At 40.3% G+C, this 60,948-nt stretch overlaps 2 protein-coding genes and 2 pseudogenes across 3 annotated transcripts; 1 reads left to right on the forward strand and 3 right to left on the reverse strand.

Annotated features, from left to right (window-relative positions):
• Positions 1–2,319: 2,319 nt before the first annotated feature.
• On the forward strand, positions 2,320–4,020 carry LOC115757203 (annotated as a pseudogene).
• A 1,061-nt stretch (positions 4,021–5,081) lies between these two features.
• Positions 5,082–17,772, reverse strand: LOC115757192 (30S ribosomal protein S1). 2 transcript variants are annotated; one of them, XM_048271278.1, is made up of 10 exons: positions 17,183–17,772; positions 12,519–12,678; positions 11,429–11,484; positions 9,539–9,698; positions 9,338–9,458; positions 6,099–6,180; positions 5,912–6,015; positions 5,406–5,484; positions 5,269–5,319; positions 5,082–5,198 (listed from the first exon to the last, which is right to left on the reverse strand). In XM_048271278.1, the coding sequence occupies exons 1-10, from the start codon at positions 17,483–17,485 to the stop codon at positions 5,115–5,117; spliced, it is 1,200 nt and encodes a 399-aa protein (XP_048127235.1). In that variant the 5' UTR covers positions 17,486–17,772; the 3' UTR covers positions 5,082–5,114. The 2 variants fall into 2 exon arrangements, with proteins under 2 accessions (XP_048127235.1, XP_030553181.1); XM_030697321.2 differs by having other exon boundaries at positions 11,429–11,490; positions 17,183–17,771.
• Positions 17,773–19,146: 1,374 nt separating this feature from the next.
• Positions 19,147–59,341, reverse strand: LOC115757191 (15-cis-phytoene desaturase, chloroplastic/chromoplastic). The gene is made up of 15 exons (XM_030697320.2): positions 59,324–59,341; positions 27,431–27,680; positions 27,181–27,313; positions 26,670–26,758; positions 26,310–26,367; positions 25,928–26,083; positions 24,885–25,033; positions 24,474–24,593; positions 21,914–22,127; positions 21,723–21,825; positions 21,226–21,273; positions 21,031–21,076; positions 20,218–20,405; positions 19,906–20,068; positions 19,147–19,439 (listed from the first exon to the last, which is right to left on the reverse strand). Exons 2-15 carry the CDS (start codon positions 27,653–27,655, stop codon positions 19,380–19,382), a joined length of 1,752 nt encoding a protein of 583 aa, XP_030553180.1. The 5' UTR covers positions 27,656–27,680; positions 59,324–59,341; the 3' UTR covers positions 19,147–19,379.
• Positions 34,818–38,578, reverse strand: LOC115757204 (annotated as a pseudogene).
• Positions 59,342–60,948: the final 1,607 nt, after the last annotated feature.

Below are 60,948 nucleotides of genomic sequence, written 5' to 3' on the forward strand. Positions count from 1 at the left end.
CACTGAGATTTGGCCCATCTGTAAAATCCTACGTAAATGAGTTTACCATCCATCGAACCTCAAGTCATAAAAAGAGAAAAGAAAAGAGACACGATATCTTCACCGGAAGCCCTAAAACTTGTAAAAAGTGCAATTTAAGTCCTAAACTTGTCGAAATGATTTAGTCTCCTTCTTGTAACTCTGCCCAATATGGCTAACTATCTCGCGACTTTTTTTTTTCCTTACTATTTTCTCTATCCTACGTGGTATTGACATGACTAAAATAACGTTGTTTTTGTCCAAATATGAATATTTAATAGATAAGAAATTTTTTATCAAAAAAAAAGAGGAGGGCAGTAGCCCTCGCCGCCACTATCCCATCCTCACCGATCGCAAGATAGGGTTGCCAAACCCACCAAGGCCGGCTCTCGGCCAGGTCTGCGCTAGGGATGGTGACCCTCGCCCGATCCGGGGTGGGGCAAGTGGCGACCCTCATTAATTATGGGCTACCCCCACCGGCTAATCCCCACCATCGCTGGCATTCTTGGGGAGGTTGGGGTGGTGATGGCGAGGGCTGCAACCCTCAACGCCATTTCCCTTTTTTCATTTAATTTTTATTTTTTCTTATTATTTAATTTAATTTAACTAAAATTTTGGTTAAAAAACTGATATGAACCAAGACGATGTCGTTTTAGCCTTGTATTTCTTGATTTAGCCATGCCATCGTCACGTAGAATAGAAAATATTAAAAAAATCACGTCAACATTTTTCATTAGTCAAGTTGGGTGAAGTTAGAAAGACTCGACTACACTAATTTGACAAGTTCTAAAATTAATTGCACTTAATTTTTAGGACTCAATTATACTTTTGTGACAAGTAGAGATGGCCACGAGCAGATTTGGGTAGGAATCGGCCCGAAACGGGCCTGGGTCAAACTTGTAACGGACCCGGGTCAAACCCATAACCAGCCTATTGACCGGCCCCGATCAAACATGTAATCGGCCTCGTTGATTGAGACCGCTAGTACCAAACCGGAATCGGCCTGTCCCATGTGGGCCGATTACGAGTCTATATATATATATATATATATATATATATATATATATATATATGAACCAGCTTGGAATCGACGATTCCGGGCGGGTTCCTAACCCGTTTTATAGCCGTTTGTGAAAAAATTAAAAATTAAAAAACTCGGGCAAAGTGCCAACGGCCCCTTCCTTGTAGAGGTGAGAGGTTCCGGGTTCCTTATAGGTTCTACCCGGAACCTTGACCCTACCCGTCGAAACAGATTCTTCATTTTTGGGACTTGAAACCTACTAGTCATACCCTAAAACTTGAAACCTACCTTGTCACAGGTTTTAGGGTCGTTTCCAGAATACCCGACAACTTATTAATTTCTTTTATTTTTTTATTTTTCATTTTTAGTTAAGCAAAATGAGAGTGGACGCTACAACATCTAAGAGAAAGGAGATGTGAGTAGTTTTAGGTTCCGTACATGTTACATTTAGAACTTTAAACTAATCCATTGGAACATATTTATTATTTTTTGGAACCCGAAATCTAAAAATTTGTTTAGCTCCAAATTATACACTCATCATCTAACGCTATAGAACATTGTAGGATCGTACAAAAACACATATAAAAAAAATATAAAAATTTATTTCAAAATCTAGGGTCCGGGTTCTAGGTTTCGGGTTCCAAGTAGTGGAATTTATAACCTACCCATTGAAATGAGTTTCTTAATTTTTGGAACCCGTAACCTACTCTACATACCTTGGAATTTGAAATCGAACCGGATCCTACGGGTTTCGAATGCGGGTTCTCGGTTCTACCCTAGAACTATAATCACCCCTACTTCTCCCTCCCTTTTTTTCCCCCCCTAAATTTAATTACAATTTACAATTTGATTATAATTTGTATTTGATAATTTATTATTTCATAATTTTTATTTTTATTTCATAATTCATTATTTATAAATTAAATTTAAAAACCGTAACCGGAATCGGAATCGGCGGTTTCATTTTTGGTTTTGAACAGGAACCGAGCCTTGAACCCGCCCGAAACTACCGATTCAAAATCGAAACCACCCCTCAAGTTTCGGTTCCGATTCACCTATGGCCATGAATCGGAATCCCCGATTCATGAATCGGAACTGGCCTGTTCGTGGCCGTCACTAGTGACAAGCTTCACGATTTCAGGTGAAAACATATGAAAAGCGAAAAAGCAAAAGAAAGGAACCCATCAAATAATTGAGGACATTTTGATCAAAAAATAAAAATGATAATTGAGCACGTAAATTATCAAATGGGCCCACAGGATGACTGGCCAGGAAGTCACCATCAGAAAGAACGACCGAAAGGATTTGGTCGTCAACCTTAACCCCAACCGTGCACTTTCTCACTATCAATCGACCAAAGCCAAAAACAGAAGCATCAGATGGCTCCTCCGGACGACTGCGGTCACATCGTGATGCGACCTTTCATGGCTCATGGGCACCTCGTCCCCTTCCTCGCCCTCGTCGGTCGAATCCGGCGACGAAGCCGCTTCGCCGTCACCATCGCCAGCACTCCTGTCAACGTGCGCCGCCTCCGTTCCGCTGCCGTGGCGGACCCCACGCTCGCGGCCGTCGACTTCGCGGAGCTCGCCTTCCGCGCCTCCGACCACGGCCTGCCGTCCGACGCGGAGAGCACCGAGAACATGCCGCTGACCCAGATGGCGGCCCTCTGCCACGCGACTTTGAGCTTGAGAGCTCCCCTGGAAAGCCTGGTCGCGGCATCACCTGCTGGGAGGGTGGGCGGCCGCCCGTCTGCATAATCTCCGACATCTTCTTCGGCTGGGCAGTGGATGTGGCCAAGGCCTTCGGGACGAGGAACTACACCTTCATCACCTGCGGGGCATATAGGACCGCGGCGTACTTGTCCGTGTGGCTCCACCTCCCACACCGTGCGACGGAGTCCGGCAAGTTCGTGGTCCCGGGGTTCCCGGAACGATACCTCTTCGACAAGTCCCACCTCGTGGTGATGATCAGGGAGGCGGATGGGGACGACGTGTGCTCCAGATTCCTCCGCCCTCAGTTTGAGCTCACTCTCAATTCGAGCGGGTGGTTGTGTAACACGTCCGAGGAATTCGAGCCGGGCGGAGCGGCGGCCCTGAGAAACCTGGTGAAGCTTCCGGTCTGGACCATCGGTCCCCTTCTTCCCGACACGGTTGTCAGGAACGACGACACTTCAGGTTCCTTGAACTCCACCTCCGAACATCGCCCTGGAAAGCAGCTTGGGATCACCCCGGAGAGATGCGTCGAGTTTCTCAACGCGCACCCTCCGGGCTCTGTCGTGTACGTCTGCTTCGGTTCTCAAAGCACCATAACCGAGTCCAACATGAAGGAGCTCGCCGCTGGGCTCGAGGCCAGCGAAAGGCCGTTCATATGGGTCATGAGGCCGCCCCTCGGGTTCGACATGGGGAGCGAGATGAGGGACGAGTGGCTGCCACCAGGGTTCCAGGATCGAGTGACAAAGGTAGAGAAGAAGAGGGGGTTGCTGGCGAGGGACTGGGCACCACAGCTGGAGATCCTGCGGCACGGGTCGACCGGGGCGTTCCTCAGCCACTGTGGCTGGAACTCGACGATGGAGAGCCTGAGCCAGGGGGTGCCGATCATTGGGTGGCCGATGGCGGCGGAGCAGGCGTACAATGTGAAGATGATGGTGGAGGAGATGGGAGTCTGCATCGAGCTGGCGAGGGGAGCGGTGGGGGAGGTAAGCCGGGAGGAGGTGACAGGGCGATCGCGGCGGTGATGGATGCAAAGGGTGGTGGGAAAGGGGAGGAGTTGAGGGAGAGAGCCATGGAGGTGAGGGAGAAGATCAGGAGGGCAGTGAGAGAGGGAGACGGTTCTTCAGTTGAAGCAATGGATGAGTTTTTAAGGAATCTTGTGATGTCTTGATCGATACAGTGTAGAGGTTCGTTTTGAGTCATGGTCGTCGTCATGCAGTGGACACTCCCGACATGTTGTCCTCTTCGATCCGCCCTAACCAAGGTATTATTACCTACTTTGACTTGTCCTAAGTCTAGACTCGCGATTCTACACTTTTTCAAGAGATCACCCAACCGTTAAATTTAGATTTCACATGTATAGTGTTTCTAATGTTTGTTGGATGACCCAGCCGTTCCTTGTCCGAATCTTCTCGCTTCGAGGATCGCTCCCTACCCTTACTGGATGTGTGACTACGGTTGTCATGGACTTCTTTTTCTTGGGGGTGAGCTATAGCGGTCAAATGAGAACCACCGCTAATTTCCTCTAGATTTTCCTTTCCTTTCTTTTCTAATTTTAGATGTTTTCGTGACCCGAAAATGAGAAAGAACCAACCAGACCCAACCAACTCGACCAATAAGATGTGGGTCGGTCGAGTTTTCCTCGCACCCTTTCGGTAGCGCTACATCGGTTTTGATTCATGTCAACTCGTGTTAGCATAAAACTTAAAACAACTCTGATAATTGACCTACTATGAAGGCGTGCAGATTAACGTTTTCACATCAGCGTTGCTCTTGAATTTTCCCTTTGTGATTCACAAGTTACACCAATCTTTGGTTACTCCAAATATCATTAATCTAACTTCCCTCTATTCCGATTCTTGAAGCATGAATAATAGGCCATTATCCCGACTTACATGAAATTCACTCCAACAGGGAAAGTCGCGATTTCTTCTCTATGAACGAGATCACGAATGATGGTTCAGAGTCGTATCTTAAAATTGGACCCTTGTATACTTGCGTATAGTTTGAAAGATCATGAGGAACATTACTCTAGAATGCCACTATGAAGATTTTACGAGCATGCTTTCGTCGATTGAAACCCTGGTCCAAGTGTGAAAATAATCCTATCAAGAACATGACATTATAGTTTCATTTGTGGATACTTTGGTACCGAATTTGTGATACCCGGGTTCGTAATGCGGTAAAGAGTGCAGCAAATCCGGTTCCAGGGCACCACAAAAACACGAGCAAATTGCTTTCGAACAAGAGATGGGCAGGTCAGAACAATGAGCTTTCCTCTACAGAGCCACTGGCCACCTACCACAGTCCAAATTTCGAGTATGCCACTATGGTGAAACCGATGATTATATTACCCGATCTCCAAGTCACGGGACACGCTCTAAAACTCGCTGTAGCGCCCTTTTAATTCCGTCCTGATCAAGCAATGTTGTCAATTGTATTTCTTGCACCTAGTATAAAGCAGGATCAGTTATCAGAGAGAGAGAGAGAGAGAGCGAGAGGGCAGTATGGAAAACTTACCTGCCTCCCAGCGCGAGCAAGAAGGATAAATTTCTTGTTTATTGGTGGTGCCTACGACGAAGAAAAAGGATGCAAGGTCAATCAAAGCTTATAGTCTCGGGATGAACCCATACTACCACCAAAGAGGAAGAACTCACATTGGAGAGCCAGAGTTGGAGGTCTTGCGAAACGACCCGTTTCTCAAAGCCTTGTCGATTAATACTCACATCCTCTATGCTGAAAAGAGGGGAAAAAATGAGTTAGGAACCTGAGATAACAATAAATGCGACGGAATGCTCCAACTAATGTATATACTAAAACGACAATTATTGACGTAGAAAAGTTTCCTAGATTTTTCACCCAAAGCAAAGCAACACCAGTCGTTTCGAGCATCCTACTCATGTATGAAATGCAACTATGTGCACGTGCCCATCACAATTCTGCTAATCAAATAAGCATTATGTGGTGGAAATTAATCTTCAAATATCAGTGCATCTTATTGAAATCTTAACTGAGCCCAGAGAGCCTTGATGTAAAGGACTAAGGAGACTACAATATTACCAAGTTTGACACGAAGTTCATTGGGTTTTTGTTTAATGACAAATTTAACTCAACTGTTTCCATTTTATACTTGCAAAAAAGTTTGAGAGATATTGGACCGTACCCTTCCTCCTGTAGTAGTTCTTGAATAATTGTTTCAAGCCCAGGAAGAGGATCGATCTTGCTGCTGCTGTTAGTGCCTGAAGCATCAGAATTAACTGAGCCATCCTGTAAAAGAATGGTACTCTTAGAAAAACAAGAAGAGTATCAGGAACCTAATGAAAAAAAGCAGAAACTTATAAACATAAAACCTGAGGAATCACTTTGTCCAAAGTTTCAAGTAGTGGATCCTCCTCTAACTGCTTCATTGACAGAGTAATCCTTGACTTTTCTCTGCACCAACACAATCCAAACCACTTAGCTGAAGCTTAGGGTCAGCCAATAATAGAGAGAGAGAGAGAGAGCATATCAATAGTTAACTGAAATTTAAACTATTCCAGTTGACACCAAAAAAGGGAATCCAATAACAACAGCTCGTGAAGGTGATATTTCTGTTCAGACATAGTAACAAGCTTTTAGGTTGCGTTTGGTCATCCGGATTTCTAACTAGGATAGCATTGGATAGACTAAGCTATGAAATTCAGGGATTTTGCTATATCCTATTCATTATTTGGTGAATTGCAATAATAAAATCGGATATGTTTATATCCTATTCTGTTCATGTTTAGCACTTACGACATATCAATATAAATGAATTTGAAAATGCACAAACGAAGATAAGAATCTCTCATAATTCACTGTCAAATTTAGTAAGAGAGATAAAATAAAATCATTCACATGTGACTATGAAAAGTTTTGCCTCTCGCTACTTTCGTTAAACTTTAACGTGAACCACAAAGCTACGGAGGAGGAGTTTTTGACTCTCTTTCTACTTTCATAGGTTTTTTATGTGAACCATAAAGCTAAGAAGGAGAAGAAGTTTTGACTCTCTCGCTATTTTCGTAGAATTTTTTCGTGAACTTAAAAACTATATAAGAATTATGAAACTTCAACATGAACCAGAGATACATAAAAGGAGATGGAGATGCTAGTTTTTTTAGAAATTTCATTACCCCTCATTCTTCGAGAATTAGAAGATCATTTTCAATTTTGAATATATTCACTTAAAATCTAGGTTCTTCTGCTTCATTTTTTAACTTATTTTTTAATTCTAAATCTCTTTTTATCATAATTTTTATCCCTTCCATCGTTTCTCCATAAAATTTTTATTAGATGACAAACTATAGTATTATACTTAAAATATATAATGATATAGATACTAGGTATATATATTGATATAAAATGGATATTATAAATTATAAATAAGAATTATAATAAATACAAACGACAATATTATTTTTTTTTTGTTATTTTGAGTTTCTTTCTAACATTTGCATTCAAATATAACTTAAATTTAATTATTATTTTAATTTTATTATTTAAGAAGTTTGTTATTCAGAAAAATAATTTTTATACCATGAATAGAAGAAATCCTATCCACCTTTATCCCACACCTCCCCACATGAGATAATTTACCAGGCTATATCCCCTTATATCTCACTTTATCCTATCCTAGGTAGGAACCAAACATAAGATAAAATTATCCTATCCCTATTGTGATATGGTTTTGACCCAAAAAAAAAAAAGACAAGGCCGTTAGAAAGGATTCACTTGACACTGTTGAAGTGGAATATCAGTCGATTGTCAATGTGGTACCATACCCACTCACAATAGAGCTCACACAACTTACTGAACCAGCCTTGACAATGCACGTGGACTTAGATTAGCACTCATCTGAACTGGTGCTTGACAGGTTCTGTCCCCAAAACAAAGATCTCATCCAACACCTATCACTAAAATCTAGAAAAACGAAAGGGGAATAAAAATCTTGCCAATATAGGATCACATCGCTTTTCAGATGGTAGATGGAGGCAAGGAACACTGCCCAACCAGATACCAAATAGTACACTAACGCGACATTAGCATTATCTCACTTTTGAAGTCTGCCAATCCTTTCTATTGAACAGTAATCTATAGATGGCTGGTGTACCATGACTAAAGCGTATCACTTGCATGTACGGGGACTAAAAAGTCTGATCCAGGCCCCACAATTTTTTGGATTGGGAATTCCTTGCTGAAACTAAAGGATGTTCTATCGTAAATCTATCCTATATAACACCATAGTGTGCTAATATAAAATAATATATCTGCTTGGATACCTCTGTGAAAGAATAGAATTAATAAGAAACATAATGACCACTAACAAATGAAAATAGAAATAACAGAATGACTGTTAGGTTAAGGAGCCAAATGGTCCTTTCTTGTATATATATGTAGGCAGCTTTAAAAAATAAACCTACAATTGGCAGTTTGAGAGTGACTTTCAAGACCGACTATATTGGAAGGGCTTGGTCCAAGAAAAGGGTCCAGTGAACCCAAGAATATTCCCAGGAGAGGCGACTACTGGCAAACCCTAACTGAAACTTCTAACAACCTAGACTTCGCTCGGAGTGGTCTATCCTCATTCCTCGGTATTTTACTCGCTTGTCATACTATTCCTATGAACATTAGTGAGGTCACCCTGGCTGGAGGCAAGCAATAGAAGAAGAAATTATGCTCTTTAAACAATCAGACATGGGACCTCGTTCCTTTACAGCCAGGGAGAGAGCCATTGGGCACAAGTGGATGTTTTCTTATTAAGCTCACTTTGGATGGATCCTCTAGTAGGAAGCTCGAGTAGAAGGTATAATCAAGCTAATGGTATTGATTATTGTGATAGTGTTTTACCAATAGCCAAAGTTGCATCTATCAGGTTACTCACCAATGGCCAAGTTGCATCTATCACGTTACTCACCAATGGTCACTGCATCAACTGGATGTGAGAAATGGTTTTCCTCATGCTGCTCTGACAGAACAGGTGTATATAGAGCAACATCTTGGGTTTATTGCTCAGGGGAAGTCTAGAAAAGTCATATTAACTGAAACAGTCTCAAAGAGCGTGGTTTGGCAAGTTCAGTGTAGCACTTTAAAAACTATGGTCTCACTTGTAACGAACTTGGGCCTTTATCTCAGATTTGCTAAGTGCCCCGAAAGAATACAATTTATAAATGAAATCACCTAGTAGTCTGTCTTAGACATAAGACAAAAGGCAGAAGGAATCTTATACAGTTTCTTGCAGCCAACAGAATAAGTTGGTCCTTTTTCTTGCACCTCCCCATCCCGGAGCCCAGGTATCATACACCCCTCCAAAATAAAGAGCCTTGAACACTAGAAGAAGAGCACCTATACCTAACAAGATTAAGTGAATACCTGTCTGGCCCCAAAAAAGACACCAGATATGCAATAGAACATATCAGGCGAAGAATGAACTTTCATAGAAGCTATAGTTCATCAGCTGGCAGTTCACAATTCAACTTCAAATGCTAGTAACATGGCAGAAATAATCTAGTCTGGAATAGTAATGGGAAGAAACCTGCAAAAGGTACATTAAATAGAAACACAGCGAACTCACCTATCAATATTGATGACTTTGACCCTCACTTCATCACCTTCGCTTAGAATGTCTCTCACATCTTGAACTAAATCCCATGAAACCTCAGATACATGTACTAGTCCAGTAAGATGATACAATCCTGCACCACATAATAATGAAGCAGCATTGAGCATCTGAATGCAAATGCAAGGAAAACAAAAGAAGGTAAAAATTACCTACCATCAGGAAAACGTAAGTGAACAAATGCACCATAATCCTCAACGGAACCCACCCTGGCTTGAAAGATATCTCCTACATTGATCTGTTCAGAAAACTTAGACCAGACCGCTTCTTTTTCAGAAAATATTAATCTTCTGCCGTCTTCATCTGCTTGGATTACCTAGGAATTGAAACAAATTAAACCTAACCTCTTTCTGTTGAGAAGATCGTAGAAGGATATAAGGGCACTGCTGAAAGATTTCGTTGAACTATCATATAGTTACAGCAAGAATGGGGAAGGGAGAAGGTTGCAAAGGTAAGAAAATGAATAAACTGACCATTCTGACCAATTGACATAAATCACAAAGTTGATAAGACACAAATCTATCACATTAAATGCAGCAACCTACACAAGTATTGGCTTCACAACAAATCCAGATTTTACAAACTTCGAAGCAGTCTAGAGTTTATCCTTGACCCAAAACAATTACCAAACGATGTTCTTTTTCTTCCAGGTTGTGCAATTTTTAAGGAAAGAAAAGGGAGAAAATTGGAAGACCAGGAAAGCAAGCTTTATGTTCAAGTAATAGGACTTCTTTGTGGTTTATGTTAAGAATATGCTAATGGCTCCTTTACTGGATGCTTGGGGCGATCGGAAAAGAATATTGTTGAAGTGTCCCTCAGAGCTTGTTTATGGAGTTTCAATGGGCTTTTTATGTTCTCGCTTTATCTAATAACTTAAGCTTTTGGATTGGCTTTTTTAATATAGTATCAGAGCTAGGTGCAGCCTGGAGTTTTTTCGTATGTGTGGCTCCCCATTTGTCAAGTTCACATGCAGCTTACTCTGGATTTCAAGTGAGAGGGGGGCATTACAATGTCCCACATAGCTTGCCTATGGAATTTCAATAAGCTTTAGATATATGTAGTTTCTATCTGACTAATAACTTAAGTTTCTTTGTTGTACTTTCTAACAATACTAATACATTTGTAGCATATTCTCTACATTTAGATCTTAGTCTGCCCACAAGAACTCGTATCCTGTTAGAACCTAATCTCTGGAGCTATTTCACTTAAATGACAAACACATGAGTTCTTTGCAACCATCACCTATGCAGCACAATTTTACTAGCGAAACCTAACAGGGCCATATTTGGAGTAACATCAATGAATTGTTTCAGAGACTATTTGAGGTCTACATGCTTTCCTTGATGAACGTACCCAGCAAGTGGACCACCTTGGACCACCCCCAAATTTTGGATACTGCGGCTACAAATCATTGCCCTCTTGCGAAAGAAAGATGAACCATGCTTACCTACTAAGAGATAAATCTTCCAGACATGCTTTCTAAGGCTTCAAATCATTTAATCTTTTCAGTGTCAATCCCTGTTCAAAGATCATTTCCTCAAAACAATTCTCCTCGGGGAAAGAAAAAGATCAAATGCTTTTCCATCTATTGCACCGGAAGGTATAAGCACTATAAATTTCACAGAAGAGTTGGGATAAGCCATGGTCTGAACTTAATATTTATTCCACCGTCTACGTTACTGTCAATTAGTGGAGAAATCCTCTAAGGACAAACTTGTTAAGGCTAATAGCAACAAACAAATGTTTATTGGATTCATCGTATCTTGCTCAAGTATAAAGTGTTCGTATTCTGATGAAGCATTCTTAGTCCATTCATGACATGAAAATCTCATTGATACAGAAAGTTCAAAGGAAATTACTCTTGGTGACTGATGGGTTAAAATGGGTGGAAGGACTCATCCCGAAAGGCTAGCTTGCTAGGAAAGGGAGCCCAACCCATTATAACAAAGGAAGTTATTCGCAGTAAGCCACGAAAAGTAAAGAAATGAATCCACCAGCAATATGATTAAGAGTCTACAAGCAAACCATTAAAATCATGAATCCTACCTTCACAGGAACAACTGAGCCAATCAGAGCTTTCGCAACCTCTTGGATGTTTTTGTCTGGTTCTACAATGGATATAAATTATGGGTAAATGGCCATCATGACCGCAAGTATAAGATTGGGTGGAACTGGAATAAAATAAACTGGAACAAAAAAAGCAAGATAACAGAAGAGTGGAATCAGTGCAAAATATTAATCTCGGGGGGTCAGTGGTTTATTACAGCACCCAGATTTATTGATAAGAGAACTCCATTGATTTTCTTTGAAATATTATCTTCTGACAAACCGGGGTTCAACTTAAAGATATGCTTATATAGGGCATACAACAATATTCCACTCATATATATGAAAAGAGGGATATATCATTCAAGTTTATTTCAAAGGCCCCTTCCGGAAGTCCGGCTCTAAGCTTCCCTCTCCTAATTTCACAATGAATTGGTGGAACTTTTTCATCAATTGTTTTTCAATCTCTTAGAACTATATTGGTAGATTGGCATCCTAAATCCAGGAAAGCTAGATCAAGCTTGATTGATCATATCTTGTAAGAAGGAAGTAACGACAATTCTTTGGACTGAGAGGATCTTCATTCTATGAATCACAAAGATCTTACTGCTGCAGAGATACAGAATTTTAAAAATGTATCTTCATCTTACATAAAAGATGGAGCAAAATAAGGTTTTGCTCGTGACAAGCGTTTTTTTTTTTTTTTTTTTTTTTTTCGGGTTCTAGATTCTGCTACTAGATTACAACAGGTATTTTCCACCTTTCCCCCCACACTCTCTTCATTATTCATGACTTGAAAAACAAATAGAAGCAAATCCACACAAAATTTATCATTAAACATGTGCAAACTACAAATATTCCAAGTAACCTTTATCTGAGGTTACAAACAATTCATAACTATGATAGAAAGGTTGATGATGAACCAAAAACTCATTTAATAACAAATGCACAAAGCTTAAGTAAACTGAGGACCTTTGCTGGTGGATCCATTTCTCAGGATACAAACAATTCATAACTATGATAGAAAAGCTGATGATGAACAAAAAACTCAATTAATAACAACTGCACAAAGCTGAAGTAAACTGAGGACCTTTGCAAGAATGCGATGGGCTCAACTGTGGGAAGGGTAGAAAGCCAACGAGAGAATAAAACTGGACCAACAATCCCCCTCCATTGAATCCTTCAACTCTTCCTGTATAAATCAGTCCACTCTTGGTATACGCCCTTGCTGCCTTCCAATCAGCGGACCTCTACCTCTTTGCAGAAGCTAGGTATTAGATGATAATGATTAAAATGATTTTAAAAAGATGATATATAATAAAACTACGACGCCTCATGAAGTTAATATAAAGTAGCTTTTTAAAAACAAGGCACATATTAAGTTGACCTGGTAGGTTAGATTCACTCAGACAAAGTTATATGACATATTCCCATGCAGCATGGCAGCAAATGGTCACTAAACCACCAGATAGGCATTATGAAAGCTTCCGCAGCAAGTCAAATATTGTAACAAACATATTGTAGTCAATGCACTGCTTCTTTACATTACATTAGACCTCCAAAGAGCGATAGTTCATCAATAATGGATAAAAGGTCAATGTTAGGAATGTGCAAAACTTTTATCACATATGCAACAACTGACACTTATAGTCTCTGGTGGCTTTGACCTTACCAAAGATAAATAATAGGTCACACAAGGTCTAATAATTTTTTTGTGTCGAAATAAATGTCCAAACATTTATTTCATGGACAATGTAATTTGACTTATATCATTTATTAACAAAAGTATTTGGAGTCAACACCTAATATGAGAAGTCCTAATTGCACTTAGGTTCTCTAATTGACTCCAACATTAACGACATAGAATTATCCAACTTGCACTGAAGATGAAGTTGTATTCAATTTGAAAATTTATTCTTCAATCTACGAAGTTTTTTTGTCAAACTATGGATTATCTCTTATCCATGTGAAAGAGATAAGAAATGTTATCTCTTATCTTATTTTGACTAAGTCTTGAATAAGATACCAGAAGGGAAACCAACTTGAATTTCTCCTTGTCAAGTTGGCAATGATCAAAGTGGCAGTGGATTCCCTATATGTATGTATGCACACTTGTGGAAAGCCTTAGTGTGGGGGAGCCTTAGATATAGAGGGAGATAGCGAGAGTTGAGAGTTGTGAGAACAAGCCTATAGAACAAAGCATGTATTTTCTCCATGTAAGCCTATGCAAAAGGTATTTTGAATATTATTCTCTCTACTCTGTGTATTTGTGTTTTCCCCTCACCAAACTTCCAAAGCTTTATCCTTTTTGTTCCAAAGCTTCCACATACCCTACGAGTGGTACACCTAGCAAGGTTACATTCTACAATATGCTTCCACTAATAAGCCCTACCACAACACACACACACACACACACATATATATATATAATATATGGAGAGAGAGAGAGAGCCACCACCTAAGGAATGTGGAAATGCAAGAGGCAAAGTTGAAGCCTTTTTCTCTGCCAACTTCAACTTGTTAACATTTGTGGGTTATCTTCATGCTTGCCGACTCTTTAAGAAAGAAACAAAAAAAATTGCTTCAATAAACCCACTTAATCACTCTCTTTTGGTGGTTTCAAGAGACCGTACAATGTAGAAGTAAAGTCCAATTTGGACACTTCCTTCTTCAATTTTGAAGTAAAAAAATGTAGGCTTATCTTATCTATTAGTATGGTTAAGAGAAAACATTTCTTATCTCTTTCATATGGATGAGAGAAAATCTTATCCAGAACAAAAATCAATTTTACTATTTCTAATAGCCTCCCTTAAAATTGATTTCGGAAATCGAAGACACTAAGCATCATTTCCATTTCTTGAACGAATCCACCTTCAATGGTTTTGTTAGGATATCTACAATCCGATCTTCGGACCTATAGAAATCAAGCTCGATCTCGGCATCTTTCACTAGCTCACGTCCGCGTTTCGGTATCACCTACCCAATCATTGTTTGCACACCCCACTAAATTGAATTGTTCGTGTAAGAACATAAAATTCCGTGATCACGAGTTCTACCGACGTATCGTAGAATTCTTTTTGCTGCCTGTAAATGTAATTGATATGGTTTCTCCATGAACCGACTAATAATTCCCACACCATGAGTAATATCCGGCTTAGCGAAGGTCAAATATCTTAAAGCGCCAATAATCCTTTTAAAATAAGTGGGATTTACTAACTCATCGGTTCCTTCTTCCTTCGAGTCCAACCATTTTGCTACGTGAGTGTGAATTGAATTGAGCGATGCCACATTGAATCGCTTCTAAATATCATTAGCATATTTTTGTTGTGAGATAAATATGCCATCATTTGTCTGCTTTACTTAAATGCCTAGAAAATATGACATTAATCCCAAATTTGTCCTATCAAATTAGATAGTCATGGCCTCCTGAATTCAGCAAGCATCTTTTCTAAATTTCCTGTAAATATCAAGTCATCAACATAAAGGCATATAATTATAATATCACCGTTAGTATTTGACTTAATATACAATGTATGCTCATATGGGCACTTTTGAAACCTTTCTTCAATAGGTATGTGTCGATCCTTGTGTACCAAGGTTGAGATGCTTGTTTTAGCACATCCAATGCTTTCTTCAGCTTGTGAACATTGATTTTCATGCCCATTCTTCTCATAACCCCGTGGTTGCCCTACATATATTTCCTCATCAAGGAAACCATTGAAAAACACTGATTTCACATCCATTTGATGGATCTTCCAATGGTTCCGAGCCGCCGGTGCTATAATCATCAAAATGGTATCCATTCGAGCCATTGGTGCAAATATTTCAGAATAATCAATAGCTGGCTGTTGCTTATAGCCTTTTACGCCCAGTTTGTTTGGCTCTGTAACGGTCCACTTGACCGTCAGGTTTGTGCTTCATATAGTTAGAAATAGTAAAATTGATTTTTGTCTTGGATAAGATTATCTCTTATACATATGAAAGAGATAAGATATGCTATCTTTTATCCATACTAAAAAATAAGATAAGCCTACATTTTTTGACTCTAGAATTGAAGAAGGAAGAGTCCAAATTGGAATTTACTTCTCCATTTAATGGTCTTTTGAAACTACCAAAAAAGAATGATCAAGCGGGTTCATTGAAGCATTTTTTTTTTGTTTCCGCAAGCATGGTCAAAGGGAAAATTCAAGTTGAAAATTTGGACCAACACTTGCGCGAAGATAGTCCACAAATGTTGAAAAGTTGAAGTCGGCAAAAAAGAAGACTTCAACTTTGCTTCTTGTATTTCCACATTCCTTTGGCGGTGGCTTTCTCTGTGTATGTGTGTGTGTGGTAGAACCATATAGATAGAGAGAGAGTGTGTTGAAAGTTGAGGGGCTTAAGCTTGCAGAGAAAAGCTTCATTGTGCTTTGGAAAGCACACTTCCATATACTAAACACTTTTCTATCTTGTGTGTTGGTCTCCTTTCATTCATCTCCTTCTTGTTGTGTTCCATGCACAAGCTTCCGCATTCCCACATTTGGTATCAGAGCTAGCAATGGCATCCACCGGTTCCGTTCAATTACAGCATCCAAAGTTGAACGGAAGGAATTCCAACAACTAGTCCATCCAAATTAAGATTCTTTTCAAATTGTAAGATTTGCATAACTTAGTGGAGAATGGCTACACCGAAGTGGCTGATGCTAAAGAGTTCGATGCTTTGAGAAAGGAGGAGAAGGATTCGTTGGTCGAGTCCCACAAGAAAGATCAGAATGCACTATCACTAAATAGGAACATTACATGATTGGTATAAAGACAAAATAGTGGAGAGTTGCAATCTTCCATGTCCTTACACTATTGGACGTTACACTCCTACAACCTATACTTGCGATGCTGGTATTGGACAGAATAGTAAGATTATTGTCATGGTGGAAATCTTATGCTAATCTGTTAGCATAACATAACAAGTACTTGTGCTAGACAAGATTTGGCTAAAGAACACTCCATGCAGTGATTACAACAATTTGAATGGGTGTTCCGTTACAACTCATCATGCTCCTATGATTTAAGACATTAACATTTACTTTTATCTTTGTGTGTGAACTTTGATGTTATCGATGGCAATGTCAATTGTTTAGGGCTACATCCGAACACATTTAATTACATTACTATTGGATGGGTTAAATCAATGCTCCATATAAAATCTCATCTTTTCTTTTTTGAAGAGAAGAAATTCGAGCATCTTAGCATTTGATTGCATTCAAGAAAACCTGCACAATTAAATTATGAGTATATCTTGATGATGAAAAGGACAATTAGCACACAAGGCCATATTTCGTTTTCACAGGGGTTAATGGCAAGGCGTTCATGGACACTATTGAAGACAGCAAAAGCTCATTACTCAATACCCATATGTCCATCAAAAAGTTTAAATAAGTTTCTTAGAAAACTGGGAGATGATCTAACTGGCGAGTTACCGTTTTAAACCATAGCCAATGGCCCTAAAACAAGACTCAGATGTTCTTCGCAAGCACTCATGCATCTGGACATCATCAAATTTCATTTCGGGGTCTTGGCAACTTATCATCACCCCTCAAAGCTCATCTCTTGAAACTGATGTAGCTAGTACTTTCAAACGAGCGCGAAGAACATCTATATCGTAATAAAGCAAATGAAATCCCAATCAAAACCGAAAAAGCAGGAAGCGCCCACACAGCATTCTTCATTCAAACAAGACGACAGAAAGAGCAGAATCAGCAAACAGCTAACACGCACCCGAGCTTGTCTAGCGGCATCCGGATGAGGAGCTCCGTTAGCGGCATTAGCACTAGCAGTTGCGGCTTCTTCCTCGCCGTCCTTCGTATAAGCATCACCGGAGACGGACACAGAGGCCCTGACGACGCCGTGGAACGAAAAGGGTCTCTTGGAAATCGCGTACTTGAGGCATATCTTGGGGGAACCGCCATTGTGGCGGGCCATGGAAGCAGAGGTCGCGTCACCGGTAAAGAGCTGCGAGAGGGCGAAAAGGGTAATCGACGATGACCCTGCCAGTCCTAGATTCGCAGTTAGGATCGGCATTTTCGCGGTTCAGGAGGGAAAGGAGAGAGTGTTGCGAAGTTCTTGACGCTGCTTTGCTTTTTGTTGGGAAACCCAGTGGAGCATCCGGATATTCATCGATATTCCAAGTGTCGCATCTGTGCCCACAAATCTGGTTTTGGCCCATTCCGTTGTTGCCACCCATCAGATTCAGTTGACTGCGTCGTTTCGTCCAATGGATCCTGGATGTGCGTACGTTCGTCCCTTCGCATCCGCTCCTTTCTCTTCTTTCCGAGTGAAGAGCGTAGAATGGATAAAGCTCCTCTCTCTCTCTCTCTCTTGTGAAACCGTAAATAGTGTGAACAGCGATGGCAAGAATTGTGCACGGGAAAAAGAAAAGAAAGAGGGGGCAAAAATTATAAATATTATGCAAACAATGCAATGAACTCATAAAACCTTCAATTATTTCAATTAAATTTTAAATTTATTCCTAAAAGTGCCGTCAAGTCTTACCCTTTTTAATTGGCTCAATAAAGTCATCGATCTTTATGATAAAATACAGCCAACTCATAAAATTGGGTTGAAAAGCGCAACTTAAGGATGCCACAAAGCGCTTTTTAAGTGACGCAGGTAATTTTAGGTACTGTTTATTAATGACTCGATTGCACTTTTGAAAGAAAATTTAGAACTTAATTAAATCTTTTGAAAGGTTAAGAATTGGATTTGATTATAAGATTTATGGATTTCGGCACGATTTCCCTAATTTCTCGGGGCCCTCAGTGGATTTCTCCGATTCCTAGCTCCCGCGCCAGGCCGGTGGATCGATTGGCAGGTTCCCACTTTTGAGACCTGCCTTCGGATGAATTTTTTTTTAAATGAAGAAAAGAGTAGTTTACGGGTTGTGTGAGCATGCGAGGAACCTATGATTTGATCTGCTAGCTTGGACGCCTGGATCGTGCTGCCTGGCCTCTCTTGCTACCGCGGTAGCACCATCTAAATTGACTGCAGCTTTAGCAGCGCCTCATGACTTCGCGGATGGAGAAGGATTCGAAGAAGGCCGGATGCTATGGTAGAGAATGTGGTGCCGTTTCATTTTGACTCCGTGTGAGCTATAAGCAGTAGACAGACCGAGTCTCAGCTCGGGGAAGTCGTCCGAGGATTATTGTCACTTAAGGAAGAGTTTATTTTGATTCAAACTTAATAGTCATCGCCATGTGATTTTGGTTTAATCTGACAATCATCAACAAATAGGATTTTTCTTTCGGTCTTGGTGATTAACAAATGCTAACACTGATTAAGGAATTCCATGTGGTAGTTGTATCAGAGCCACCCATAATTTCATCGAAACCTTATTTCATTCGATTAAGCGTACGATAGCAACTAGATTTTCTGGTATTTTGCATCGACCGTATAAATACTACCTGTGGAAGAATGTCGTGGATGGGAATAATTTACCGATCGATCCTTTTTCTGATGATTTGGTATGCTCTCGCTTCACTGTGAATGGCGAACGGACAATAAATATCCAAAAATAATTCATCTTTGTTTTCTCCAGAGTCTAACTGAACTTGTTTCTCTCTCAATTCTCGGACTCAGATCCCATGCATTTTCCTTTATTGCATTTGTTCTCTCCATAAAGCAAGAACACTTCGTACTCTCATCTCTTAGCGTTCCTGTTAACAAGGACATTGCCCAGGTTTTTATGTTGCAATACTTGCTTTTATGCTACATAGCCATTAAACTGTACATTTACATAAGAAGCTAAAGAATGGAAACAAACCCATGCGCAAGCACAGCTCCATTTAACCGTAAAGTTCGATAATTCGAGTCAGTGGTACCGAACCATCGAAATATCACGCCCTGTACCCTTGATGATTTCTTTGGATGAACTTCGGCATTTCTCTCCACCAAATTGCTGGACTGGAGAGATCTCTGACTACGAAATGCTTGCTTCCGCATATTGTTTCGGTACCTGAGCAATAAGCGATTCATAATCCTGCAGAAAATGAACACTAAACCTTCAACAACTTCACATTGGCACGAATAGAGACAAATATAATGTCCATGTGTACTTCCCATCTTGACCAGAAGAATCCTTCTGGTGGACAAGTACCTTGTAGCTTTGACTAACTACCAGATGGAACTTTGATTATGCCAACAAAAATAGTCATAGGCACTTTCTCTACCAAGTCCAAGTTTATGCTTAGAGGAACAATGTTCTATAGGCAGAGGAAGCGGTCAAATTGGCTCGCTTATCTTCGGACGAATTTACAACAAAAAAATCATTCATTACCTAGATAAATTTAACCTCATATAACTATTTGATGCCATGCACACAATTTATATGAGAACGCTTTTTCGTCATCCAGTTTGACATTCTAGCGTGGATAAGCGTTCTACTATGCTAAGAACCGTGGAGAAAATTTTTGGCTGAGTAACTCATACCAGATGATATTTTTTACCTTCAAAATGGCCTGGGCACAAAACTTCCCAGAAAGGACAGCTCCTTCCATCGAAGCCAAATATTTTTGCTTGGTGTAGTCACCAGCTAAATAGAACCCCTCAATGGGGGACTTTTGTAAGGGACGACATGGCTCACAATCTGGAACCGTTTTGTAAACAGACCTGAGAAAGGAAGCAGTTATCTACAGGACATCTACGACGTTACCATCACTATAAAGATGCAAAGCAAGCCATATGCAGTCAATGAACACGTGTAGGTGAAAGTATAACTAGGGTAAATAATTGAAAACCTCAAGAATTCATCTCAATACCTTGGTGTTTTAACAACATGGTACTTCAAGATCTTCGCTTTGCTTTGATCTGCAGCTATTTCGTCTGGGAAAAGTTTAGACAGCTCCTTCATTGTGGCTTCTATAATTTCTTCATCACTGCGTGAAATCCATTCTTCTGCCGGCGCGAAAACTAACTCAAGCATGGATTGATTCGGGTTATAGTATTCCTGCAGATGAACAAATCGCAAATCAACATGATACATTTTTCAGCATATGATGCTATGAAGAAAGCTAATGCAGTCGTTGACTGCTTATAAACCTGGGAATGCAAGCCATGCTTCGATGAGTTTTAGATACAGAGTACATAACCTAACAGGTGTAACAACAATGATTAAACTGTACAAATACTGTCATAATTCACTAATGGAGATTTAGTAATCTCACCCGAGAATTCAAACTACAAAACTTAGTTAAAGTGAGATTATTGTTCGTTAAGGAGATTTAGAAATTTTGCCCAATAATATAACTTCAATGGTAAACATTGGCAATCTCACAATCATGCCGGTTGTGATATTTTTTTTGGGGGGGGAGGGGTTGCGCTTTATTACTGAAAGAGTCTACCTATATCAAACTTTGAAAGCTTAGTAATCTGGTATATACATAAAACTGCAAAACTTAGTTTAATTGGTAATATAGTTCTTGCCAGATGTTAGCCATCGCTATTAATACGTGCGAAGGAGTCAAAAGAATTGAACTGTTGAGAGGTGGAGGAAACACTCCATTTGCACTAATCAGTCAACGTTGAGTAAAACAACTTCAAACATCATCTTTAAAAGCGTCAACAGAACTTACCTTGCATGTTACGGACATGTCAGCATATACACTGAGAAGGGGACTTCTGCATTACATGAAGAAACTAAGTAAAAAGGGTGGAATAAAGAACTGAGAACAACAAAGCGTATCAGATAAAGAACCGAGACTCCTAAACAACATTAGCATGTACTTATCTACTAAACATGAGACATCATCGAGCTAGAAGGGCAGGACCTGCTAAAGAGTAGATGATCATATGTGTTCTTCAGCTTCCTGTCAAACCTGCAGTGGAAAAAACCTCATCATCAGACTAGCAGAAACAAACTCATTAGTGCTTTGCATGATAAATGAAAGCAAAAAATGCCCAATCGTAGCACATTATAAGCCGCAAGAAATCAAATAACCGACCAATTTATCTATTGTTCCTCTTGATCAGAGTTAAGACAAAGAAAAAGCAGGCACACAAAGTTCAACATAAAAATTGCCCGAGAGCTGCACAAACCACAACTCTATATCTTATAAGTTACAGTCCACAGCATATGGAGGTAGACATTCATACCTGCCATAATGCTGGTGTAAGGACAACCATAGAACAATAATTCTAGAGTGTGGTAATAAATGTGAGCACACATGAATGGCACATATTTTTAGGTCTACGGAATGCGACAGAGAATGAGAAGAGAGTTGTCCTGATATGTTCCAACATAAGGATAACAAAGTCCAGCACTAACCATATATGAACATTGATGACTGGAACACCGACCAACTTCTCCAATCTTTTGAAGTATGGAATTTCCTTCCAGCTCTCAGGCAGTAGAAGTTTCAATATATCAACTGTCAAGAGAAAAAATTTGTTGTATGGTCATAGAGAACAGAAATGATGACGAACTTATAAGGAAAGAAGAAGAACTTATGAGTATACCTGGAGTAGCAAACACAAAGGCATCCCCTTCAATGACGTCACCGTCATTTAGTATAAAGCTCTTTACTGTGCCATCAGCATTTAATTCAATCCTTCTTATTCGTGAATTGAGCCTGACATCACCCCCCAAAGACCGAATATGATCAACGATTGGCATGCAAAGTCTTTCTGGAGGATTACCATCTAAGAAGGCCATCTTTGAACCGTGCTTCTCCTGTTAACATACGATTTCATGAGTTCATGGGTCTGGTGACATACTATATTTTTATTTCTTGCCTACGTGCATTGTGCTTAAATTGGTGAATAGTGAACTAGATGTCTAATTAAACACTTATAATTTTGGGTGGAAAGTCAAATTCTGCAGAGGAGATCAGACTCGACAAGAAAGGACAGACGGGAAAGCTGATTAGAAAGGTTCTCATCTTCTGGTTTAGACACATGTCTGCTTGAGCACTCACATTCACTTGAAAGATAGGACTTCAGGTCTCGCTGAATGGGTCCAGGTAATGGGTTAGCATAAAGTGGCTAAGAATGCATAGGTTGTATGATGTTAATGAATAACAGAGTAGTTCATATTGTTTAGTCTTCAACCCACTAAATCCTGACACAGTGAAAAAGATTTACATGCATCCACATGGTACGTTAATAAAATAGCCTTCCCATTGCCTTTTATTCTTCACTTTCTTCATACAAGGTTTTAGCTTTGACCACTATGGTACTGTAGTTATGGGGGCAATACTTTCAAATGCCTAATCAGGATTATGAACAGTGTGCTATATAGTCCTATTCTCTGACTGGACCAGCAGAAGGGCAACTGCATATCACCCAGCACTAGTCTCAAGATTCTAACCACCAATAAGCTTCTCCTAGTCCAGCTATATATTCATATGTTAACAGCTGATATTAACAGAATTGTCATCCCCCTCAATTATTACCTTCAATCTTCTACATTAGCCAATAATTTGAATCAAATTAATATTATAACATTAATCATTGTATTTTTCTAACTTCAGAAGGTCATTTCAAGATTGAAAGTACAGAACTCAACGTTCAACATTACTAGGACATAAACATAGAGGGCTTAATTATGGCCATGAGGCTAGCTTCTTCATACTATGTTTTAGGGTTTATTTGTTCCATCACGAAGTAACACAAGATTGCAACAATCTCATACAATGGTTCACTTCTTTTTCTTCACTGCTGGATCTGTTGTCTGTATAAATAGGACCAGGGTCAGTATTGGGACTTGCAGGATGTTATTTGGATGTAATTTCAGATTGTATAACAATCTCATACAATCTCAGTATTGGTCAGCTAGACTGATGCTTTATATATAAAGGGAACTAGGATTATTACTATGTGAGTATTAATATGTTCCTATAACTTTCAAGCTTAATTAACTATTCTAGTCCCACTGATCAACAATTTTTGCTATAGGATGGGAGATTTTTACCGGATTAGCAAATCATTAAATTGAGTCTTTCTGGAAATACCATGTTGAGGATATTAGCAGCACAAAGTAAAACCTACACTTCATGTGCCAGAACAAGAAATTTTGACAATCTTCTGAAAACAGGATGAGTTTATACAGCTAACAATGTCCTATTGTCAGATTAAAACCAATTAAATAGACACAGTAGACCGGATAGGGTAGCTGTAATTCTTCATGAAAGATATATCTATAACTTCACCACAAAATAGCCACTCTAATTGCTGCACAAGTACTACAGAGTAGGTATGGAAAGAGTATGTGTTATGTAATAGTCACACTCATGCCTTCAAAAACACGTGTTCCGTCATAGAAGTGGTCTCTAATCTCAACTGTTGTCAAATAAGCAGCAATTTCCCGATGTGGAATGCCCCTTCATTGTACACTAGCAATTTGGATCTCAAAACGCAACTTTCCAGATAATTGTTGCAATTGTCTCAAATGATTTTTTTGTCATATCTAAGAATGCATCTCCAAATGACTGCTCGTAATTTCAGCTATGCATGAGACACACCAGAACATACATTACCCTGAGTATAATGAAAGAACCAAATATTAAACCAACTAGACAATCAGAAAAAGTTTGCACCACCATATTTTAGTCAACAGACACCATGATATTTGATGATTATGCCAACAGGAATGGGCAAAGAGAGGTTAGCAGTCAGATTACTTATCCATTTAGTTTAGCTGGCCATCAGTTACAACAGAGAAAGCATGTGTATTGAACACAGACACGTGGAGCAAATTAGGCCAGGAAATCCAAGTACCCTTTATTTGTATGCAGTTTAGGCTTGTAAAGGACGAATATTTGCAAGCAATAATACAATCAACCAACCCCATATGCAACTTTAGTCATCTACGTACAGCATGTATCTTTTTTTGGCTTTCCGTGCTTTCTTGTATGTATTCAGTCCAGCAAACTAGAGAGTATATGGCAGCAACCCAGCGCATAACAGAAACTCTAGAAGATGCACCAAAAGCATTATGATGATGCTAAAACTGACATCCACTTAAAAAAAAAAAAAAGTAAGCTGACATGAATGACAAGGTACCACGAGCTCAAAGTACCTGGAGAAACCGATTTAAAGCAATCAGTATACACTGCATAGAAAGTTCATCTGGGTTGATAAAGTTCAGTGCCTTCGACATTGCAATAAAAACCTCCTTGGTCACCCTATCAGGAATGCCCTAAAGAACAGAGCAGTCAGTCAGCTCTAAAGAAAGTGCAATCTTCATGCCGAAAAATTATGTGCCATGGTGATTTATAAAAATTATCCTGTGAGAGCTTTTCAATCCCAGGTCAGCCAAGATAACTTGGAAGAACTAATCTTGGCATCTACCGAGTTTCAACAATGATAAGGTCGCTAAAGTGAGCCCATGCATCAAAAGTTCCCCAAGCCATCAAATCATGAAGTCTACAAGCGCTCATCAACCTCAAATTAAGGGGAACAAAAATCATATTGATGGCAAAATCGTTACCTGCTTTCTCATCCATTCTTGGACCGTAAAACTATCCTGGGCCTCAACATAAGCCTGTCCACCCATCATTGCAGGCAAGAGCCCAATTGCAAACTTGATTTTGTCTGGCCAAGTCAGCATCTCATTATTCTTCAAAATCGCCAATATGCCTGCATTATACTGACATTAAGCCCATAATTCGAAAGAGTTCAATCAGGATACTGGAAAATAATGAGCAAGTAACTGCAATCATTCACCTGCCTGCAGGTCACAGATGATATATTGCACAAAGAGAAAAAAGGAAAAGGAAAGAGCTGCATGCTGTAGATGAATGAGAAGAAACAGTTACAGCATTCAGAATTATCTGAGGTGTGTGAATGAGGAGATAGGCTTAACAATCAATTTTAGTTAGCCCAGGTTTATTTATCTGAGGTGGTCTTCCTTGTCATAAAGAAAAGTTCACTCTACTGGAATGCAAGAAAAACCTCACTCCTTGTAGAGAAAAAATGGGTGCACGATCTACTGTTTCCCAATCTACGCACCTTAACGCTGTTAAGGGTTTTCTTTTTTTTTTTCAGGATATGTGGCTTGTAAAATTTTGACTTAGCTAAGTTAAAAAATCTCAACTGAAACTTCACGAAACCAAAAAATTTGTAGCATTCTCTATTCACTTCCCAATCCTTGGCAGCATGCTTACCACACATCATTACCTGACCAGCCAAGTGAACTACCCACACACGAAAGCAAAAGAAAACAACTCCACACCACCAATGCAGATTGCTTCCATGGAAAAAATGATCCACCTAACTGAATGATTCTGATGACAACAAATAATAGATGCAAAATCCAATAAAAACCCTGAAACTAGATTTGATTATTAATGCATCTAATATTTGTGCAATGAAGCTAACAAATGAAGTATGCCCAGAGAATCAACTGTTGACATGACATATCAATGTATGGAATGGTCCTATGCTGCTGCGTCCCAACTCCAATCACAAATGGTTATTATGGATGAGATCTTACAGTTAACACAGTCACGTGAACACCATGTCCATACTAACCATTAAAAGGCGCAGGTAAAGCTTCAGGGAAATCAAATCTGCTGAATTCACCAGGTTTGTTTGGCATTGCAAATATCATGGAGTGCTCCTTCCACTGCAGCCGATCATCAATTCCAAGTTCGCCGAACAAATTCTGCACATTTGGGTATGCCCCAACTTTCCAGTGGAAAATCCAACAATGAGAAAATAAGAATAAATAAAACTAATTGGCACCAGACCATTCAGATTGAAGTTCTGGTTTGTTTTGTATTATTAAGTTATACTCCAAACAGTCCCCCAGCATAAACAAGCAAAACTTCTGATCTGGACAAGGTCATCTTACTATACCCAACAGAGCATTCTTGAGAAAGCAACTATCCAGATTTTCAAAGTGCAAACTTACAGAAAATATGTAGGCCTGTCTCATACCAGTCTCCATCAGCATCTTTCCATGCAGCCACCTAAAGATAACAAATTTCCAATTGACCACCAAATACAATCACTTTAGGGATAAGCATAAAAAAGCATTGCTACAGCAAAAGCTGAAGGTTCCTTCTCCTAATTTTATTTTCCTCATATCTTGTAAGAAAAAATTGCTCTAATCAGAAAGCACTTGTCCTCTCTGCTACAGATGTTTGCCCCAAACATTTTTTGGCTCTCTTACATGGGCAGTACCGAAAACGAAACTGTGACCAGATATATGTAGATCAGACTGGAGCCAAACTTATTAAGCACTAAGACAAATGTGGCATGGCACAGAAACCTTTCCACCAAGGACATCTCTCGCTTCTAGTAATAAAGGTTGGTGACCAGCATCTGCTAAGTACTTCGCTGTGGACAAGCCAGCCAAACCTGTAATTCACCTCCAAGTAAGAGTCTCCTCTAGCATCAGAAAAGAGTAGCAGTCATCAAATACTTGGTAATTCTACGCATACATCATGTTGAAACAATAGTGTACTCGCTTGGACCATCTTCTCTAAAAAGAAAATGAAGAATCTGACTGCCTGTTGTTCCTTTGACATTAGTTAGGATAGAGAGTGAAAGCAATAAACATGCGAATCCAACTTAACATAACACGCTCTCTACTTTGAACGTCTAAAGACAAAAGAAAACAAAAGGAACTCAAGTTTATCTTGATCAACACAAGACACCCCCAAAACCTCTCCGCTTACAGTTACTAAAACCAAGATAAATACTTAGTGCTAGAATTTTATGCAAAGGAATTCCATCAATGATTTAACATTTCAGAGATTCCTCAGAGTTGGGAGTTTCACCTGCTCCGGCAATCACGACTTTCAACGGTTTTGCTGGTCGAGTAGCGGAACGGAACGAGGCGGACAATTTGGCCGCCTCTAAAAAATTAACAGTGTTCTCGAGCTCCGGCCTCGGGTGGTCAATGCACACCACCTGTTCACCAACCCAAACAAGCCATAACGTGCCCCATCTCTACAATCAAAATTAAAAGCAGAGCACGAAGCGAGAAAGGAACGGACACGGAAGGGAACAAAAGAAAGCAAAACCCACCTGGAAAGCACGCTCGTCCCTCTCCGGCCTCGGACGGACCGAGCCCTCGAGCGAAATCCTCAAGCTAGACCCCATCGATTCGCCACCGCGAAACGCGAAACCGCTGGCCCTGTCCGTCCCGACGAGGGCCCCGCGTCTGGAGGCGGACTCGCGGTGCCGAGTCCTCGATTGGCCGATGCTTCTCAAGCTCGAACTCGCAGCAGAGATACACGCACATCCCGTCATTTTCAACAAAGGAAGTTCAACCAGACAGAGAGAGGGGAAGCGTGTTGGGAGGGTGGAGCGAGGCGAGGATAAAAGGAGGTCACAAAGAGACGCACTGAGCCATCTTTGGGCAATTATACCGGCTGAGCTCTGTGTCTCTGTTGGTTTACATGTCCAGCGTCGTCCCCACGTGGAAGTTTTTAATGTCGTCGTTAAGAATATTCCGTGGCGGATAGTAACAGATTTTAGGACAGTCCAAGACAAAGCGCTTCTCTCTCTCACTAGATTTTAGGAGAGTTCAAACAGGGAGCTTCTCTCTCTCTCTCTCTCTCTAGACTTTAGGACAGTGAAGTTTGCCCCTTCCAGACCTTCCTCTCTCATCTTCACCTTATTTTACCAAAGGGATATGTTAATTAGAAATTCTAAAACTTATCAACAAAATGCAATTAAGTTGATCAAGCTTTAAAACTTGTTAAATTAATGCAATTGAGACCTTTCGTTAATTCCGTCCAATTTAACTAACAAAAAATGCTAACGTGACATTTTTTATTGCTTTTTCTCTACTATGCGGTGCCAACATGACTGAAACAACAAAGATATGTCCCAAACGACATTGTTTTGATTAAAATTTTAATTTTTTTTAAATATTAGTTAAATTAAATTAAGAAATATAATAAATTAGAATAAAAAGGGCAAAAGCAGTAAGGGTTCACGTCGCCATGGCCCCCCCACCATTGCCAGAAGGGCCGCGATGATGGGGTGAGGGTTGGCTGGGGTTGCCATGCCCCGGCTAGTGGTCGTAGGCCATGGCCGATGGTAGGCGAGGATCATTGCTGGTTGGGGTGGGGCCGGGTGGCGATCCCACTAACGGCAACCCTTAGCCTAGTCTCGGCGAGGGTCGGCCAAGGACTGCGACCCTTGTCTGCAATCGGCCAACAATGGTGAGGGCCAGCAAGGGCCCTCGCCGGTTTTGCTTCTCTCTCCTTTTTTCAAAAAAATTAATTTAATTTATTCAATATTTATTTTAAAATCAAATTTGGATCAAAACGACGTCGTTTTAGACTTATTTTTATGGTTTTAGCCACATAGGAAAGAAAAAGTAATAAAAAAAAATCACATCAGCATTTTTCGTTAGCTGAATTAGACGAAGTTAACATAAGGATTCGATTGCACCAATTTGACAAATTCTAGGACTTGATTGCACTTTCTAAAAGTTTCAGGACTCAACTGTACTTTGATGATTAGTTTTAGGATTTCTAGTCAACATATCCCTTTACAAAAAGCTAATTCCACAAAAAAAAAAAAAACATGTGAGGAAAAAAATGTTAAAAAAACCAATAAGGATATCAAATTTCTAGAAATTACAATCAAATTGAGGAGAAAAATGAAAAAAAGACTACTATCAAGTTCCAGGAGAAAAGGTATAAAAAAAGAAGAAGACTACTTCCACAAAGTTATAGCTCTTGAATTGCAATTGCTAAGTGCACAAAACATCAAATTCGATATCGTTGTCTTGGAGAATCGTAGCTGAATCTGCATTAATTTCCGCAGCACTAGAAGTATATAAAAGATAAAGTGGAATTACAATGAAGTTAGAAACTTGGAATAAGTATTGAAGTTGTATTGAGAAAATATTAAATATTATAGAAGAGAAATTAAGTCTACCGCACCAAGTACATATCCTAGGACTAATTGGGCTTTGTCTAGAGTGATTTTTGTTTTCAAATCTTTGCTGCCCACGCACATTGACCTTTTCCAGTAATCTTAACTAACTGAAACTTTCACACTATACAAATGTCAACACGTACATTATAACGCTTTCATAATTATTTGAAAATTAAAATGTAGAAAACAAGATATTAATTATCAGAAGTGATTGATTGGAACTTTAAAAGTCAATTAGTTTGGGAGTGGTAGTATTTTCGAATGATGCTGAGGTCACGAGCGCAATAGGCGCGATAGTAACCAAATCATCTAGGGTGAGTCCGCAAGTTACTCTCTAGGAAGCGGGCCAAATCGACTCTAGAAATCGGTCTGGCTTCCGATTCAAGTTTTTGGAACACATATTGTGCATTCTGTTTCCTGATTCCCGATTAGAAATCGAACCGGACTGGACCTGGACAAAGAAATGAGGAACCAAGAATCAAAGAATATGACCGAACCGAGGTAATCTCTTTTTACTCTTGCATCTTATTTGTTGTGTGTTGAGATTTGACGTTCAGGAATTCGAACATCTTTCAACACCTAAGACCAATATTCATGAAGTTGGGATATCCAATTGCTTTCAATTTCCACAACAAGAAAGAACTTACCCTTATTTTGAAATGCTCACGAGGAGATAATTTATGATGATAGAATTTCGAGATGAGAAGTTAGGGCGCGAATGATAATCATTATTTTCTCGGGAGTTATTTTTGGTCAGAAATAATTTTTTCTATTTCTGTTCTCCGGACTAATTTCTAACATGAGAAACGTGTTTGATAATAGCACAAAATTTTTATTTTCAAAACAAAGATTCATTTGATGACAACATAAAACTTCTATGGATGTTGGGCCTCAACCGATGATCAACGATAGGCGGACCGGCGATCGGTGGACCAAAGAGCAGTAGCCAGAGACCGAGAGAGCGAGGGCCAACGACTTGTCTTGAAAATTTTTAAAAAAATGAATTTGATTCACCAAACAGATTAATGTTTCAAACCTTTTCTCGAGAACAGATAGATAGAAAAACAGAGAAATAGAGTTATCATTCGCTCTAGCTCGTGAAAAGTTGGATGCTTTCGTAAAGCTTTTAAGTTCGAGTTTTGTATTTGCACCTGTATCTTCTCTCATCTTTATTTTATTTATTAAAAAGAAAATTTAAGAAATAGCATGTAAGGAAAAAATTGGTAAAAAGACCAAAAAGGAAGAAAAGAAGAGGAAAAAAGAGAGCTATTGAGTTTTACAAAATTATAGCTATTGAATTGCAATTCTCCGACCAGAAAAAGAAAAGAGAATTGCAATTGCTACAAAAAATTGAAATAAGTGTCAAAGTTACATTGACGACAATGTGGACTGTTGTCGCGACCTAAAAATAAATTTTTAGGTTAATTAGATGAATTAACTAACCTAATACGGACTCTCCCAAGCCCTACCAATTCGCAACTTAGGTTTGATTTTTAATTTAGGAGCCGCCACTAATCTTTTTTGGTAGGTAGATTAGATACCTAAATAAAGTACGGGAGAATACTTTATTTTCTGCTAACCTGAGGTTTAAGGTTCGGGGACTTGATTATGTTAATTTTTAATTAATACCCTTTCGGTACCAAATTTCATGAAAATATCTTTTCCTAATTGATGATTTGTGATTTTGATTTCTTTTTTTTTTTTTTGGATTTTCCTCTCTCTTTTTCGAATTTTTGAATTGAAACAGATGAATTTGAACAAAATTAAACAAAAATGCCCATAATATACCTTTAAATCCGATTTTCCGATAAATCTTCTCATTCCCGAAGATCCGGGCCAGAGCGAGATTTTATCCGCTACATCCTCAAAGATTCGAGCCAGTATGCGGATAATATATAGAAATACAACGTCCCTTCTCGCCAAAGGGCAGAATACGAATTTCTATATTTAAATCACCATTCCATCCCATAAGATCATGGGCGTGGCGTGTGATTTAATTTTCCGACGGGACTAGGCACATGGAGCATACATTATAGGCAATTTTGTTTAAAGATGTGCAAATATTTATTGAATTTTTGAAAATCCTTAGGGGATTCCGGAATTTTCAAGGGCATATGGCTCTATCCACAAGGGATTGCATATCTTTTAAACTTAGGAAAGATTATCTCTTGAGATTTGGAACGAATTTTTAGATAATTTCCCAGATTTTAAAGATATGTTTGAAATTTTCAATCGGCATGCGATCTTATCCAAATTATTCAGATTTTCGAAAAAATTCAGATCCAACCATTCAAAGATTATCCATAAGATGCGCCGAATATTTTTTCCCTAAAGAATCCGAAAATATGCTCAAGATATGCATAATCATCCACAAGCCAAAAGATATGCGGAAAAATTCAAATTTGATATGCAAAGATCAATCATTATCCATGAACGACCCACCAAATCTCAATTGAATATCACTAACTTATCTTGCCAAAATTCGCTTTTATCTAATCAATTTTAGAATATGCAAGATAATCCCAAAATTTCGAACATCATGACAAAATTAGGGTTTTAATGCAAAAAAAAAAGACTTTCATGAATTTTCAGAAAACCAATGATTCATGCCCAAAATCAGCAAGCAAAACAGCACGAATCCATGCAAAACAGCATTAAAAACGCAGTAATAACTTACCCTAATGCCTCCGCAAAATTCGGCATGGTTAGATATCATAAAACATGTAAAAGGGGCCTTGATTCGGATAAAACAGCACACCAACAGCGTATGAACAGCATCAAAATAGCATGTTTTTCAACACCAATTTAACCCTAAAAAGTGTATCGAGGTTACCTTGAATTGCTCAGAAAAATCTGCACGCACAAGCTGCAAATTCGCCTGAAAATCACCTCCAAACAATGCTGTCTCAAGTACTGATTTGCAGCAGAATTGACCTCTGGACAGCAGAACAAGTTGGACCAATTTGGAGCAGAAACGGCACTGGACAGCAACCAAACTCAAGCACCGAATAGCAGACAATTAGGTGCCAAATTGCCACACATGAAGACCCTGGACCGCAGCTGAAGAGAAGACCAAACAGTAGTGAGAATAAGTGTGAACAGCGATCGGACTGAGGGTGCAACAGTGGCAATCGAGCAAGCTTCGGATTGAGCAGTGGTAGTTGGAAGCGAATGCAACGTCGAAGCTGGTGTCGAATCGGGCAAAGACGACGTCGGATCTGGATCCGGGTTCAGCAAGGAGTCGTCAACTCACGTCAAGCTTTGTGGACAGTTGAGCGATGGGAGGAATTATGTGTTATTAGAAAACCCAAGTCTCTCTTTGCTCTCTAATCTTCACGTGAGCAAGGGACTCTGACTTTCTGAATGTGTTAATGCGTGGAACCCCCTTAACCCTAGGCATAGAGATGTATTTATAGAGAAAATTAGGGCTTTGAGTTGTAGGGTTTATTTAAACCGTTAAATCAAAAGCTCCAATTAGATATCGATCGTTAGATCAAAAATTCTGATCTTGAGGAGTCCTATTGGACTTAGACTCTTACAATTTTCGGCCAAATGAATGAGGAGGGTGAAATGGGCTACCTTTCAATGTTTTATGGGCTCCTTTTGTAATTCCGAACTCACTTGGACCTTAACTAATAAAATGGGTAATTTATTAAGGTCTTTTTGCAATTTTAAGAGCTCAAACGGGCTGCTTTGAGTCCAAAATTATAGTAAAAAAAATTCTGCACCCTCTCTAATGGCTTTCGAGTCGATTTTAACTCGGTCGTCCGTTGGAATCATGCTCAATTGACTCATCTCTGGCCTTAGCCGACATGACGTACGCTTGACCGATGAAAATTAAATATGCAATGCATGAAAATTTATTTTTTGTGAGAATTATGAATAACTCTCATTTTATGTTTATATGAATGATTTTCTAAAAATCAAAATTTAGGTGTCAATAACTGTTTATATTTATTTTTTAAATCTTGTGATGCACGGGTTTTATATTTTTTATTATTAATTTCAAACAGCTGAAAATTTCAAAATATTTAATTGTCGTACGTTATACTATTTATATAGTTCTTTTAAACTTTACCTATTTTTTTCTTTTTGCTTTTGGTAAATCAAAACAAACAAAGCAATTTTGAGCTTGACACAATTTTTATTAGAATTTCATTAGCTAATGTAGTTGGACGGAAAAGAAAGGCAAAACACGATATTTATCAAGTGAAAAGCTAAAGTGCTAAAATCAACATTTTAAAAGGCTCGGTTTGTATCGTGGAAAATGAATGATTTGAAAAATATTTTTCAAAAATTTATCGTTAATGTCGCTTCAAATAAACAATAAGGAAATATATTTTATTGTCGATATAAATTTCGTGTCTAAACATTTTTCATGGACGGTGAAATATTTCTCTTTCATTCATTTTGTAAACGATATGCGCAACCATTTTAGGAAAAATATTTTTTCAAATCTTAATTTTTTTCATGAGACAAAGTCATTGTAATTTCCTCAGAAAATAAGACCAGTTAGTGACTTGAATTGACGAGCATAACATAAAAGAGAGAGATTTAGAGTTGATTATCCTTGTCCAAAGCGAGCAAATGAAGGCCCTATCTTATAGGGAAGAGTGGCGCTTCCAAGGGCCAAAACGGCCCTCCGCAAGGGCGGGCAGTCGAACCGGAATTTCGAATAGTGTACATCCCAATTAAGAATTTGACCATATGACATGACTTTTTCATTTGATGTCCGATTGAACCGATTTTTACGCTCAAATAATGCTCGCGACCTTAGTTTTTCCAAAGATGAGGATTGCTTTCAAGAAGTGTAAGAGATCATGGACATCCTAGAGTCTGGCCGAACGAATGGTACCGAGAAAGAGTAATGATGTTTTCTTCATTAAAAAGGGATCACCGTGATTCTTGTGGCATTAGAAAGGTTATGGCTTGCTTTTAAGGCGGAACCCATCGATCATGTCAAATCATAAAAATAAAGATAACCATGATTAAAGTATGCGATAACTTGAGATTTGACCGTCCAATTTTGATAAATTACGAAATTTTTCCGTAGAGCAAGGTCAGATTGTATTTGTGATTGTACCCTCATAATTCAGGTCAACTTTAAGGGTAAAAATTCAAATGTCTACAAGGCCTTGTTCCTTTATTGCATCCAAATAAGCTGTAAATTCTTGCAAAAAAGGGAGTTGCTAGCCTACAATCCGACAATCTTGTTAATTATTTTTGATCCCACGATCTTCCAATCAATGAGTGCTTTATGCAAAATGCGTGCCGATGGTATCTAAATTTATGGTTGAGATTATATTGTCAATGAAAGTACTATCGGGAAAGCATTTCCCTGAAAAAAAAAAGGCACAAAATCCAAAGATATTGAGAAAAAAGAGTTAAGGGATTACAAGCCTTATTTAGTCCCTTATTGCATCCAAACAAGCTGTAAATTCTCGCCAAAAGGCGCAAATCCAAAAGACGGAGAGAAAAACAATTCATCCGCTTTAGTAAATACGATGACTTTGCCTGCTTATCCGCTTAAAAGTACGTTCACCAACTTGTCCAAATTCAAAGAGGACGAACCACCGGGGCACGAGGCCTTCTCAACCAAATTCTTCCATTCAGCCTCCTTCTTCTTCAACATCTTTCCTCTCTCTCCGTCCATCAGCTCCTTCACGAGCTTCTCCACTTCGCCCCTCATCGCGTCCCCACCGATCTCGACCCCAACCTGCGGCTCATCGCAAAAATACTTGCAATCCATCGGTTGGTCCCCTTGGAACGGCCGACAAGCATGGGAACTCCAGCCGAAACACTCTCAAGCATCGAGCTCCATCCGCAATGCGTCAAGATCCCTCCCACGGATGCGTGGTTCAACGCCTACTCGTGGGCACCAGCTCGAGATCATGCCTGTCCCCTTAGTCCTTGCCAAGAACTCGGGTGGCAAGATTGCCGAGTTGTCGGCTACCAAATTGGGTCGAATCACCCATAGAAAGTTGTGATTGCTATCCGCAACCCCCATACCAAATTCTATAAGTTGCTCCCGTGTTAAGTCCACCTCACTTCTGAAGTTGACACTCGGTTTCTTCTTTCCACATATTGATGTCAGCAAGTTCCATTGGATTTTCCATCACGCGACGGATGAGCAAATGGAGAGGGCCTATCGCGTAAATGCGATGAAGCATGGTGGAAAGAGCAAGAAGGCTGTCTCGTTCAAGCACATCGAAGGTGTTGCACGGAACAAGCGATCGAACGATAAAATAGACAGAACAAGAAAATAAATCGGATACCGGATGTACGTGGTTCGGTCGTAGAGACCTACGTCTACGAGGAGAGCAGCAACGAATTCCACTATAGAACGGGCGATACACGGAGATTACAGAACCACACTCGAGTCACTCAAACACTCATAGTATTTCTCAGCCCCAATTACATTCAAGAGCGCACACAGTGTTTAGCCCTCAATTCCTAACGAAATAATCTCTCAATCTCGCAAAGGAATTACACAAATCTAACCTCAAGATTTAATCGGCTTCGACACTTGAATTCTTGATGCAATTCTGCGAACGAAACCTCACGAGCAAGCACTCGTCAAACGGTGCTTCAAGAAGTCTTTTCGTTAACAATAGCGCCTCACCTTTTGAGCACTCTCGGCAGACTCCTTCATCACGTCGTTAGTTGCATATATATGCAAAACTAGGCACAAAAGACAAACCCATCGTTATCTTTAAGTAGCCGGCGCCCGGAGAAAATACAAAAGTTGATCCTTAAAGATTGCCTTGCATATTAGCCACGTAAATAGAATCCAAATAGAATTCGGTCAACAAAGTTCAAAATATTGACTTTCCCTATTCTGTCTTTTTCCTCACCGAGTACAACTCCAAGTCAGAATAGGAATGCAAGTCCAAAATGATCTTACTTTTATTTTTTTCCTTCTCATACTCCAATATCACAAAAGATATTGCACGGCCCTTTTTATTAGTTGATATCACGATCATCTCTTTACTTTATTTCGATTAGATTTTATTCGATGGGCTTAAACTCGAGACATAATTTCAACAATCTCCACATTGGCTCAACGTTTGAGCCAAATCATAATTGCTTCGCTAGTATCCGAACTCCATCGCTACTACTCTCCCAATGGCCCCAATGGGCTCAACCGCTACAGACATCATCTAAGTCCAAGTCACGCCCGAACTTCGCCATAACCATGGACCTCATCAGAATACCAACCGAACATGCATCTTTAACTGCTCTATAAGGACATTCTGACACAAGCTCCTTAATCGCAGATCTTGCAAAACCACCGTTGCATCCATATCTGTCGGGAGATCGAACATGTACCTTATCAATATCAGCAGTTATAGCAACCGTTGGCTCTACGGGCTCCACCTCGCTATAAGCACCATCTGTGTTGATTCTTGCGCTAAAATCCGCTACCTCAAGAGTTTCTGGTTGCAACTCCACCTCAAGTTGAACACCATCCGGATCCGTATTAACATTGCCACAAACACTCATACCTTGAAGTGCTGGAGACTCGTTAAAAGTAACTTTTCTGCCGCGAACAGGTGAATTTATATTTGAGCACCACAACCGATAGCCCTGCTCACCTCTTGCATAGTCATGGAATATGCACCTTGCCCTCACATCGAGCTTACCATCACTTACTCGATAATAACACGGGCAACCAAACATTCTAAAAGTAGAATAATCAATAACGTTACCCGATCGCACTTCTTTGGGAGTCCGATATCCGATTGCGATCGATGGAGATTTGTTCACCGGGTAGCTCACCATATTAAGCGCATCCACTAGAAATTTTCTAGCCATACCAGCACTAGAGATTATTTTACGGGCCGTCTCTAGTAATGTTACGCTCTTCAATTCCGCAAACCGTTGTGGTCTATTGGCACTAGTGCGGTGTTTCACTATGTCCTTTGTCATGTAGAATTTATTTACCAGCTTCGAGCATAACTTCATGCTACTGTCGGTTCGCACATGCTTGATCAACTTACCGGTCTCCGTTTCGATCAAAGCTCTCGACCGCGTATTCCCGACAACGGCATCAAACTTGTGCACCGGCACAGACACCCCGGTCTTTCTTGAGCGGTCGTTGGACTCTCGAACGGATGTCGACGTCTCCGAAGCAAAACCTATCAATGTCTCACCTTGAAGTTCATACGGGCCACCATGCTTGATTCCTTTCATTATCACCAAGGCACCTCGAACAATCTTCAGAACTCCACCTTGTGAAGAATACATGCATCCAATTGAATCTAAGGCATCTAAGGAAATTAAGTTCTTTTTTCAATTCTGGAACGTGTCTTACTCCGGTCAACATCCTCACAATACCATCATGCATCCCGATTTTAACCTCACCAACACCCACAACATCGCATTCAGCGTTGTTCCCCAACCGCACTTTACTACTATCCGTGCACTGATAAGTAGCAAACCAGTTCCTGTTTGGTGTAGCATGAAAAGAACAACCAGAATCCATAATCCATCCTTCAAATGACAAATTCTCAGTGACAGACAAGACCCTATCGACACCATCAGAGTCATCGCCTATAGCTGCAACATCATCTGTAGATTCAACTCTAATTCCCTTACCCGTTTCTTTTTTCAACTTAAAACAATTCCTTCTAAAATGCCCTCTCTTGCCACAATTCCAACAGATAGCACCGCTAGTCCTAGATCGATCGCGTCTATTCGAGTTCATACTACTTCTACTACCACGAGTATCAGTTCTTCCTCTATACCTACTAAAGCGGTAGATACATATTCGCCAGATTCTCTTCTACGGATGTCCTCACTTAAAATCAAATCTCGAATACTATCAAACGTCAAACTTGTTGACCTAGAAGAATTACTAACAGCAAGAACTGTAGTATTCCAGCTATCGTGCAATGAGGATAACAGAATCAAAGCACATACCTCATCTTCAAAGTCAATATCAACTGAACTCAATTGACTAACGATCACATTGAATTCATTGATATGGTTAGTAACTGACGCACCTTCGCTCATCTTCAAATTAAACAAACATCGCATCATATAGACCTTGTTGATCGCAGAGGGCTTCTCATTCATATCCGACAAGGCTTTCATCAAACCCGCTGTGGTTTTCTCTTTGACAATATTAAACGCGATGTTACGAGCCAACGTTAGTCGAATAACACCCGGCGCTCGTCTATCCGGTAATTCCCAATCGGCTTGCTTCATCGTCTCTGGTTTCTCCCCAGACGGGGGCAAGTGCGGCTTCATCTGATATAAATAGTCTTCAATCTGCATCTTCCGTAAACCAAAGTCCTTCCCCTCAAATCTGTCGATTTTCACTTTTACTTATTATATCACCATCAATTCGCTTTAACTTGATAAACCTGGCTCTGATACCAATTGTTGTGCGGAACAAGCGATCGAACGATAAAATAGACATAACAAGAAAATAAATCGGATACCGGATGTACGTGGTTCGGTCGTAGAGACCTACGTCCGCGGGGAGAGCAGCAACGAATTTCACTATAGAACGAGCGATACACGGAGATTATAGAATCACACTCGAGTCACTTAAACACTCACAGTATTTCTCAGCCCCAATTACATTCAAGAGCGCACACAGTATTTAGACCTCAATTCCTAACGAAATAGTCTCTCAATCTCGCAAAGGAATTACACAAATCTAACCTCAAGATTTAATAGGCTTCGACACTTAAATTCTTGATGCAATTCTACGAACGAAACCTCACGAGCAAGCACTCGTCAAACGGTGCTTCAAGAAGTCTTTTCGTTAACAACAGCGCCTCACCTTTTGAGCACTCTCGGTAGACTCCTTCATCATGTCATTAGTTGCATATATATGCAAAACTAGGCACAAAAGACAAACCCATTGTTATCTTTATGTAGCCACCGCCTGGAGAAAAAACAAAAGTTGATCCTTAAAGATTGCCTTGCATATTAGCCACGGAAATAGAATCCAAATAGAATTCGGTCAACAAAGTTCAAAATATTGACTTTCCCTATTCTGTCTTTTTCCTCACCGAGTACAACTCCAAGTTAGAATAGGAATGCAAGTCCAAAATGATCTTACTTTTATTTTTTACCTTCTCATACTCCAATATCACAAAAGATATTGCGCGGCCCTTTTTATTAGTTGATATCATGATCATCTCTTCACTTTATTTCGATCAGATTTTATTCGATGGGCTTAAACTCGAGACATAATTTCAACTGAAGGTGTGAAGAACCATGGCGGAGGCTTTGCCGGCGTTCTCACCTGCTTCCAAGATGATCTTGAACAAGATGTCCGAATCCGTGGTTGGACGGTAGGTCGGGAGATCCTTTAGTCCGATGGTCTTCATTCCTTCATTCCCGGAATCCAATCCACGGTGGTATCCAAGTAGCCATTTGTCGGATAGCTCTTATCCGCATGAACAAATATGTTCAACTCTCAATTTCCATCTTCATGACACGCCCATGGTGTTTCTAGTGGTGATTTAATTTACTAATGGTGACCTATATACCCATTAATGATTCATTATTTTCATATCGAGATAAGTGCAAAAACAGGATTCGAGATTTTCGTTAAGGTTATTGTTCCATAATCCGCTATCGTGTGAGTCTAAGTCACGGACCACCATTGACAGCTAGAAGTTTTGTGCATCGAACATGTTGCTTACACGACCAATTTCTTGTAAGCGGATCAAACGGCATATACTTTTGAGTGGGACAATGCCTTTGTCTCGAGAGCTTTGTACTTGTTTGCTTCACATGAGACAACTCGCATAAACCGTTATATTTTGACTTTCAAATTAGAGATAAGGTTATTTTGGATCGTTCTATTTGTTTTAGGGCTTTTTAGAGGGGGCTATAAAAAGGATATGTTGCATATTATATCGTAACGCTTGCTTTTTCTTCTACTCCAGAGCCTTTTACTTACGCCCCAAAATCCTTTGTTTTTCACTTCGTCTTGTCGGATCTTTCGATCTTTGATTGTACGCTCGTACTTGTTATTGAAGATAGTGAAACCCCTCTCTCTCTCCCCGTGGTTTCCCGTTTTGGGTTTTCCACGTATATTGTATCTCACATTCTTATTTTACTTTCATCCTTCGCTATTTTGCGCTTGAATTTGCGCATCTCTTGGCTTTTTTCGCAATAAATTAGTACCAGAGCAAAGGAATTTTGATCTTCTATTCGAGATGGCATCTATCAAGCTCGAAGTGGCATCCTTCAATGGCCAAAACAATTGGGGCTATGGAGAATCAAGATGAAGGCTTTGTTGCATCAAGAAGGTTCGGTTAGAGCCTTGGATGAGAATTATCCCGACGACATGACTACGGCGGAGATCGAGGAGATGGAAGAGAAGGCGCATAACACCATCCAATTGTCGTTGTCTAACAAGGTACTTCATGAAGTTGCTGATGAAGAAATAGCTTCGAGATTATGGAAAAAGTTAGAGAGTCTCTATATGAAGCAATCTCTTATGACGAGATTATCTTGAAGCAGCATCTTTATTCATTGAAGATGTAAGAAGGTACTCCTATCCAAAAACATCTAGATGAATTTAATAAAATCGTTATGGATATGAAAAATCTAGATTTGAAGTTAGATGATGAGGATCAAGCCCCAATTGTGTTATGCTCGCTACCGACCTCATATGAGAATTTTGTGAATTCTTTGTTGTATGGAAGAGAATCCATAACTCTTGAGGATGTAAAGGCCTTGTTGAATTCCGCGGAGATGCATACAAAGTTGAATGCGAGTAGTAGTGCTGATAATACGGATGGCTTAGTTGTTAGGGGAAGGTCGAATCATTGGATAGACGCAGTAATAATAAAGGGCGTTCGAAATCTAGGTCAGGCCAGGACAAGAAAAAAGTTGAGTGTTACTATTCTCACAAGTTTGGACACTATAAAAACGAGTATCCTTTGCTCGAGGCTAAGGGAAAAAAGTTGATGGAGAGTTCTGATTCGGCTAGTCCGGTAAAGGATAATGAGTCCGCTAATGCAGATAATGTTCTTACTATTTTATCTTCGGATTGTCATGTAGACGATGAATGGATTTTGGATTTAGCTTGTTCATACCATATGTGCCCAAATAGATATTGATTCCACACATATGAGAAAGTAACTGGTGGTTCGGTTTTGATGAGTAACAATGCAGTTTGCATGATTGTGGGTATTGATATGGTGCGAATCAAATGTCATAACAAGGCAATAAGAACTTTGACAGATGTTAGGCACATCCTAGATTTAAAGAAGAACCTTACTTCTTTGAGCGGTTTAAATTCCTTTGGATGTATGTATACCGGTGGAGGTGGAGTTTTGAATATTTCAAAGGGCTCTTTGATTGTGATGAGAGGTAACAAAAAGAATAGTCTTTACGTTCTGCAGGGAAGTACCATTGTTGGTTCTTTAAATATATCATCCTCTTCAGATTCTGATAAATCAAGGTTATGGCATATACGGTTGGGCCATATGAGCGAAAGAAGAATGACAATCCCGAGTGAGTGTGGTTTACTTTGTGGGGAGCATACGGTCTCACTTGACTTTTGTGAGCATTGTGTTTACAAGAAACAACACATAGTTAGCTTCAGTATTGGGGTGCACTCAACTAAGGGCACGATTGACTACATTCACTTCGATTTGTGGGGACCTACACAGGTTACATCTAAAGGTGATGTAGTTTATCTTCTGATATTTATTAATGACTTTTCTAGGAAAGTCCGGGTTTATTTCTTGAAATGTAAAAGTGATGTTTTTGATACATTCAACAAGTGGAAGATGTTGATTGAAAATCAAAGCGGCAAGAAGATAAAGCGTCTCGTAACGTACAATAGTTTTGAGTTTTGCGGATGTGATTTTAACAAGTACTATGAAAATTCAAGGATTGTTCGACATCGAACAATCGGATATACACCTCAACAAAATGAGGTGGCAGAGCACATGAACCGAACACTTTTAAAGAGGGCTAGATGTATGCTTTCTAATGCTGGACTTGATAAAGATTTATGGGCTGAAGCCGTGGACACAACATGTTATTTAGCGAATCGTTTTCCTTCTACCGCAATTGAATGTAAGACTCCAAATGAGGTATGGTCTGTTAAACCTTCTGAATATTTTGTTTTGAAAATATTTGGATGTCTTGCTTATTATCATGTAAAAGATGGTAAGCTTGAACCTAAAGCCAAGAAAGGTATTTTCATTGGTTATGCAGATGGAGTTAAGGGATATAGATTGTGGTGTTCGACCCTCGACTCACTAAAGTTTATAATCAGTAGGGATGTTACTTTTGATGAAAATTCTATGCTTGATCCGAAAAAATTTGTTAAGTCTACGGATATTCGGGAAGAGAATATAGTGAAAGAGGTGGAGTTTAATGTAGAGCATCCACGAAGAACCTCTGAAAAATGTTCCTATTCAATCAGAAAGTAACAGTGAGCAACAAGACTCGGATTCAATTAAAGATGAAGTAGAAGAAGTTGAACAATCTCAGAATTTGGCTGCAGGCCGAGCTAAAAGGAAAATTAAGCCTCCCTAAAGGTATGGCTTCATTGTTTGGTGGCATATGCTCTTACGGTTGCTAAAGAGCTTGGTATTGAAGAACCTTCTACATTCCATGAAGCTACTATATGTTCTAAATTTGAGAAGTGGCTTGTTGCAATGAATGAATAGATGAAGTCTGTTCATAAGAACCAAACTTAGGATCTTGTGAAATTGCCTAAGGGCAAACAAGCTGTTAGATGCAAGTGGATCTTTAAACAAAAGGAGGGAATTCCAAGGGTCGAAGGTGAAACATTCAAAGCATGTTTGGTAGCGAAGGGCTTTAGTTAGAAGGAGGGGATAGACTTCAATAAAGCGTTCTCTCCAGCTGTGAAACATAGTTTCATTCGTATGTTGCTTGCGTTAGTGGCCCTTTATGATCTAGAACTTGAGCAACTTGATATCAAGACCGCTTTTCTGCATTGCAAGCTTGAGGAGACAATCTATATATCTCAACCTAAGGGATTCGTTGTTGAGAGTAAAGAAGATCACATTTGCATGTTGAAACGCTCTTTGTATGGTCTCAAGCAATCTCCACGACAATGGTACAAAAGGTTTGATAGCTTTATGTTAAGTCACGGCTACTCGCGAAGTACACATGACAATTGTGTGTACTATAAGAGATTGCATAATGGTTCTTTTGTTTATTTGCTATTATATGTGGATGACATGCTTATTACAACGAAGGACATGTCAGAGATACGATTGTTAAAGAAGCAACTTCGGGGAATTTGAGATGAAAGATTTTGGAGCTGCCAAGAAAATTCTAGGTATGGAGATTCGCAGAGATAGATAGTTGGGAAGTTATACCTTTCGCGGAAGGGGTATATTGAGAAAGTACTTGAACGTTTCGGCATGAAGAATGCTAAATCGGTAAGTACTCATTTGGCGTCTCACTTTAGACTTTCTACTTCTTTGTCACCTAAAACCAAAGAAGAGGAAGATGAGATGTTTCAAGTTCCATATTCTAGTACTGTGGTTGGTCTTATGTACTCTATGATTTGCACTCGTTCGGATATTTCCCAAGTAGTTAGTGTTGTGAGCGGGTTTATGGCATATTCGGGTAAAGCTCACTAGCAAGCAATGAAGTAGATTCTTCGGTATATCCGGGATACCTCGGATGTTGGTTTGGTCTTTGATAGAGATTGTGATATAAGACATTCGGTTGTTGGCTTCGTTGATTCTAACCATGCGGGTGATCTCGATAAAAGGAGATCTTTGACCGATTATGTTTTTATGCTTGGTGGCTCCGCGGTTAGTTGGAGAGCAACTTTGCAGGACACGATTACTTTATCTACCACCGAAGTAGAGTACATGGCAGCAACAGAAGCAGCAAAGGAAGCTCTTTGGTTGAAGCATTTGGTTACAAAACTTGGGGTAAAGTAGGAGGGAGCCTTCGTTATCTTTTGCGATAACCAAAATGCGATCCAGTTGACCAAGAACGTGATGTATCATGAGAGAACGAAACACATAGACATTCGCTATCACTTTGTGCGTGATGAGGTAGCTAAGGGTACAGTTACAATGAAGAAAGTACCTACAACAAATAGTCCGGCAAATATGTTAACCAAACCAATTCCTTTGACTAAGTTCAAGTATTGTTTGAACTTGGTTAGTGTTCTCACCGTTTGAGTTACTTAGGCGGAGTTGGTGGTATTTCATCCCTTATTTCCTACATTGAGTACGCTCACGTAGGCTTAGGGGTATGCGTTGTCGATTTCGTCATTTGGTGGGTGGCATTGTGTGGTTACTCTTGATGGTGAGGGAGAGAGGTCTTGTGGGGTTTGGTAAAACACTCTTCTGGAGATTTGAAGTCAAGGTAAAGATTTGTTATATTTTAACTTTCAAATTAGTAATAAGGTTATTTTGGACCATTCATTTTGTTTTAGGGTTTTTTAGAGGGGACTATAAAAAGAATATGTTGCATATTATATCACAACGCTTGCTTTTACTTCTACCCCAAAGCTTTTTACTTCTACCCCAAAACCCTTTAATTTTCACTTCTTCTTGTCAGATCTTTAGATCTTTGATTGTACGTTTGTACTCGTTATTGTAGATAGTGAAACCCCTTTCTCTCCCCGTGGTTTTTTCTATTTTAGATTTTTCATGTGTATCTTGTCTCGCATTCTAATTTTACTTTCATCCTTCGCTATTTCGCGTTTGAATTTGCACATCTCTTGGCGTTTATCGCAACAAACAGTGAACAAGAGGGCAATGGGAATCCCTAGCTCCTGAGCCTCCGCAACAACGAATGTCATCAATCCGTCCGCCACTATGCAGCTTACCGGTGGGACGTTCACCGAAGAACCCCCGCCGTTGACTTTGTAGCACCCTCGCTCCAGGTGAGACCTGCAGAGCCGTGATGCCCAGGTCGTCACGTTTTAACTTATCTCTTTTTCATTAAAGAAGTGTCATCGTGCAGTGCATGTCTATACCGCATATGGAACATCACGTGTAACACACCAGATATCTAGTATTTATATCTTACATCAGGTCAAGGTCTACATGAGTTCAGCGCCACACGTTAAGCAGGTTAACACCACATTAACACAAGATGAAATACACACATGAGGACAGTTACGTTACACTGGGATCACCTAGTCCCAACTACATGAACTTCCCCTAGCTTCATAGTCTAGCAAAATGCCGCAACACTCTCTCGGATTGCGGACTTCTCCTCCAACCTTCTAAGCTCACATCCGAACCCCACCTAGGCGTCAACTCTGGCCGCACCTCACCCTGTAACGTCGTACTCGGACCCATCATCGCCACTACCGGTTCCTCTGAGTAGTTCAGGTGGGAATGGACCTTCTCGTTGTCCATTGACGTTCAGGGAAATGGACACAAACTTGTATTGGCGATGGGCCGCGTCCATAGCCACATCAACTGTCAAGGATGTAATAACTCGCATAAGGGTAACGTCCGGCACACTTGGGTGTTCAAAGTCTTGTGACTCAGCCTCTAGGGCGATGGGGAGGCCGTAGCGTGCGCCCGAGGGTATCAGAATAGCCATCCTGTCAATCTAAAATATACATAGACCACAAGTGGAAGAATCTGTGGTGAGTGAATGCAAATACTCTTAACACTCGTTCGGTTCATAACAATATGCGAATTCAAGGCATTAGATTGATTTATTTACTAGCTCAGAACATGATTTCTTAAGGTTCAGTCCATGCACGAAGTGGTCATGCAATATGCTTGTGTATGCATGCAAACTCCCGTGTCTTCGTATCACCTTTACATCCGAGTTTGTCAACTCGTCCTCGTGTTATTTTGCTCGATGGCTCCGTCGGCCTTCCATGACAACTCCCCATCATGAAATTCCTCACTCCGAAGCTTTGCGATAACTTGCACGGTCCACTTGGTGCCACTAACCAAGGCATCCCATCTCCCTTGGGGTATGTTGAGCTCAAAGATCGTGGCTCCCAACACCTTTCATCACCAATTCGTGTATGCAATATGTATGCAATATTACCGTAGTTTGATTCGTCCAAGACATGGAAATACAATTTCCCCCATGCGGAAGTATATTTGAACCCACGACATGCAGTAACACACTCAATCCGGGACTCCCAATTTCACACGTAATGTTCACCAAGAGCTCCTGTTGAAGACCGCTCGCCTCAAAATGATATTTGCGAATCTCTCTTCTTTTATTCTGTCCGTGAATGAATATAGCCAAATGTCCCCATAATGACTTTTGTATTCCCCACAAATTCATGATTATATGCTTGGCAGACTTTCTAAAATTACTTGCCAAATGGCAATATACTTAGTCTATATTTGCTCCACCTATTTACCACACATCCCTATGTCGTTCCAACTTTGCGACACCGCCTTTCAGCTTGATTCCTCAATTCTACCCCACCGCTTCCCTCTTATTTCATATATGTCATCCAGCCTAAGGAAATGATGACTTTGCTTTCCCAATAAACACGATCATTATGTTCCTGATGAATACTGTAGTCCTTTCGTCAAATGTTCATTTTAAAACTCCTACACATGCATTTTTTTTATTTTTATTTTTCTATTTCATGCGCGGTAATACTGCCCTTCCTCCTTCCTCTTTGCGCCCCCCAACAATTTTGACTCCATCTCCCTCTATTCTCTTACTTAGACATAGATATGAACATATAGAGTGATATATTGTACGATATTCATGTAAAGTATCCATTCGGCACCGAGGTGATTCTTTTAGGACTATGTTCCCTATGGTCCCTGGTTTATCTTCGCCTATTGTTACTTTAAAGCGGTATGTGTAAGAAACCAGGTGGCATTTACCGAATTCAGGGGTATTAATGCATGCCTCATTTCCATAGTTACCCCATGTGTCGCCTGAAAAGGGTGTTAGGTGGTTTCCCAAATGGCAGCTCCCTCTTCTCATATGCGACGCCTCTTTTCGTCATGCACTTTCGCTGGTTCTTCTTGTTTAGTGCTCTCCTCATTTCAGCGACAGAACCCTAAGAAGAGGAATGATGGGATTCTATTTCCCATGTTCCTAATCGTTTGGTCTTGGGGAATTACAATTTCTTGCCGAATGGTTACTCCACTAACTACCGTTCATCACCTTTTCCCCCAATTTGAAGTGTGCGAGCACTTCTACTTTTGCCACCCCAAAGTGTCGCCTACTTCCTTATCTCATTTGTTATGCCATGTTCATTATATCGCAAACCAAGCCCTCGTGGCCTAACACAAATTTTATAGAAACCCCAATTCCATGTCTCAATGAGTTGATCGTAATTCACTGGTCCTTCGGGTAGTTTATACCGATCTCCACTTGTGTGAAGTCCTGAACAATATCTATGGTGACGTCGTGATAGATTAACCATGCCCTATATACTTATTGCGAATACCTTTCGCAATATATCCAAAATGACCTTCATGTAAAGTGAGGATTTCTTAATGTACCGTACCAAATCTCGGAATCTCCACACAATGCCATATCCGCCCCAAGGGTCATATACGCGTTCCAATTCTGGATTATAGTGACAACCGGCAAAACCGAATCCCTCTTGGTGGAATATGTTGGAGTTGACGAATATTCCGGGGACCCTTGTTTCTCACACCGGGTACGCCCACGTGAGCTTAGGAAAACCGAAGTGTTACCCACCGACATGTGACCCATGTGCGCGCGATGCGGGGGTTCGGGAGCAGCGCCCCCGACACCGGTGTCCCGCTACCCGGTCGGCGGGCGGGAATTCGGGGGCAGCGCCTCCCGACGGGGGTTCCATTGCCCCGCTCCCCGGTAAGCGGGCAGGGGTTCGGGGCAAGCACCCTCGAAACCTCTAAGGGTTTGGGCTTTTATTTAAGCCGACCTGTATGGTTGGGATTAAGAGGTTTTAGGTTTTTTAGCCCGTTTTTGGGGCATATATATTTTGCTCGGTTTTATCATTGTATTAGTTGAATTGGCTGTAAACCGAAAAATATAGTGAAATCTTTTTGTAGGACGTAACCCTAATCTTGGGGTAAACCCGGGTAATCTCGAGCGTCATTCCAATTTTTCTTGATTCTCCGTGTGATCATCTGATTCGGTTCCGCTAAATCCCTTCAATTGGTATCAGAGCCTTGTGTTTGAGAGATTAGGGTTTATCGGAGATGTCGGGTGGGTCATAGATTGAGATCGAAAAATTCGATGGGACGTGGTTCGATTTGTGGAAGATGAAGATGGAGGATCTACTTTGCGATCGAGATCTTTGGTCGGCAATCGAAATGGAAAGGCCTGTTGCTGCGAAGCCTGGTGTCGTGATAAAGAATCGGGCAAGGAAGCGGGGAAGGATGACGAGATGTCTTCCAAAAGGGCGGATCCAAAGGAGATTGAAGACTGGAATCGGATTGATCGGAAAGCAAAGGGTTTGATTCGGCTTTGTCTCACGGACTCGATTATGATGAATGTGATGAGCGAACCTACAGCCAAGGATTTGTGGCAGAAACTAGAGTCGCTGTATTAAAGTAAGTCGTTGGTTAATAAGCTATTTTTGAGAAAAAAACTATATAATCTTCGGATGCATGAGGGCGACTCGTTTTCCGCACATCCGTATAGCTTTAACACGGTGATTAGTCAACTCGTATCAATCGGTGTTAAGTTTGATGATGATGATAAGGCGATAATACTGCTTTGTTCACTGCCGGATTCATGGGATAACTTGATTGTGGTGATCGGTGGTGGGGATAAGGAATTATCATATGAAAGTGTGTGTTTTGCTTTGTTATTGGAGGAGACACGAAGAAAGGGAACGGGAAATTCCGGTAAAGAGGCATTGGCGGCTAGGGGAAGGCCACCAGAGAAGACTACGAATCGGAAAGGGTCCAGGTCCAAATCTCGTGGGCGATTGAAGAGTAGGGAGAGGAGGGTACAGTTTTGGAGATGTGAAGAATGGGGCCATGTGAAGCGAGAGTGTAAAAACAAGCCAGTTTTTAAGAAAGAAGCTAAATCATCCTCGGGTAAAAAGGAGGTCGATGCGGGAGATATGTATTTGGCTGCTGCATGTATGGCGCAATCAGACAAGGATATCTGGTTGATCGATACCGGTGCTTCATACCACATGACGCCTCATAGATACTGGTTTTGTGAATATAAGCAATATAATGGTGGGGATGTCATGCTCGGAGATGATACTGCAGTTCAGATTGTCGGGCGTAGCGGGGTGAAGCCGAGGATGAGTAATGGCACCGTGAAGACTATTCCGGACGTGATGCACATACACTTGATGAGTAGAAATCTGTTATCGGTCGGTATGATGGCTAATTCGGGAGTTACTTTTAGTTGTGATCGGGATTCGTGCAAGATGACTCGAGGTTCTATTGTGATTGCACGAGGAGTCCGTTACGAAACATTATACAAGCTGCTCGGGGAAACAATGACTGTTGGTAGCGGGTTTGTTTCTGAAAAGGCCAAGGAAGATGGACATGATATGTCCATGTTGTGGCATCGGAGATTAGGGCACATCGGTGAAAAGGGGCTGTCTACCTTAGCTTCGAGTCGGATGGTAGAAGGAGTTCCAAAATACTCTATGGGTTTCGGGTTACGTGAACACTGTCTCCATGGAAAACAAAACCGAGTTAGCTTCCAACATACCGGGTACGAGAGCAGTGAGGTTCTCGAGCTGATTCACGGCGACGTTTTTGGACCTACTCCGATTCCATCTATTGGAGGATCTAGGTACTATGCATCATTCATAGATGATTTTTCGAAATATAGTTGGATTTATTTTATTAAGAGTAAATCAGATGTATTCGAGAAATTTCGTGAATTTAAGGCCTTGGTTAAAAATCAATTGGGCGTAAAGATCAAGGTCCTTCGTACGGATAACGGAGGTGAATTCTGTTCGGATAAGTTCAAGCAATTTTGTGTGGATAATAGTATTGCAAGGCAGAAGACGACTCTATATACGCCCCAACGGAATGGGGTGGCCGAAAGATTAAATCGGTCACTCATAAAAAAGGCGAGATGCATGCTGAGTTGGGCGGGTTTGGAGCCAGAATTTTGGGCGGAAGCCGTAGCCACGGCCTGTTATTTGAAGAACCGATCACCGACCTCATCAATGAAGGATCGTACACCATATGAGGCAGCGTTTGGGAAGAAACCGAATCTGTCACATGTTCGGGTGGTCGGGTGTGATGCATATGTTCATGTACCCAAGAAGAAACGGGGTAAGCTTAACAATAAGTCCGAGAAGAACATATTTGTCGGATACAAGGAATGGGTCAAGGGCTATAAGCTATGGAATCTAGAATCAAAGACCATTGTATACAGCGGGGATGTCATCTTTCGTGAATCACAATCCCAGGTTGGCACACGTAAAGGGGATAAGCCCAAGAAAGTGGTAGTGCTTGAAGAAAGTCCTAAAGCTGAAACTATGGAGATGGTTCCACAAGGCACGCCAGTAGAATCCGATTCTGAATCGGAGCAGAGGGACTCGGTTAATGAAGTCGAGGATGTAGATTCGGATGAAGACTCGGACACGTATAGCGTGCCGGCTCTTAAGAGATCGACGCGGGAAAGAAAGGTACCACTTTGATACTCCCTTAATGCTTTGAGTACGTTTCATGCTTTGAGCATTCTTGGAGATAATCCTAGTTCTATAAAAGAGGCGAGATCCATGGATGATGCGAATCGGTGGGAGGTGCGATCGCTTGATAAAAATGAAACATGGAGCTTGTGTAAATTGCCTAAGGATAGAAAGGCAATTTGGTGTAAATGGGTGTTCAAGCGAAAGCTGAAACCGGATGGGACTGTAGAGAAGTACAAGGCTAGGCTTGTAGCCAAGGAGTACTCTCGGATCGAGGGTGTTGACTATGACGAGATTTTCTCTCCCGTGGCGAAGTTGACCTCGATATGGTTTGTTCTGTCTATAGCAACTACATATGATCTTGAGGTAGAACAGATGGAATGTAAAGACGACTTTCCTTAATGGGGACTTGGAGGAGGAGATATATATGAGGCAACCATAAGGCTTTGAAGTAAAAGGAAAAGAGAATCCGGTGTGCAAATTGAAAAAGTCCTTATATGAGCTGAAGCGATCATCGAGGATGTGGTACCGGAAGTTTGACACGTATATGCTCCAGCTTGATTTTGTGCGTTCAAATTCTGACCATTGTGTTTATGTGAAGATGATGGGCAATCGGTTTGTCATTCTCACTCTATATGTGGATAATATGTTGTTGATCGGGAATAGCGTGAAGATGGTGAAGTCCGTGAAGAGTTTGTTGGCTAAAAAGTTTGAAATGAAAGACTTGGGGCCTGCAAATTTTATTTTGGGCATGTAGATTAGGAGGGACCGTGAGAAACGGAAGGCGTGGCTAGGGCAGGAGAAATTCATCAAAGAAATTTTGAAGAAATTCAATTTGATAGACTGCAAGCCTGTTGGTACCCCTATACCTTTAGGGACCAAGTTATCTGCAGAACACTATCCCAAAACAGATGAGGAAGCTAAGGAGATGGTCCGAGTTCCATACGCGAGTGCAATGGGTAGCTTGATGTATGCTATGGTGTGTACGCGCCTGGATATAGCCCAAGCAGTATGAGTCTTGAGCCGATATATGTCTAACCCGGGTAGAGAACACTGGAATGCGATCAAAAGAGTTTTCAAGTATCTTCGTGGAACTTCGAATTTTTCTTTATGTTTTGAAGGTATAGGGAATGGAAACATGCTTGATATCATAGGCCATGTAAATGCATATTGGGGTGGAGATATTGATAGTAGACGGTCCACTAGCGGTTTGTTTTTACATTATTTGGTACTGCGTTGAGTTGGATGAGTAGGAGGCAAAGTGTGGTAGCGCTTTCTTCTACAGAGGCTGAGTATATGGCTCTTACTTATGCTGGAAAAGAGGCCGTATGGTTACGGCGGTTGTGCTCGGAGCTCGGTTTTGAGCAAGGTGCTGTAGATGTGAGATGTGATAATCAAGGGGCTATTTATTTAGCCAAGAATCCAGCGTTTCACTCACGCACAAAGCACATTGATATTCAATATCATTTCATCGGAGAAAAAGTGGAGAAGAATGAGGTTTGACTTGTAAAGGTCGATGCGGTAGAAAATAGTTCGGACTTCCTTACTAAAGCCGTCACGGGTGCGAAGTTCGAATGGTGCTCTGCTGCGATTGGATTGAAGAAGAATGATATTGGAAGGGCTCTCATTTGCGCGAAGTATCCACCAAGTGGGAGAATGTTAGAGTTGGCGAATACTTCGGGGACCCTTATTTCTCACACCGGGTACGCCTACGTGAGCTTAGGGAAACCGAAGTGTTACCCAACGACATGTGATCCCTGCGCGCGGGATGCGGGGGTTTGAGGGCAGCGCCCTCGACACGGGTGTCCCGCTGCCCGATCAGCGGGCGAGGGTTCGAGGGCAGCACCTCCCGATGGGGGTTTCACTGCCCCGCTTGCCGGTGAGCGGGGCGGGGTTCGGGGGCAACGCCCCCGAAACCTCTACGGGTTTGGGCTTTTATTTAAGCTGGCTCGTATGGTTGGAATTAAGAGATTTTAGGTTTTTTAGCCCGTTTTTGAGGCATATATATTTTGCTCGGTTTTATCATTGTATTAGTTGAATTGGCTATAAACCGAAAAATATAGTGAAATCTCTTTGCAGGACGTAACCCTAATCTTGGGGTGAACCCGGGTAATCTCGTGCGTCATTCCAATTTTTCTTGATTCTCTGTGTGATCGTCGGATTCGGTTCCAATAAATCCCTTCAGAATAGCCCTATCTTAGTGAGCTGTTTTTTTTTTTTTTTTTTTTTGGGATGCTACAGATTTTGTCCAGGAGTTCTCGAAACGAACGACGAAAATTCTTCCTGATCGAATCCCAGAGTGCCCGTTGGCTCCTTTCGGAATCGAAACGGATGCCATCAAGAATCGTTTCGAAGCGTAGGCCAGGCAAGCTGCTCAGCGAGTTGGCGGCGCCACCGGAGGACGACTCGAGTATGCGCGCGTGGTTGAACTCGGTGTTGACGAAGGTCACATGGAAGACTTTGGAGTGAAGCAGCTTTGCCATTTTGCGCATGGCCTTCATGTGGCTCTGTCCCGGCAATGGAATGCAGACGGCATGAGGCTTCTTGGCTGTGTGTTTGAAATCCATTTGCTTTTTGTTGACCGGAAGATGAAAGTGGATCCCGAGTTTTGGTCTTGATCTTTGCTTATTATATACTATTTATTTTTGACCGACTTCAATTCGGTCAATGCCCTCCCATGCCTCAAGACTTTTAAGAGGTTTGGTCGTTTGATCGAAAATAGCACTTTCTGGTACTAGGGATCTGAAGAGTAACTACATCGTGGGCCAAGTTCGCTAGAAAATTTTCAATTTTAGGTTCAACTTCAACTCTGCTTCGGAATTTTTTTTATCTAAAAAAAAAAAGATACCAACTTTCGCTTTACTCCCAAACCTACTCCAGTCCACCCTTCATCTAAATGTCACCGATAATTTCTTCAAAATTATCAACATCATGAGATTGTTGGTGTTCCATACGAAGCTGAGGAGGTTAAAGAAGACGTGAGTCCTAATAATGGATCTTCTTTAAGGTTGTGTTTGGTCATCAGGACTTTCATTGAGATAGGACAAGATAAAGTGGAATATAAAAAAGGTGGATATATCTAATCCTATCAAGTGTTTGGCACACTTCATGATAAGATTATAAATAAATAAAATACTTAATTAAATTGTAAAGTTAGAAGCTAGAAAATTCAATTATTTAAAAGTTAAGGAAAAGCCTTAGATCTAGGAATTGTGCCCACCGCCTCCACAGTGGTCACGATCGAAAATGGTGACCACCAAAATTACCTTGCAGCGGCAACACAGATCGGTAAATTTGAGACCGCAACAGAGAGAATGGGCAGAGGAATTTCAGGCGACCGCCAGCATTGTTTTTGTGTCTCCTTAGATTGATTGTGGTCCGGGTTGTCGGTATAGTCTCTTCGTCACCATCTTTCCCTCTTCCCTTGAGTCGTTCAGTATCCTCCGTGAGGATTGTAGGTCGTGGTGCAGGCGGAGCCAGAGTTCCAGCCACCGATGTTTGAGGTGGTGCAAGCATTGCTTTGATTAGTTCAACAAGTGAACATGAGCAAGAGAACTTCCTTTGGAAAGATCAGAAGGCATCTCAAAGACCCGATGGTGCAAATGCCTATGAGAAAACTTCCCACCAGTTGTATCCATTTGCTATAAATGCCTAATATCTCTTCTCCTTTTGTTAAGTTTTTTTTTTTTTTCAAAATGAATTGCTTGTCCAATCCGAATTTATCCCACCCTTCTCCCAGACTTTTTGTCCGACATTTTATCCGGACGTATCTAGGTTAGTCCGGTCCGAAGAACGTCCCCAAACACCGGATAAGATAACAAATTATCTTATCTAGACTCAAATCTAGACCATCAAACACATTGGATCCTACCAAGTATAACTTTTGGTGGATAACACTAAATATACATCGTTCCATTTCTCTATAGTTTAAACCTTTTGAAATTCGGTTTAACACAAATCCGGATGCTCATTCTCAATTTTTCTCCTACACATAAAACCTGTAGCTCGGCTTGGTTTTCTATTCTCTGGTTATCCTGTGTTATGCATGTAAGGACCGACACAATCCCGAGGGGAAGTGTTAAGTTAATTTACATGGGAAAATTTCCTAAAAAATCTTTAGCCTGTTACACTTTTGTCAATTCAATCCTAAATATTTTATTTATGTCAATTGAGTTCTAAATATTTTTACGTCTTATCAAGTGATTCCATCTGACCAATTCTTCTCGAAAATCGTTGACGTGGGCACCCGGCTGTCCTACATGGCATGGCCAAGGATGATGTGAATAATTTAGTAATATCTTAATATTTTTTCGATTTTTTATTTTTTTCTTCACAGTTGTAAAAAAAAAAGATATAATTAAAATTAAAAATTAAAAAAAATCAAAGCACTATCGAAATTTGTCCACGTCACCCATAGGACGATGGCTTCCACCTCAGCTATTTGCGATTAACATTAGATGAATGGACTCAAATTGGCAAAAAGTGAAAATGTTTATGACTCAATTGGCACTATTAAAAGGTTTATGATTGAATTGATAAAAGTGCAATAGATTTATGACTTTTTGAATAATTTTCCCTCATATACATTGTGATTTGTGTCCTGATAGCTTGAGATCTTGGGAAATCGATTTGCCTATAGCAGGTACATCGTTGCCATTTCGCCAACGCCATTCAAAGTATTTAACACATTATTTGCTGAAATTTGAGAGTTCGCCACGATGCGAGAAGCCAAAGGTCGACCAGTAATCTGTCCCAAGATTTCCTCCTTGAAAAGAAACTTCGTGATTGTTCTCCACGTTGAATGGCCCTAAGGAGTGAAAAAAAGTCAAAGATGCTCATCTATAATTCGGGGTGGGAACATGAGGTTAGGTCACCAATGAATCTACTGGATGTGCTTATTTTTTAGGGTTGGTCCTCAAGCCCAAGTGCTTTTTAAATGAAGCTCAGTCAACCTATGGATTCAAAGTACTATGATTCTATCGATGCTAAGAAACTTTGTGATTTTTCTCCAAGGTAGATGGTTTATGAAGTGAAAATCAAAGATGGATACCTAAAATTATAGGTGGGAACATGAGGTCCGGTCACCATTGAATCATTTGAATGCGCACATATTTAGGCCTCAAGCACATTATCTAATATGTTAAAGAATTTTACAACCGGTGAAACTCCATGAACGCATACAGTACAGTAGGATATTCCCTAATTAGTAACTAAAATCTTGACTAGTTGAAAGTAGTAGGAAAAACGAATTTACATGTAATAGTCCTTAATCCACTTTGAGATTAACAACTTATTATGGGCCTAATTAGAAATTATTGCACAATCCACTCCTTAAAAAATTTGTGATCCATAACATGTTATTATTCTCGCGGTCAACCAAATCCTATTATTAGAATGAGCAAAAGGGACCGATTGGATTGGTAGCTGCCCAAATAGGACTGAACCGGTTGGTTCCGTTAGGTTCCCGAGGACGACGGTTCTAATTCATGAAATTAGAACCGATAACTGTCGGTCCAGTTCTCGGTTCTAGAGATGGAATAGCCCACCAAGACCGCCCTAACTAGACCGACCATTTTTTAAAAATTTTAAATTTATTGCTTAAAAAACTTTAAAGAAACCATTTAAACTCTAATTATTAGCGATATTTCTATTCATTGAAATGTGAATATGTATTTTAAGCACATGCAACTATTGATCTGATTCTCAATTTTCGAAATCGAGGACCGGACCTAATCGGACAATTGATCATCCCTACTTGTTATGCTAACAAAGCCCCTTACGAAAATGGCGTCATACTCAGTGCAAGCCTTACAAGAAAAGAGAGTTGGTTCCGTTGCTACCAGTCATGGAATTTGTCAACGCTCGCCATCAGTACCGCCAGTCTGCTTTAGTAAGTCACGTGATAAAAGGTCTAATCGTTACCACCTTTGAGGAACCCACCAAATTACAAATAGACTTGTTGGGAAATAATCCTCGATCTCAACTCGATTTCCTTGATCGACAAATCAAAGCCGGCGCAACTAATCCTCTTATGGCTTGGGAAAATCCATGTTTCCTTATGAGTCACCACTAATCTAGTATGAGCCGGAACGATGCCAAGTAAGAACGGAGGAGTCCGCCTTACTTTTGTGAATGACATTTGTGGATCCGGCATTATGTTAAGCTAGACTTTGTCTAGCACCCATTATCGATAGGGAATTGATTATATACAACAGTATTTTGATGATTATTATGCTAATAGTCTATTTTGGGCCATAAAAATAAATAATAATTAATTAAAAATTATTATCAGGTTATAGCTTTTAAGAATTCGTGGCTCATCACATACTATTATTCTTACAATCATCCAAAAATTGTTATGCTAGCAAAGTCTTTATCGATACCTTCTATTTTATTAGCGTTGCAAACAATAATAGAAAATAAATGAATAAACAAACCGGTAATGAAACAAGTAAAGGGCAGAAAAAGAAATAACCCGAGTCATATCGAACAAAATTATGCTATCCCTTGTTATTGAGGGCAGGGAGAGGATCGCATGAGCTATGCACAAAAAAGTAAACACACGTACTGAGGATGCAAATTCTCAAAATACCTAAATCGAATTAAATCCTAAATTTCATGAATGTAACTTTTCTCTGTTTTAGGATTATATGAAAAAAAAAAATTTGGGAATATTTTGAATAAGGGACTCAAGTGCCCTTATTTTTTCAAATAAGGACATGATGTTGACATTCTTTCAAATAAGAGCATGAATTGGCCATATCTATCTCAAAAAAGGACTTGACCCATATCTTAGTTATGAGCATTTTCTTCATTTGCTTTTCGATTTTTTTCTTTGTTATTTCTTTTTTATGTTTTTTTTAATAATTAACGTAAACTAAAAGTTTAAAAAAAAAAAAATAGGCGTGAGGGCCGTCGGGTAGCAAACTACCTCACTAGACCTAGCCCTAGCCGGAGTTGAGAGAGGGCTGCAACCCTCTCCTAGATATGGGCAAGGGTTGTCGGGCCTCGCCTAAGTTCAGGGGAGAGCTGTAGCCCTCGGTTGGATCGAGGCGCGACCCTCCCTTGAACCTAGTCGAGGGCCGGCGACCCTCGTCCGGATCCGGGAGAGGGTTGAGGCCCTCACCTGGCTTTAGCAAGAGCCTTTGGTCGGCGAGGTTGTTGGCCCTTGCCAAGGCGCCAATGACCCCATCAGCCATTTTTTTTTTTTTTTCTTTGTTATTTCTTTTTAAAAAAAAACTAAAAAAAACTAAAAGTTAAAAAAAATTAATAAACACAGGCGGGAGGGCTGCCCTCCTGCCTTTGTTTCCTCTTTTTTTTTTTTTTTAACTTTCATTTTTTATTTTTTAATTTAAACTAAAAATTAGGTTGATTGTATTTTGATGAAATACCCTTAATTGGCTAGAATATTTAGCCGGCCGATAAGGTTAGGCCCTTAATCGAAATAGTCATAGTCACTTCAAGCCCTTATTTGAGAAAACGAGGGCGCTCGGGGCCTTTATTTGAAATTTTTTGAAAAAATTTCTAACCATTTGCACGGTAGATTTTAAACCTAAGTTGCAGATCTTTTAACCTAAATTTGTATGCGATAGCATTCTGCAATAATCCCAAGTATGATAACAATTTGTTTAGGTAGGAACTTGGAAAAATTGGGCTGTCGTGGATGAGTCATTTGTTTAAAGCCCAATCCAGGTTAACCCAATTCCACAGCTCACAAAAGCATGAGAAAAGCCTATCCACGAAAAACCCATGGACTGGAAAAATATATTTAAAAGGGGAAACAGATATCAATAGTGTTATAACTTTCGTACAATACTCAATTTAGATCCGTAATTTTTTTTTGTCAATAAATTGAGTACCACAACTTTTAAAAGACTGTACACTTAAAATTACTTCAGCGAATTTCCCTAACCTAAAGCCCTAACGTGCATTAAAATTAATGGCACTTGAAGATGATATTTTCTAAAAGTTATAGTACTTAAATGATTGACTAAAAAGTTATGGCGTTCAAGTGATTAATTGAAAAGGTATGACATTATAGTGAGTATTGTACGAAATTTGTGATATTTATGGTGTCATATTCCTGTTTAAGAAATTTAGATTTGTATCCTCCCTTAGAAATTGCTTTTTAAACCAATCAATCGAAAGAGTTTCCTAAAGACTACAAAAATTGAAGAATATATATACAATTGTAGGTATTTTGTTCTCGTAAGGAACAAATTGATAAATAAATAAATATACATGAGAACAAAATACCTACAATTGTATATATATTCTTCAATTTTTGTAGTCTTTAGGAAACTCTTTCGATTGATTGGTTTAAAAAGCAATTTCTAAGGGAGGATACAAATCTAAATTTCTTAAACAGGAATATGACACCATAAATATCACAAATTTCGTACAACACTCACTATGATGTCACGCAATTGTAGATATTTTGTTCTCGTAAGGAACAAATTGATATATATATATATATATATATATATATAGAGAGAGAGAGAGAGAGAGAGAGAGAGAGAGAACTTGAAGTTCCGGATTTTAACTGGTTTATTAGCCGGATAGATTAGTTCGAGGGGTACCGGCTTAAGATATTCAAGATATGTTTAAATGTTCGGGGTAAATTTATTTAAGTGTTCACAATGTAGGACCTTTCATGAGACGTGCCTAAAAATAAAGTAGATACACAATCAAAGTATGAAGGCCTAAATTTCCACCAGTTGGATTATTAAGCGGAACAATTAATTACGGACAAGCGCACTAGATACGGAAATGTTAAACCGATGGGTGACTGGTTTTGGCTTTGGACCTTGTAAGAATAGTCAGCATGAAGCTTGGTCCCGAAAAGCCTTGAAGCACTCCACGACCGACCTACCCCTACCTCAACCGACCTACTCCCCTATAAATACTCTCTCTCTCTCTCTCTCTCTCTCTCTCTCTCTCTCTCTCTCTCTCTCTCTCTCTCTCTCTCTCTCTCTCTCTCTCTCTCTCTCTCTCTCCATGGACACTCTCTCTTGCCCTAGCTCTATCTCTCAATTCCCTCTCCCTCTAGCGACACCCACGCTCTCTCCACCATCGCCAATAACCTAGTAGTCTCGACACCCCTTGAGCTTCCTCGGCCTCACTCCCACGACCTCGGCCCAACTCTCTCTCCACCGCTCGAAGACGTACACACCTGCTCACTCATGCTTGTCCCTCCAGGCCACGCCACATGAAAGAGGAATCCGGCTCTATTTGGCGGCGATTTCACTTCCGTTTTCTGCAAGCTTGAATCAAAGATAAGTGGTTAGACTAGTTATTTGTCGATCGATTGGGCGTAAGGATGACGTTTGAAAATGGTTTTGTCAAGGGAAAGATTGGTTTGCATGTCAGGGAAATCGGCTTCGCATGTTCGATCCATTGATTGATCCGGAATCCTTAAGTCATGTGTAACAAGAATATAGAAACCGATCGTCTCGTTTCCTTTTGGCTTGAAGTGAATTGAAGTTGGGTGACAAGTGGGTATTTAGACGTGGACTAAAGGAGAAAGTGAATACCGGAGCTGTTCTAGCCTCGAATCGAGCATGTGACCTAAGGCAAGTGGAGCCTCTAACCCATTTACTAGACTAACTATTCATCGGATGATTGAGCGCAACGATGCCCTTTGATTTTGGGTATATCGAGAGGGAAATTGTCTTGCATGTGTAAGGAAACTGCTTTGCATGTGCGTTCTGCTGCTTGAATTAGCGTCAATAGGATGTGGACAAGTTGAATTGAAGAATTGATCGTTTTGGTCGTCGTTGAGATGGTGTGAATTGGATTCATCGTGCTTGTGGATGTTTAGGTGTTCGTGGTGCGTCGTGGGTTTATAAGCTAGTAATGACAAGGAAATGAGGTATCATGTATCAAGTCGTGGCGCCAATTGCATTGCATCCAAGTATCAAAACATGTGTTGTGTTTGTGTCCCTCGGAAGCCCGGGAGTAAGGGAAAATAGAAGCCTGTGTCGCTCTAGTTACCCATGACCGGTGTCCCATGGATGAAAAACTGAGGTGTTTATCCCTCAAAATTGAGACATGTGCCCCTCAAAGACGTAATAGAGGCTTGTATCCCTCAAATAACCATGGCCTATATCCCATG

This window comes from Rhodamnia argentea, chromosome 1 (genome assembly GCF_020921035.1).
Source record: "Rhodamnia argentea isolate NSW1041297 chromosome 1, ASM2092103v1, whole genome shotgun sequence".
Taxonomy (NCBI): domain Eukaryota; kingdom Viridiplantae; phylum Streptophyta; class Magnoliopsida; order Myrtales; family Myrtaceae; genus Rhodamnia; species Rhodamnia argentea.

What these genes read in the sequence shown, in the direction of transcription:
- LOC115757192 (XM_030697321.2), bottom strand. Translation starts at nt 17,485, where the DNA reads ATGCCGATCCTAACTGCGAATCTAGGACTGGCAGGGTCATCGTCGATT. An exon ending in ATGCCGCTAGACAAGCTCGG is followed by an intron (nt 12,679 to 17,182) that starts GTGCGTGTTAGC and finishes GCAAAGAGGTAG; the next exon opens with AGGTCCGCTGATTGGAAGGC. An exon ending in TCCAACTCTGGCTCTCCAAT is followed by an intron (nt 5,320 to 5,405) that starts GTGAGTTCTTCC and finishes TCTTCGTCGTAG; the next exon opens with GCACCACCAATAAACAAGAA.
- LOC115757191 (XM_030697320.2), bottom strand. Translation starts at nt 27,655, where the DNA reads ATGACGGGATGTGCGTGTATCTCTGCTGCGAGTTCGAGCTTGAGAAGC. An exon ending in GAGATGTCCTTGGTGGAAAG is followed by an intron (nt 26,368 to 26,669) that starts GTTTCTGTGCCA and finishes TGTTATCTTTAG; the next exon opens with GTGGCTGCATGGAAAGATGC. An exon ending in AAGAATGGATGAGAAAGCAG is followed by an intron (nt 24,594 to 24,884) that starts GTAACGATTTTG and finishes TCTGTTCTTTAG; the next exon opens with GGCATTCCTGATAGGGTGAC.